Source organism: Brassica napus, chromosome C3 (assembly GCF_020379485.1).
Source record: "Brassica napus cultivar Da-Ae chromosome C3, Da-Ae, whole genome shotgun sequence".
Taxonomy (NCBI): Eukaryota; Viridiplantae; Streptophyta; class Magnoliopsida; order Brassicales; family Brassicaceae; genus Brassica; species Brassica napus.
Window position 1 is genome coordinate 44,445,615 of NC_063446.1, and position 72,089 is coordinate 44,517,703.

General features: G+C 37.3%; 4 protein-coding genes and 1 long non-coding RNA gene across 8 annotated transcripts; 2 read left to right on the plus strand and 3 right to left on the minus strand.

Moving 5' to 3' along the window:
* Positions 1 to 8,982: 8,982 nt before the first annotated feature.
* On the plus strand, positions 8,983 to 10,212 carry LOC125583943. The gene is made up of 2 exons (XR_007320951.1): positions 8,983 to 9,958; positions 10,142 to 10,212. It is a non-coding gene; the product is annotated as an uncharacterized LOC125583943 (long non-coding RNA).
* Positions 10,213 to 10,340: 128 nt separating this feature from the next.
* LOC106345198 (succinate dehydrogenase subunit 7A, mitochondrial) lies at positions 10,341 to 11,439 on the minus strand. Its single transcript, XM_013784434.3, has 4 exons — positions 11,239 to 11,439; positions 11,102 to 11,170; positions 10,866 to 10,968; positions 10,341 to 10,634 (listed from the first exon to the last, which is right to left on the minus strand). Exons 1-4 carry the CDS (start codon positions 11,293 to 11,295, stop codon positions 10,585 to 10,587), a joined length of 279 nt encoding a protein of 92 aa, XP_013639888.1. The 5' UTR covers positions 11,296 to 11,439; the 3' UTR covers positions 10,341 to 10,584.
* Positions 11,440 to 23,429: 11,990 nt separating this feature from the next.
* On the plus strand, positions 23,430 to 25,051 carry LOC106451842 (vacuolar protein sorting-associated protein 29). Its single transcript, XM_013893821.3, has 3 exons — positions 23,430 to 24,017; positions 24,257 to 24,394; positions 24,575 to 25,051. The coding sequence occupies exons 1-3, from the start codon at positions 23,886 to 23,888 to the stop codon at positions 24,875 to 24,877; spliced, it is 573 nt and encodes a 190-aa protein (XP_013749275.2). The 5' UTR covers positions 23,430 to 23,885; the 3' UTR covers positions 24,878 to 25,051.
* On the minus strand, positions 24,854 to 30,672 carry LOC106345199 (ABC transporter A family member 8). Of its 4 annotated transcripts, none has more exons than XM_013784435.3 (18): positions 30,258 to 30,659; positions 29,862 to 30,180; positions 29,702 to 29,766; positions 29,476 to 29,620; positions 29,270 to 29,389; positions 29,028 to 29,152; positions 28,773 to 28,931; positions 28,524 to 28,686; positions 28,319 to 28,444; positions 28,158 to 28,241; positions 27,733 to 28,070; positions 27,457 to 27,657; positions 27,270 to 27,379; positions 27,107 to 27,191; positions 26,693 to 26,821; positions 26,496 to 26,601; positions 26,315 to 26,403; positions 24,854 to 25,589 (listed from the first exon to the last, which is right to left on the minus strand). In XM_013784435.3, exons 1-18 carry the CDS (start codon positions 30,330 to 30,332, stop codon positions 25,311 to 25,313), a joined length of 2,718 nt encoding a protein of 905 aa, XP_013639889.1. In that variant the 5' UTR covers positions 30,333 to 30,659; the 3' UTR covers positions 24,854 to 25,310. The 4 variants fall into 4 exon arrangements, 2 of the variants coding, with proteins under 2 accessions (XP_013639889.1, XP_048607518.1); XR_007320952.1 differs by having other exon boundaries at positions 25,360 to 25,589; positions 26,315 to 26,422; positions 30,258 to 30,671; XR_007320953.1 differs by having other exon boundaries at positions 25,530 to 25,631; positions 26,315 to 26,422; positions 30,258 to 30,672.
* Positions 30,673 to 36,834: 6,162 nt separating this feature from the next.
* LOC106374008 (PH, RCC1 and FYVE domains-containing protein 1-like) lies at positions 36,835 to 42,539 on the minus strand. Its single transcript, XM_022699829.2, has 9 exons — positions 42,209 to 42,539; positions 41,866 to 42,108; positions 41,679 to 41,765; positions 41,499 to 41,588; positions 41,332 to 41,412; positions 41,044 to 41,220; positions 38,819 to 40,978; positions 38,608 to 38,754; positions 36,835 to 38,523 (listed from the first exon to the last, which is right to left on the minus strand). Exons 2-9 carry the CDS (start codon positions 41,911 to 41,913, stop codon positions 38,464 to 38,466), a joined length of 2,850 nt encoding a protein of 949 aa, XP_022555550.2. The 5' UTR covers positions 41,914 to 42,108; positions 42,209 to 42,539; the 3' UTR covers positions 36,835 to 38,463.
* Between the last annotated feature and the right edge of the window lie 29,550 nt (positions 42,540 to 72,089).

A 72,089-nucleotide genomic window follows, 5' to 3' on the forward strand; every position in this document is an offset into this window, starting at 1 on the left:
CGGGTTGATAAACGATTAATAGAAACGGGTTTTGGAACCGTGTTTGCGATTTGCTTTCTAGCATTTCCGCGAAACGTTTTGTTCTTATCTCACAACGATGTTTGCGATTTGCTATACGCTTATCCGCGAAACGTTTCTGCCTAAATGTGTTTGCGATTTGCCTTAGAGCACTTCCGCGAAACGTTTCTGGTTTATTTCATTACGCTTTGCGGATTGCTTTCTAGCATTTTTCGCAAAACGTTGATACATTCTTCAAACGTTATATACATGAATCGTTTCAGTAACCGTTTTCTTAAGCGAGTTTGTGAAACATTCTAAGTCTATAAAAATGGTTTCTGCGAACGCTTTTAAGCGAGTTTGCAAAACGTTTTTTCCAGACTTATATCGATATGATTTGGTTCAAATACCAAAAATGAACATCGATTTTAGACTATTATTTTCTTTAAAATAATATGTTATTTGTTGAATGGAGTACTAATCCGTTTTTTCATGTTTTCTCTACAGAAAAATGACAAACGATAACAACACCCCCATTGACACCACGGATGTCATTCAGACTCCACTCAACGCTGCAGCAACTGATGCAACTGGCGTGACAACCGCTACGACAAACATCACAGCATCTACCGCTGCAGCAACAACAAGCACTATCCTCCCTGCGGGAAATGCTGCTGATGAAACCACTCGCCGTAGCCTATTTGGTGCTGGTCTTTATCAGACGGGTTCAGTATCAGCAACTGCAAGTGCTCCGGTGGCAGTTCAAACTCCTCCGGCTGTACCTAGCTTGTTCACTCAAGGACTGATGCCAGACAAGTTTGATGGCAAAGGCTTCAAAACGTGGCAGAAGAAGATGATGTTCTTTCTGACAACGATGAAACTGGACAAGTTCATCCAGGAGGACAAGCCCCTGATTCCGTACGGAATTGATGATGTTCACAGTCTTGCAACTGTTGACATATGGGTGCATTCCGACTTCATCTGCAAAGGTTACATTTTGGGTCGTCTCATTGACCCATTGTACCGTGTCTACTGTGAGATCCCCACGGCGAAAGAGCTATGGAGATCACTGGACAAGAAGTACAGAGGTGAGGACGCTGGCTGCCAGAAGTATGTGGTCTCAAAGTTCCACGACTTCAAAATGGTGGATTCAAAACCCATCATGGATCAGGTGGAAGCGCTTCAGCTCATTTGCCATGAAATCGCTGCTGAAGGAATGTCCATCTGCGAGACATTCACAACTCTCAGCTTCATTGAAAAGCTTCCTCCAAGCTATGCGGATTTCAAGAACTACTTGAAGCACAAGAAGAAGAAGATGGGGCTCGAGGAGCTCATCATGAGGCTTCAGATGGAATCCAGAAACCGAATTGCTGACAAGGTCACTGCTAAGGAGCACAGTGTCAACATGGCTGAGCACAAAGGCAAAGGAAAGGCACACGCCCATTCTCCTGCCAAGCCTTCCAAAACTGCTGCAGCCCTGAAGGCTTCTGGAAAAAACTTCAAGAACAAAGGCATTGAAATCAATGCGAATGCGAATGTGGAGAAGTTCAGGGGGAAATGTCACTACTGCCACAAAGTGGGGCACAAGACTGTTGAGTGTCGCAAAAAGATCAAGGATGAGAAGGCTCAGGCAAATCTCACAGAGGAGGATCTCGTTGCTGTGGTGACTGAAGCCAACATGGTTGAAAGCAACAACCCCAAGGAATGGTGGTATGACACTGGTGCAACCACCCACATTTGCACCGATAGGGCGATGTTCAGCACCTATCAGAAAAGCATGACTGAGGAGAAGCTCAAGATGGGAAACACTGCAGTCTCCAAGATTGAAGGACGCGGCAATGTGATTTTGAAGATGACATCTGGACATGAGGTCACTCTGACGAATGTGAAGCATGTGCCTGACATGAGGAAGAACCTGGTCTCGGGAACCTTGCTCAGCAAGAATGGATTCGCCACAAATTTTGAGGCGGACAAGCTCGTGATTAGGAAAAATGGGATGTATTTGGGAAGAGGGTATGTTAAGGGTGGACTTGTCAAGTTGAATGTAATGACAGTCCCTCCGAAAGTTGTAGCTTCAAAAGTTTCAATGAATAAGAAAGAGCCAGTTGCTTATTTGGTTGAGTCTTTTAATATATGGCATGAAAGATTAGGCCATGTAAACTACAAATCTATACAAAGATTAATGAATTTAAATCTAATTCCTAAATGCAAAACAAGTAAACAAAAATGTGAAGTATGCGTACAGGCTAAGCTCACGAAAACGCCATCACCTCGTGTTGAAAGAACTAATAAACCTCTAGATTTAATTCACACAGATTTATGTGATTTAAAATACTTACAAACTAGAGGTGGTAAAAAGTACTTTGTGACCTTCATAGATGACTGCACAAAATATTGTTATGTATATTTATTACATAGCAAAGACGAAACCTTAGAAAAATTTAAAGAATTTAAACTCGAGGTCGAAAATCAGCTTAAAACAACTATTAAAGTAGTTAGAAGCGACAGAGGAGGCGAGTATGATGGTCCATTCAATGCATTCTGTAAAGAACATGGAATAATCCATCAAACTACAGCTCCTTACTCACCAGAATCTAATGGAGTTGCTGAACGCAAAAATCGAACTCTAAAAGAGATGATGAATGCAATGTTGCAGGAATCTGGGTTACCCCAGAACATGTGGGGGGAAGCATTGCTTACCACTAATTATATCCTCAACAAAATTCCACACAAAGTAACTGGCAAAACTCCATATGAATTATGGAAAGGTAATTTACCTTCGTATAAATACCTCAAAGTGTGGGGGTGCCTAGCAAAAGTTGCAGTACCGCCACCAAAGAAGGTCACTATTGGACCTAAAACAGTGGATTGCATCTTCATCGGATATGCACATAACAGTAATGCTTATCGATTTCTGGTACATAAATCTGAAATATCAGACATTCATGAAAATACAGTCATGGAATCAAGAAATGCATCTTTCTTCGAAAATATTTTTCCATATAAGGAAAAACAAGGTTCAAAACGAACTCGAGAAGAAAGAGACAATGACAAAAACTCAGAAACTGAGACAAACGTCGAGATTTCTATAAATGATATTTCAGAAAATGAAGAAAAAGATGAACCTCGAAGGAGCAAAAGAGCTCGAAAAGAAAAATCTTTTGGAGAAGATTTCCTAATGGCATTTTTAGTAGAAAATGTTCCAAAAACTTTGGCAGAAGCCATGGCTTCACCAGAAGCTCCATTCTGGAACGAAGCGGTCAGGAGTGAATTTGATTCGATCATGCAAAATTATACTTATTACATAACGGATTTACCACCTGGCTGCAAAGCATTAGGGAATAAATGGATAATGACACGAAAACCTGGTGGAAAATACAAGTCTAGGCTTGTAGTTCAAGGATTCCGACAAAAGGAAGGCCTTGACTATTTTGATACATATTCTCCAGTGACGAGAATAACATCAATAAGACTGATGATAGCAATCGCAGCCTTAAGAGACCTAGAAATCCATCAAATGGATGTAAAAACTGCTTTTCTAAATGGTGATTTAGAAGAGGAAATTTACATGAAACAACCTGAAGGTTTTGTCATTCCCGGACAGGAAGACAAAGTATGTCGACTTGTAAAGTCACTTTATGGGCTTAAACAAGCTCCTAAACAATGGCACGAAAAATTTGACAATACAATGATGTCAAATGGTTTCAAAATAAATGAATGTGACAAATGCATATACTACAAAACTACCAAAAATGCGTATGTTTTGCTATGTCTATATGTAGATGATATGCTCATTATTGGAAGCAATAAAGACATTATCAATCAAACAAAGAACATGCTCAAAGGGACATTTGAGATGAAAGACTTGGGATTAGTAGATGTAATTCTCGGGGTTAAAGTCACAAGAAATTCAAACGGAGTTATCTTAACCCAATCTCATTATGCTGAAACAATATTAGAGAGATTTAAAAATTACTCTAAGAGTACGGCAAAAACTCCGTTAGATCCCCAAATGCACTTGACAAAGAATTCAGGTGAAGCGGTTTCACAAAACGAGTATGCACGTGTGATTGGAAGTCTCATGTACTTGACCAATTGTACTAGACCAGATCTAGCGCATGCAGTAAACGTACTTAGTCGATATACAAGTAATCCAGGTCATACACACTGGAAAGCTATAACGAGGGTACTCAATTACTTGCGCTACACCAAAGATTTTGGGCTTCACTATGGTAAAGAACCAGCAGTTTTAGAAGGATACAGTGATGCTAACTGGATATCAGATTCCAAAAACTCAAAATCCACGAGTGGATATGTCTTTACACTAGGAGGAGCAGCAATATCATGGAAATCTACCAAACAAACAGTGTTAGCCAGATCTACCATGGAATCTGAGTTCATAGCCTTAGACAAAGCAGCAGAAGAAGCTGAATGGCTTAGAAATTTTTTGGAAGATATTCCTATGTGGGAGAAACCTGTGCCAGCCATACGCATACATTGTGATAGTCAATCAGAAATAGCTCGGGCTCAGAATAATCTCTACAATGGTAAATCTCGTCACATCAGAAGACGACATAAAACCATTAGACAACTTATCTCAACTGGTGTAATCACAATAGACTACATCAAATCGGCTGACAACCTAGCGGATCCATTTACTAAAGGTTTGCCACGAGATGTTGTTGCTAAATCATCAAAAGGAATGGGTTTAAAGCCTATAACGAATGAGGATGCGTGATTGCAACCCTACCTATCATGACTGGAGATCCCAAGACGTAGGTTCAAAGGGAAAACAAAATCAAGCAGAATCTAACCAAAGCACTTGAGAAAGTAGTCTCTTCCCAACTCCTAAGATGAGAAAAGTGCTAACAAATGTGTAAAGGATAAGCATAAGCTTTTAATGATTCCATAGCTTCTAAGCGGAGTATTACTCAATACTTTTCATGGTCAATCACCTAATGAGTGTGAAATGGGGCTGTTTCTAGGAGGATGAATGCAAGGCTATATTCTCTAAGTTCACTCATGAAAACCAGGAAAGTTCAGGGCCACAATGAACACAATAGAGAACTAAGTTCTACGAGAAAATGAAGTTGCGTTATGCCTGTTGTCTCGGTTTACATAAAACACCGGTTGGTTCAAGACATCATGTTCACCTTCTGGTAAAGTAAACCCGACAGATATTAACTATGAGTGGTTCAAGGCTTAAAAATGCCACCAACTCAAACACAGTGAATTTTTCGCAAACACTCTCGATAAGTTTGTCTAGTCTAGTAAAGATTAGAATAAGTATAGTTTTTAGAGTCTATCGAGTCTACATTTAGTCTGCATATGTTTTAGAAGAGTCATTTCTATTCATGTGGGGGATTGTTGGGCCTAATTATTAAGCCCAATGGCTCAAATAATATATGGCAAAATGTGAAAACGAAATGGACCTATGGGTTCTTATAAAAAGCCTTGTTGGCTTTAATGAAATGAAGTTAACAACATCCCACATTGGTTGGGAGAGTTGATTTTGAGGAGTATATATATGTCTTCATGACATGAGAGGTTCAACAGCTCAGAGGAATAGAGAGCTCCCCATGCGCGCGCCGCCGCCGCCGTCCGGCCGGCTCGGCGGCGTGGGCGTGGGCTTGAGCTTGGGCTTGGTCTTGGGTCTTGGGTCTTGGGTCTTGGGTCTTGGTGGAGGGCCTCCGGCCCGATAAGAATATTCTTTTTGGACCAAGTTAAGCTCAACGTTTTATTTTAAACAACACGTAGTTCGTTTAAAAACAACACGCTGTCTCTTTTCTTGACGATAAGTTTAAACGAGAAAAGATCTTGCGGAGGAAGTTTCGTAACGCCTCGCCTCCGAGATCCTCGCGAGATTTCCGCCAACGTGCGCACGTGCGGCATTAGTTACGGAAAATGGCTCGTCTTCTCTTCTTTATAAACTCGTCTCCTCCTTCATTTTTCTTTAAGTTTTTACGCAACAAAAAATCACCAGATCCCTCAACGTAAGTCTAGAGAGTGTTTCGTAGAGTTTATAGTTCGATAGGGCGATCACGAGTGAGGCGTGATTCGTCTGCCATGGTTGTATCCTGGGACTCTATATTCGTACAGTCCCGTCTCACTAACGGAGCGAATATTTTGAGCTAAGGAAAGAGATTATATCTCGACTCCATGTCTCTTTGCGAATACGATTTCTTATCGTTCTTGTATTCGTCTTTTACATTCGTTTATTTCCTTAACATCGCTTTTATTCTATCATTTATGTCAGTCCGGTTTTCCGGCTTCTACACCACTCGGCCTGGTTCAATGCAGAACATCGAAAATCGACGTTGGGTTGAACTGAAAACATAAATATCTTTGTTTCCAGTCATGGTCCTTCTACGGATACCCCTTCAAGATAGCACATTGTGCTTTGATACTCATGTAAAAGGCATCTAAACTACTAAGAGTCCTATTTAACTAAGACAAGTCCTAAAAACTGAAGACCAACCTCGACGTTGGCCTCGGCATCCATGACGAACGCGAGCACTATTTTTTGAATCACTGCTAAGGATAATTTAGAGATAGCAAGGTTTGCACGCCTGATCATAAGAAGTAAGGAGTCAAGGAAGTAGGAATCACAGCCTCGACTAAAAAAATAGGCGTCGTAAAGACGAACTTAGCCAGGCTGAGGAGTCCAAAGTTTCTCCTTCGGAGTAGGAATTTGCATCTCCAGGTCGGCAGGAAAGATATAACTTTTTATCAGCTTTACCAAAAAATCATCAGTAATTTTCAACGGACCAAAACACCATTCTCCTTGTTTTTCTACTCCTCGTCTCCATAATTTCCATGGACCTTGTCTATATCCTCGGAGCCTCCGTAGTCACGTCCCGAAACAAGAGAATTCCATAGGTATGACTCTTGGCGGTCGATCCATCCTTGACCCCAACACCTGATCCAAAAAGATCTGGATGCACCGAAATGGAACTAACTTTTCCCATAGAAAATAACGATCCCCTCAGCTAGAACCGACGTTTTCCATTTCTAGAGAGTGAACCAAGGCATAAAGATTTTTTCCATTGAAAAACGACGAAGGAACAAGTACATTCAACGCATGGAAATATTGAGGAAACGCAAAAACGAAGTCAGAAAGGAAAGCAAAAACATGATTCATAATATCCAAAGCGAAAACTATAATGCTGAGAAAATACCTTTGATGGTTATAAGAGGAGATAAGAGAAGAAGCGTGAATCATAGTATTAAAAGAGCAAAGAAACAATAACAAGTTAAAGAGCCGCTTTAACGGGTCGAATCCTAGGAGAATTAGAAATATCTAACGATAAAACGGCACGAGTACTAAAGAACTCTAGGGCTCAAACCACGAGAAGAGCGGGTCGGTCTCCTCATGACATGTGAGGTGTACTTTTCACGTGAACTAGCTCCGAATAGCATAGCTTAGCCAAACATGTACACATGTGCTAGACTATGGGGGAGGGGCTATTGTTGAGGGTGGGCCTTTGGCCCCTGCCGAGATTTGACCCAAAGATGAAACCGCTGGTCTATTCAAACGGAAGGACCCACGACTGAGCTCAAGCGGAGAAAATCATATCACAAAGGATGAGACAACACAACAAATGAGTACGAAAAAATTGGGCCTAACGCCGATCGTAGTTAAACTTTATCATAATTTTTCTTCTTGTACACACACTTCATTTAACATAATCTCTAACTTATCTCTTTTGATACAACAAATATGTTTATAAGCTAAACTTATATTTCTACGTTCAACAAAAGTTAACATGAAACTGAATAAAACATGCAATTCGATGTTTAAAAGACATTTAGACAATAGTCTTTAACAAAGGAAATCCTACGAAAATTTTATGAGATCCTTACAAGTTGACATACTTCAGAGGTGATGTCCTATAGTTTGACATACTTCAAGCTGGAGGTGTACTTTGTGTAGAAAAAAATGGCTTAAAATGTCTATTATATCCCTCATTTAATCTCAGTTCACGTGGTTAGAGAAGGTGTGGTCAGGGGTGGCTAGAGTTGTGGTCAAGGTGTTTTGGGGGAGATGTAGATAGATAAAGTGTGCTTACTATCCTCTTTTCATGTATCAACCTTAACAAAACCGATCTCAAATAGTGTACTATCCACAAACTTTTTTACGACCTTCATGCCAATGATCATTTGCAAAACAATACTCATCAAACCCATGGAACTTATCTCCAGGTTATTCTCTTGCATACTTATCTCCATTTCTACATACACATAGACAAACGAAGATTATGTTTAAAAAAAGGGCAAATCTCCAAAATAGCACATTTCTAAGTTTATATCATAAAAATAGCATTCAAAAACTAAAATGACCAAAATAGCACCTTTCTAAGTTTATCATTTGAAAATTTAATTTTTTTATTTTTCAAAATTTGAAATCTTATTCCCAAAACCTCATTTCTCAATTCTAAACCCTAAAACCTAAACTCTAAACCCTAAACTCTAAACCCTAAACCCTAAACCCTAAACCCTAAATCTTAAACCCTAAATTCTAAACCCTAAACCCTAAACTCTAACCCTAAACCCTAAATCCTAAACCCCACCCTTTAACTCTAAATCCTAAGTTTGTGACTTTTAATAAAACATTAAATGCTATTTTTGTGACTTTTGACCTTGAGTGCTAGTTTCGAAACAAAACTTCATTTAGTGTTATTTTTGTCTTTTTCTCTTAAAAAAATCAGAATTCAAAAATTATAATTAAAAGTCACTTACTTCCCTAAAATGATAAGATCCAAGCTTAAAAGCTCTGACCATGTTGTGGTCATGGATAGCAGAAATTGTGGACATGGTGGCATGGACGTGGATATAGTCATACTCTGACCTCAGAAGCTCTGGCCATGACACCTCCACCCAGAACTTTACTCTAACCTTCCTCCTCCCCACCAAGTCCGTGAACTTTAACTCTTTTCTCCCCTCACTATAAAAGACCACACAACCTCTGACCATGACCACAACAATTCTTACACCAAACAAAACTCGCTTAACCCTAACGACAAATCCTCAGCCTCTGACCACATGAAAACTATATAACGAGATTCCGCCATTCACCTTGCGAAGAAACTCTCCTTCCCTGCAGCAGAAGCCTCAAGATGTGATCTTCTGTTGATATCCTTAACGACTTCGACTTCACCCTTGTCACTGTAAAATGAGTCTATGATTGATTCTTTACCCGAGAATTCGATGTATCAAAGAAACATCCAAGCTCAACGACAGTAAACTATTACGATAAATCTCCTCCGGCTCAGTAGCATTCGCCAGAAAATAAGTCTCTTTCGTCGAGGAGTGTTTTGAAAGGGAGGGAAAGAGAGGATGTGGTCGAGGATCTGGTTTGGTAAATTAGACCAGATGATTGGATCCATAGTGGTTGGAGAAGATATGTCGGTAAAAGAAGACTCCAGTGACCAGTTGAGAAAAGTGGAGGCTAAGGTTGAAGTAGTGGTGATGATGATGAGAGATTAGGAATTTTGCAAGTGGAAGGATTTTTTAAAGATTTTTATAGGAAGAAGTCAACCACATGGTGACAAGTACGTCAACGTGTAAAGAGAGAGTTTGAAAGTATGTGTAATTTTTTAAAATTTTATTTAGCCAAAAGATGAAATATACTTGGTTTAAAGAATCCTCATTTAAACGACTTCGTTGTGTGTTATTGAGTAAACCGGACATGAAATCTGAAGGGAATATGTTCAATTTAATCCGTAATAACGCACATCAATCTTTGGTTGGATAAGCGGTGGAGTTGTAAAAGAAGACAAGACTGGATTTTTGTTTCGCGACGTCGCCGAGAGAGAGAGAGAGAGAGATGGGGATGGTAAGAAAAGCTGGAGACTGGTCGTTCAAGGCCTTCACGGCGGGGCTAGGATTCACCACCATCTACCTTACAGCCACTTTCTCCGTTAATGTCTACCGTGGCCTTTCTTGGAACAATGCTCAATCTGTAAGTAGTTTCTTCTTCTCCCATCTCATTCTGTAGATTAGATCGGTCGTTTCTGCTCATCGTGATCCAAAACTTTATAGAAGCTTTTTCTTTGTTACGAGTATCGGTTGCTAGTTCTTATTTTGGTGAGTGTTTAGACCTAACCAGCCATTGGTGCATATGTGGGAAAATTTCTGATAATAGATATCTGAATTACATGCTTCGAACCTCGGGAATGTATCAAATATCCTGGAGTTACTGTGATGAGGTCTTAATCTTTTTAGCAGCAAGATCTTGCAAGAAGAGTGGATAATAGAATAACCTTAGACTCTAGGTTAATTAAGATTTGATCAATCTTGTACACAATCAATCTATAAGTCCGAGACAAACAAGTCCTGGTCCATTGGGTTTCTCAAATCATCGTTGTGTTATTCCATCTATAGCGATTTGGGTTTCTCGAAAAAAAAGCAAAAAATACAAGGAAACAAAACACCAAATCCTTCTGGTTTATTCACTTATTGAGAGAGAGAGAGAGTTGAGCAAAAGCCAACAAACAACATGAACTTCTAAGATTTTACTAAAAAAGGAAGAAGGATGATGAAAAGCATAAAGAGAGAGAGAGATTCTCATGAGCTTACTCCAGCAGCTTAATCTTCCTTTTGCACCGTTGCTCTCGCATAGATCTCATAGCAGCAACCTGAATGAAACAAGCACACATGAGTAATTCTATTCACTCGAAACACGAAACGCTAATGTCACCAAACCTAAACTATATGAGACTCCACACTACAAAGTGCAGAAAATTTGGAGAGTTGTTAGCTTTCCATCAAAGAAAAGACAGGCTGATGATAATACAATAACAGGCAAGCAAGTGACAAACATAAATGTTATGAGGAACGACATATTAGGTGATAGAAAGAAAATGTACCAGCAAGAACGACAAGAGTGAGGACATCTCCAACCCTTTTCAAATGGCCTACTCCTTTCTTATGCGACTTGAATCTCCTCAAAGCATCATTCTGAGCCAAGAGCTGAGAAACAAGACAACCATGTAACAATTACACTGCTTTCAAAATCAAAATTCAAATGAATCAACCAAATCCAAATCTGTTCGAACAGATCCGAATCCTACACTAGAGATAAAATGTAAAAGATAGTAGTTACATCTTTCTCGCGAGTTCCTAACTCCACATGGAACCCACGACGGGATTGAGCAAAGGCACCATCCGGCTTCTGCAAAAGAGAGAGAGGGAGATCAATCGAATCCAACTATATCCGTTAAAGAGATTCGATCGGAAAACCTGGGAAGATAATCGGAGGTGAGATGCAATCGAGGTGTTATTTAGCAAAAACGCCATCTAGCAAGGCTTTCAATAAGACTCTTTATAGTATAAGAGTAAGACGAACGATTGATGGGGACGCAGGAAGGAGGAGTAATGTGGTGGGGGTGATAAATTGTACTTGGTAAGTTTTAGTGTTTCGCTCTTTGTCCCAAACCTAAAGAATTATTCAGTTCTGACCCCAAATTGTTTTATAGACAATGATCCACCTCGGTTAATCTCCTATTTGATCCAAAAATAATCATAGAACTGAATCATTTACACAAACGAAAAACATAAACGTACTACTGCCTCTAAATTTTCTTTTTTTGACTATTCTTTAAAAATGAATAAGTTTACATTGACACAACCTATTTAATAGTATGGCAGCCAAAAGCGTATAATTAAATTTTTTTTTTTTAATGTTCAGATTAAAAACACATAGTCAAGTAAGAGATTAAAAATTTAGAAGACATATATAAAAACATTCACAATACAATACCGAACAAAGCCAAAAAAAACAAAAGAGTTATAGGGAATGATTAGTAAGGGCTGTAGCTTTATATTTTTTGTTGTGGAATTTAATCCGTATATTTATCTGATGTAGCTTTCATTGTTGTAACTTTACAAAACACTAATTTTTTGCTCTGAAAATAAAGCTCTCTAAGCCATATTTTGATTTTGTATAATTTTTTTTGCTTTGAGTTTTTTAATGAAAGAAAAGCTTGATTGGTTGACATATATATCTCTAGACTAAATTTTGGTTGTCCAAAGCATCTACAGCCACAACCAATCACCCCCATAATCTTTGTTAATTAAACTAAACCAGATATTTTTTTTAAAAAAGGCGCCATGATCAAGGGACACAATTCTTTTTTGCGGTTGTTGTATAGTTCCCCATGTGCAAATGATAGACAGTTCATGTAGAACTTTGAGCTTATTGGTAGTTGAGCTAAACATAGGTTGTGTTCATATCTACCCAATTTAACACATTTCATATTTCAAACATTTGTTTCAAATGTGATGTAAGTCCAAGCTGGATTTACAATATGGTTGAATAATCGATGAGGTCTTAAAGGCTGATTGTTCAATTTCTCCTTCAAAACTGATGGATGAAAGATAGAAAATGATGCAGGATATGAAACCGAGCTAGTTGGTTGTTTAAAGATCTTTGGTTTTGGTTGATGGGTGAAGATGATAGATGGATGGAATGGATGGCACCACAAAATTATATGGACATAACCTGTTGATAAGTTGATTGCTCTAAATTTACTTATCACAAAACTCTAAAGACTTAAGTAGAAAGTGTTTTGCAATGCCAAAAATTCAGATTGATACAACCTATTTAATAGTGTGGCAGACAAAAGTGTATAATTAGATATTTTTATAGTGTTCAGATTAAAAGCACATAATCAAGTAAAGGATTATAAATTTAGAAGACATATATAAAAACACTCACAATATAATACCAAACCAAGCAAAAAAAAAAGAGTTATAATCTTTGTTATCTAAACTAAACCATATATTTTTTTAAAAAAGGCGCAATGATCGAGGGACATAATTGTTTTTGCGGTTGTTGTATAGTTACCCATGTGCAAATGATAGACAGTTCATGTAGAACTTTGAGCTTATTGGTAGTTGAGCTAAACAGAGGTTGTGTTCATATCTACCCAGTTTAACGCTTTTTCAAATTTCAAACATTTGTTTCAAATGTGATGTTAGTCCCAGCCGGACTTACAATATGGTCGGTAATCGATGAGGTCTTAAAGGCTGATTGTTCAATTTCTCCTACAAAACTGATGGATGAAAGATAGAAAATGATGCAGAATATGGAACCGAGCTAGTTGGTTGTTTAAAGATCTTTGGTTTTGGTTTTGGTTGATGGTGAAGATGATCGATGGATGGAATGGATGGCACCACAAAATTATATGGACATGAACTTTTGATAACCAGGTTGCTCTAAAACTACTTATCACAATACTCTAAAGACTTAAGTAGAAAGTGTTTTGCAATGCCAAAAATTCAGATTGATACAACCTATTTAATAGTGTGGCAGACAAAAGTGTATAATTAGAAAAAGTGTTCAGATTAAAAGCAGATAGTCAAATAAGGAATTATAAATTTAGAAGACATATATAAGAACACTCACAATACAATACCAAACCAAGCAAAAAAAAAAAAGAGTTATAATCTTTGTTATCTAGACTAAACCAAATATTTTTTTAAGAAAGTGGCGCAATGATCAAGGGACACAATTCTTTTTGCAGTTGTTTTGTATAGTTTCCCATGTGGAAATGATAAACAATTCATGTAGAAATTTGAGGTAATTGGTAGTTGAACTAAACATAGGTTGTGTTCATGTCTACCTAATTTAATGCATTTTCAAATTTCAAACATTTGTTTCAAATGTGATGTAAGTCCAAGTCGGACTTACAATATGGTCGATAATCGATGAGGTCTTAAAGGCTGATTTTTCAATTTCTCTTTCAACACTGATGAATGAAAGATAAAAAATGATGCATGATATGGAACCGAGCTAGTTGTTTGTTTAAAGCTCTTTGGTTTTTGTTTATGGGTGAAGATGATCGATGGATGGAATGGATGGCACCACAAAATTATATGGACATAAACTTTTGATAACCCGGTTGCTCTAAAACTACTTATCACAATACTCTAAAGACTTAAGTAGAAAGTGTTTTGCAATGTCAAAAATCCAGTATGCTTAAAGGTTGTAATTCTTCTCAATTAATATATAAAGGATGTCATTAGTGATCATTGAAAACAATATATCTACATTAAGGTAATTATGGAAACAAAACTATAATATTATCTATGTTTCCAAACAAATGAATAATTAATCTTACGTCCAAACACTATGAAATATTAAGTTTCACCTTTTAATAATTTTAAATTTTTTGTATAAAAATGGATAAAACTAAGTAATTGACTAACACTCAAATAATTTATAAAACAAAATAAAAATAAGTATAACTTTTTCGGGTTTAGATACTACAAAATAATTTCATTTAATATGAAATCAAAAAAGTTAATAAATTTTATTTATATTTTCATAAATATAAACTTACATTCATTTAAACTTAAATAAGCTTTTATTTTAATTAAATATTATATATATATATAATGTTAGAGTCAATAATTTGACATTAAATAAGTTTTATAGTTGAAAATTTATCAAAAATATATATCACACAATTAATCAAATAAATTAAAGAGATTTAAAAAAAAATTCGTAACGAAAAGATTAAAATGTTTGAAAATAAATTAATTAATGTTATATAACAAGTTCATATTAATATAAATACAAAATAATATAATTATATATATATATATATATATTCAAATATATCAGAATAAAAATGTTAAAACATTTAATTCTCTAATAAAATTCTGTTAAAAATATTTCCGTACTTTTAAGCGCGGGTCAGAATCTAGTAAGCTTTTAAATAGGCAAGTTCTTGCTACTCTGAACGTTATGTGTTTTTTGAGGGGGAAACTTTACAAGTAAATTTAATATTTTTTAAATCATAAAACTGAAAATTACACCCTCCAATTTTTTTCTTATTTAAAAAAAAATGATTATAGAAAGGTACGTTTGTTACTCTTAACAAAAAAATAAATGATTATGAAAAGGTATGCTTACTTAGGGTGGGCGTTCGGATACCCGTTCAGGTTCGGGTCGGGTATTTCGGTATACACTACAGAAAAACATAAGTTTTACGAGAGCGTTTTTCTTCGTGAGTTCGTCGTAAAAGAGGCTTTACGAGGAATTAGCGAGGAAACACGTTTTGTCGTTACTCGTTCGTCGTAACACATATTTCCTCGCCAATTCGTCGTAAATTAGCGAGGAAAATATTTCGTCGTAAAGACGAAGTAATCATTTCGTCGTAAAGACTACGTAAATATTCCACGTAAGGAGGTCGCTAGATTTCCTCGTAAATAACTCGAAACGTGTTCCTCGTAAACTACACGTAAATATCTCGAAAGATATTCCTCGTAAAGTAAACGTAACAACAACGAGAGTATTTCCTCGTAAAGTACTCGTTTATCTTTACTCGTAATATCCTCGAAAATGTTTCCTCGTAAAATACTCGTTTACTTTTTCTCGTCATTTCCTCGTAAAGTTTCCACGCAAATAGGTCGTAAATTAGCTACGAATTTACTTCATTATTTTATTTTGCAGAATTTAAAAATATAATTTAAAAAAATAATTAAAATTATTTAATTTCTTAATAAAATTAAAATTTAAAAAAAAAAATCAATACCAAAATATTTTATATATAAATAAGTTTTGAATTTATAATTCAACAACCGAAAAAAAAAAAACTAAGAGTCGTTCATCGCTCGATAGAATTCATCACTCCTCCTCTCTACATCCGCCTCAGGATGTGTGTCGGATGATGACTCGCCTGGAATGGGATTTTGTCGTCGCAAGTTCCTCAACAAGGACTCCCATTCCGGATTTGTGGCCGCTACAACGTCCAAGAAGCCCTCGAGTCCACCCATACGAGCTGTGAACGCAGATCGCGTCGAGTCCATCTCATTACGCATCCGAGCGGACTCTCTACGCAGCTGCTCGGACTCTCTACGCAGCGCAGTGACTTCATCTTCCCGTGTCTGAGCATAAGACGATGTCGCTCTCGGAACATCGTTGACGGAACCAATCCCCAACGTACGTCCCTTTTGACCACCTTAAAAACAAAAAAATAAATATTGTTAGCACAAATTTAAAGTTAAATTAAATGAATAATAAAAAAAATTAAAATTTTAAAAAATTTACCTCCTCGTAAATCTTATCCACTTCATGTGTGGATAAGGTGACGGGTAATCCGTCGGTGGATTGCTGGGTCAGCTGGGTCTGGCGGTCGTCAACCTGAGCAACCAAGTCGTTGAATATTTGCTCGGACTTGCTATCTAGAAATTGGCCCGCCTTATTCTTGTGGGTCCTCTCGTAAAATTGCATAAGAGACGGGACAACTCCCGTCTCTTTGGCCTAAAAACATTTAAGAAAGTTATATATATTAAAAATTTAATTAAATAAAATATTTAATTACCATTTCCAAACGGACACCGGCGTGGGGTTTTTGGCCCGTAGAGTGAAGCATCGGCCCGTGGCCGTGCTCATCTACCGTGTTACGGGAGGCAGAGCAAGACTGGGCGATTCTGATGGACTCAGGATCCCGCCAATAACGGATGAGGCCATCCCACACATCCGTGGTGAGCTCAACGGGTTTGCCACGCTCATATCCCTTCACGATCCAGTCACCCTTCCAGTTGGAGACCGTGTCCAACAAGCGAACTTTCGCCATCGCGTAAAACTGTTTCCTCACCCTCTCAGTGACCCCCATGGACTAATGATATTTTTGCTGCAAAAAAAATTAAATTAATAATTAGTTTAAGAAAATATATATAAATCATGAAAAATAAAAGTACATATAATTAATTAAAAGTAACTTACAGCGTAAATTTTGAACCACGTCTTTCTGACGTAGATCGGCGTCTTTCTCCAGTTCGGATGTGGCATGGAGAAGTAACCTTTGATCGTGTCGGTTACGTCTGATGCAAGACATCCGTCAAACCCAAACCTGAAAAAAAAAATTTAAAGTATAAATTATTTATTAATGTCATAAAAGAATTGAAAAAAAATTAATGTAACATACCACAAAGTTCCGTCCGGTCGGTCGGAGTCTATGACTGGTAAACCTTCTCTGCCTGGCTGACGGAGAAGGTCCTCGACAGTGTACTGCGAGTAAGGAGCACTCGGAGGCACCATCAACTCGGGATGAATCTCGGCGGGCATCGGAGGAGCCATCGGAGGAGGCACAGGAGGAGGCATCATCGGAGGAGCCATCGGAAGAGGCACATGAGGTGCACTAAAAGAAGGCGACCGAGAGACTCACTGAGAAGACTGAGTCTCGGGGACAGTCTCCGGACCCGAAGAACCGAGAGCTGAAGAAGAACTGGGAGCTGAAGAAGACGGGTCTAAACGACTACCAGGCTCACCGAACATCTCTCTGTAATGGAGAGTAAGTCTGTTCTTTCGAATCATCTGGAAAAAAAAAAATTTAATTTTTAAAATTAACATCAACAGTAATTAACAAATTCTATAAACTTATCTAAATTCCCTACACTAACCACCTAATCAACACTAATTAACATAAAATCCATAAACCTATCTAAATTCTATACACTAACCACCTAATCTATCCTAAACTAATCAAATTATAGAGGAATTAGAGAGACTTACCATTGCTACGAAATAGAGAGGAAGTGGAGAGGAAGTAGAGAGGAAGTGGAGAGGAATTTGAGACGAAATAAAGAGTGAGCGCTCGGGAGTATATATAAGAGACTACATGTCCTCGTAATTTCCTTGTAAAGTTACGAGGAACTACAAAGGCCCGCGTTTTACTATACGAGGAAATAGCGAGGCCCGCGTTTTACTATACGAGGAAATGCGAGGCCCGCATTTTTAGATTACGAGGTCTTTACGACGATTCTGCATTACATGGAATTAACGAGTCCTCCCTTTACGAGGAATTAGAGAGGCCCGCTTTTCTATAAATACCCACAAGTTTCCTTCTCAAATCACACACAAACTCACAAATCACACACTATCACAAATCACACACAAACTCACAAATCACACACTATCACAAATCACACACTATCTCAAATTAGAAAGATTTGAAAAAAAAAAGAGAGGAGAAGAAAGATATTGGAACACATGTGGGCTAGACTTACGTAGGTCTCGCCACATGTGATTCCAATATCTTTCTTCTATTCTCGTTTTTTTCTAGTTTTTATTCTACGAGGAATTAGCAAGGCCCGCGTTTTCCGATTACGAGGTATTTACGACGATTTCCTCTTACGTGGAATTACCGAGCACCGCGTTCTTTATTTTTTTATTTCGTCATTATTTTCTCGTTAAAGTACGAGTTGTTTACGATGATTTCTGCTTACGTGGAATTAACGAGTCCCGCGTTCTTTATTTTTAGGTTTCGTCGTAAGTTCCTCGTTACCATAACGAGGATTATGTTTAAATTCCTAAAATCCGAAACTCAAAACCCTAAACCCCATCTTCCTTATCTTCTACTTCATATATTCCAAACCCCAAACCCATCTTCCCTTTAACCTCAATCTATTCTTTAACCTCAATCTATTATTTCCATTCCAAAACCCTAATTTTAAAACCACAATTCCTTAACTTATAATCTCAATATATCTTATTTCTAGAACAAACACTCATTACTGTAGATAAAATCAAATACATCAATCGGATACATCGACATTCTCGTCATCACTAGAAATATCATCATTTTCATTAAACTCGTCTTCAACAGCTTCGTCTGTGGCATCGTCGGTAAGATCTTCGTACTCGTGATTATACGGATCAATGAGAAGGATGTCATCAATTTTTTGTTCAAGTTCCTTGACTTCATTTATATGTTCTTCTTACAATGGTGGTTTTTCTCCACTGATGATTCGGCCTCGAGGTGTAACTTTGATCACGGCTAACCAATTTATACCCGAATCTCTCATCCGAGGTTATGGAAGGAAGCTAACTTGGTCTGCTTGTGAAGCTAAGATGAAAGGCCCGAATTGTTGTACTTTCGTCCACCGTTGACATAAACTACACCGAATTTGTTAAACCGAACACCTCTGTTGACGACGGGGTCGAACCATTCACATTTGAAGAGGACGCATTTCAGCTTCAATATCCCTGGGAATTCGACTTCAATAATCTCCATCAAGATCCCGTAGAAATATGTTTCACCTTTCACACATATTCCATAGTTACTGGTTGTCTGTTGTCTACCATACTCATATGTGTGAAAAGTATAGCCTCGTGTGAAATACATCTGTGATGTGGTGACCTTTACAAGTGGAGATTGAATTACTTCGTGTAACCACTTAGGATAATCTGCATCGTCGTCATAATCAACCTGCAAAAATAAAGAGAACGTTGAAATACAGATCATGTATGAAAAAGAATTTGAGTTAATACCTGATTCTTCAACCACTTAATAAAGTGTTGATCTTTCCTTTTGTCTACGTCACTTGTGGATATATCTGGAAATGTTTCTCCAACTTGAGAAACAAATAGGCTGTAAAATCACATTTTATATTAATTAATATTTCGCAATTATATACTTATATGTGTTTAGAAGTGTACATATATGTTATCTTTCAAAATAACGCATCAATGGATCCTCGCAATTGAGTAGAATATAGGTGTGTGCACTATGAGCGTCTTGTTCACTCGACCACCAAACCTCTTTTGATTTTCCACCGAGTCGCCCAATCTGGCTAAAGATGTCTGGAACACCAGCAACTGCATATGTTGGCGCAACACCACCATCATCATATCTTTTTGGAGCTCTTCTCCGGGTACGTACTTTTGACGCAAAGTAGTACGATGTGAAGTGAGAAACTTCTTCCGTCAAACTTCCAACAATTATAGAACCTTCAACTTTGGCGAGGTTCTTTGCTTTTCCCTTCAAATATTTCATGGCTCGCTCATACTGATACATCCATCCGTAATGTACAGGTCCACGAAGCAATGCCTCATATGGGAGGTGGACAGCTAGATGCTCCATGACGTCAAAAAATCTTGGAGGAAATATCTTCTCCAAGTTGCACAATAAGATGAGAATGTTCTCCTGAAGCTGTTCTACAACTTCTTCTTTAAGAGTGCGTGTGCTCAGATCCCTGAAAAATGCTCCAATGTCTATTTTATATTCCAAAAACAATTAAACACATTATTAGTCATATATTATTGCAAACTAAACCATTATAAAATTACTGCGCTATAATATACTACCTGCAAGTGCTTCATGTACGTTTGTTGGAAGTAGCTCCGCAAATGCAAAGGGCAGTAATCGTTGCATAAAGACATGACAATCATGACTCTTCATCCCGAAAAACTTTTGACCATTTTCAACACATCTAGAGAGATTTGAAACATACCCATCGGGGAACTTCACTTCTGATGCCACCCACTTGAACAACACCGACTTTTTTTCTGAAGACAATCTGAATATCGGAACGAGAACTTGTCCATTGCTTTTTATATGTAACTCACTTCTTGAGAAAATATCCGGCAAGTCCAACCTCGATTTTATGTTGTCTTTTGTCTTCCCTGGGACATTCAATATTGTATTCATGATGTTCTCAAAGAAATTCTTCTCTATATGCATCACATCGAGGTTGTGGCGCAGAAGAAGATCCTTCCAATATGGCAACTCCCAAAATATACTCTTCTTGTGCCAGTTGTGATGAACACCGTAAGAATCAGGAATATTACGAGGGACATGCCAATTACCACCACAACGAACTGTTTCGTTAGCTCCGTAGTAGTCGATTTGCGCTTCAATTTGTTCTCCAGTTAGATATGGAGGAGGAGTGTCTCTCACAACCCTTTTGTGCCTAAACAAATTCTTGTTTCTTCGGTACGGATGGCCAATGGGAAGAAATCGACGGTGACAATCGAACCAACTTGTCTTCCTACCATTCTTCAGTTGAAACGCATCTGTCGTTCCATTACAATATGGACAAGCTAATCTCCCATGTGTAGTCCATCCAGACAACATCCCATAGGCAGGAAAGTAACTTATGGTCCACAAAAGCATCGCTCGCATCGTAAAATTCGTCTTCGTTGAGCAGTCATACGTCCTCACCCATGTTGACCACAAATCCTTCAACTCTTTTATCAGTGGTTGTAGGAAAACATCCAGAGACCTTTTTGGATGGTTCGGACCAGGTATTAATATGGTCAAGAATAGCAACTCCCCTTGCATGCACAGCTCCGGTGGCAGGTTGTATGGCGTAAGAAAGACTGGCCACAATGAATATTGTCTCCCTGACATTCCGAATGGACTAAATTCATATGTGCATAATCCGAGATACACATTCCGACTATTGCTAGCGAAATCCGGATGTACTTTGTTAAAATGTTTCCAGGCTCTTGCATCTGGTGGATGAGTCAACTCACCATCCGTCTGAGTATGCTCGGCATGCCATCTCATCTTTCCAGCAGTCTGCTATAATTGGTACAATCTTTTCAATCTGTCTGTAATTGGTAGGTACCACATCCTTTGGTACGGTACCCTATTATGTCCCCGTCCTTGCGGCTTGAATCGTGGCTTCTTGCAGAATCGACATTCTTCTAACTTTTCATCATCTTCCCAGTAGATCATGCAGTTGTCGATGCAAACATCTATCATCTCCGAAGGCAACCCAAGACTATAAACCAGTTTCTGAATCTCATAATAAGAATCAGCAGACACATTGTCTTCCGGCAAATACTCTTTAAACAAGTCTGCCCATTCATTCATGCAACTTTCAGGTAGATTGTGATCAGTTTTAATATTCATCATTCTAGCAGCCAACGACAATTTAGAGAGACCTTCTCTACAACCACTGTAAAGTGGCTGATTCGCCGCGTTTAACATTTCATAAAACTTTTTTGCATCTATATTAGGTTTTTCATCTTCATCATGAGCTACGAATGCATCAGCTACCATATCATGAACACTATCATAATCTACCATCTCCTCCTGATGGTAACTATGTTCATTATGCAAATGATGATCAACCGGTTCTTTCTGGAAATTGCTATTACTACTACTAGCTTCATTCTGATCATAATTATAACCTTCCCCATGTTGAAACATGATATAGTAATTTGGCGTGAAACCTCTATTTATTAAATACTTCCAAACATTTTCACGGTTTGCCAATTTCGAATTGTTGCATTTCCGACAAGGCCAGAACATCTTACCACTTTCTTGGGCGAGCGGTGTCAAATCTGCTTGATGCATAAATGTCTCCAGCCCCGCAAGGTATTCTTTCGTCACTCTCCCGTTAGCATCTCTATGCATATACATCCACTTCCGCAACTCGAAAATATTCTCGGAGCCCGCCATTTTTTTTCTTTCACGTTTTTTGGTTTTTGGTGCGTTTAAAATGATGTTAAAACGTCCATGTTTATAGGAAACTTTCGAATCTGGTAGATGTAATTTTCCTAGGAATTTACGACGAAAATTAGTTTGGTGGCCGAAAAAAAAACGTGTTACAACTATAATTTCCTCGCTAAGTACACATAATTATTTCCTCGTAAAGAACACGCTAATTTTACGTCGAATTTACGAGAAAAGCGTATTTCCTCGTAAAAGCCATGTCACTTTACACCGACTTTACGACGAAACGGTTTCGTCGTTAATTTACGAGGAAATAACGCTGAATTTACTTTTCCTCGTTAATTTTCGTCGTTAAGCTTGTGTTTTCTTGTAGTGATAGGGATAGAGAACCCGTTCGGGTATTTCTGTACTTCGGGTTGGGTTCGAGTATTTTTAGTTCGGATTCGGTTATTTTGAATCAGGTTCGGATATTTAGATTTTAAAAGAAAAAAAATTAAATTTTTTATTTTTTAAGTTTATTGTATTTAAAAATATAGATTTCACTTAACTGTTTTTTTTATAGATTGAATGATTAATAGGTTTGGAGATAATATTTCAAAAACAAATAGATATTAATTTGGGTATTGTTTTTAATCCTTGAATGTAACTTTTGTTAATACATGAAACAAAAAGTTTGACATGCATTTTAAATGAATATCAAATCATTTTCTCAATAATTATATATGATCGTAAAGTATGTATAACATCAATATGAATATTTTTTTTTAAAAAAATAAGAGATGTAAACTAGAAATATAAGGGTAAGTATACATATGTTCTGTTATCTTCGGATATCCATTCGGGTTCGGATATTACCCGTTCGGGTTCGGATATCCAATCTCTCCTAACTTAATACCCGTTCGGGTATTTTTCTGCTTCGGTTCGGATTTCGGTTCGGGTTTTTTGGATCGGATTCGGGTGCGACTTTGGGTATCGGGTAAAGTGCCCACCCCTATTTTACTACTCTAAATTGTTGTTTGAGAAAGATAATATTCATAGGAGATTTGCCAAATTCTATTTTTTTGGATGATGTAAACATTCTTGTAAGGAAGAATGTATTATATCTCTTAGATTAAAATAACAGAAATATCTGACCGTTGGATCATAATTTTTTTCTATAAAAATGATGTTAGAGGAAAAAAAAAAGGGTTTGCTATAATATACAGATTTCAAGAATCATTATATATTGAAAAATTCTAACTTTTCACCAACCATTTTCTTATAATCAAATACTATACTAAAACACTTTAAGTTTTGCATTAATTAAACAACTAATTTTAAGTTATAGCATGAAAAAAAAATACAATAATTTAAGAACCCCATTAGAAAAAGCTAAACGGGTTTTAAACGGGTTAGGCCGTTGTAGCATCCCTAATGTCCGGTTTAATATGGGTTGATTTGGTTGTTGAATTTCTTGTACTAATGTTAGAACCGGTTAATGTCAAAGGTATCGTACGACGATTAGTTTTTCCCCGGTGAGAACCAAGTGAGGCAAAAAGACGAGAGGAGCGATCATCAGAGCTAGAAGAAAAGGAAAAAAGAAAGGATCTTCCATGGACAATATCTGAGAACCCAAACCCATCTGGTAATTTAAATCCTGATCTGGGAAGCTCGATCTTCCTTTAGGGAATCTTAAACTTCGTCGAGATTTCAATGGTGTTGGTATTGGCATTGGGGGATCTTCATGTACCCCATAGAGCGGCTGATCTACCCCCAAAGTTCAAATCCATGCTTGTTCCTGGCAAGATTCAACACATCATCTGCACTGGAAACCTCTGCATCAAAGTAGGCTCTTTTTTTCTTAAATAAATTAAAAAAAAATAATAATATTTTGCTTCATTCTGTCTGATGTTATTGTCTCTGGGATACTTACATATGAGGAAGAAGAAAAGATGACCCTGAGAGCGAGAATAGACCCTAACTCAATCCTTATCTAATTTATTCTGTATCTGCTTGGCTTAAGGAGTTACATTCCAATTTTGTCTTTTGTGGTTAAGCAGAGCATATTTTTTTGACTGTTTTAGGAAATCCATGACTACTTGAAGACTATCTGCCCTGATTTGCATATAGTTCGAGGTGAGTTTGACGAAGATGCACGATACTCTGAGACTAAAACTTTGACTATTGGCCAATTCAAGCTGGGACTGTGCCACGGCCACCAGGTTCTCTTTGTTTTTGCTGCTTATTATATGAATACTCATTTGTTACCAAAGTTTGCTATAAGGATGATAACATAATCTTCCTCTTACCGACTATATTGAATTAGTGATCACATAAAGTATCCGTCTCTCTACTCTTTTACCGACAATATTGCTGTAAGAGATTCTCGATTTGTTCTACAGGTGATCCCATGGGGTGATTTAGACTCACTAGCCATGCTTCAGAGACAGCTCGACGTGGACATACTTGTAACAGGACATACCCACCAGTTCACAGCCTACAAACACGAGGGAGGAGTTGTCATAAACCCGGGCTCTGCGACTGGAGCTTATAGCAGTATAAACCAAGATGTTAACCCCAGCTTTGTTCTTATGGATATCGATGGTCTTCGAGTTGTGGTCTATGTCTATGAGCTCATCGATGGCGAGGTTAAAGTCGACAAGATCGATTTTAAGAAGGCCTCCACTTCCACTTCTGCTCCTTAGCGCCTTTAACAAACTGAACCCCTTTGTATGTTTTCGTCTGGAATCACTTTTGAAATTTGAAACTTTCTATAGCTTCTTTGTGAAAATAATGTTTAAATATTTGGAACTTGAACCACTGAGAACAATGTTTTGCAAGTCATTTGAAGTTTATAGACTTTTGTTTAAGGGTCGACAGATGAAAATTCTATTTGTTCAGTTAAAAGACACTCATCATATTTTGAAAATGTATTGCATTTTTCTTTTTGATCAAGGAATTGAAGGCTCCAACCAGTTTAGGGCCTTACGCCACATACATTTTGTTTTCATCGTTTGTGTTTACATTTGAAAATAGACAAATAAAGATTTATAATATTATTAGTTCAGAACTTGTAAACAGAAGTGCAAAAAAAAAAAAAAAAAAAAATATATATATATATATAGAAAGAGTGCTTAATTAAGAAGTTTGAGCAACCTTTACAAACACATCTTCAAGCGTTGTGTCTGCAAGTCCCCAAGCAACCACCGGGAACATCTTCTTTGCCTTTTCCACCGCCTGAAACACCTCAGCGATCTTTGTCTCCTTCTTTGGCAGCTCAAACTTTTGAGTCCCCAAGGTTCGATATATCTTCTTTGCGTTCTTGGAGAAGCTATGCACTAGTTTCTCCACTTCTTGCTCGTGTTCTTCTGAGGTTGTCATAGTCAATACATAGGATCCTCCATATCTACCCTTCAGCTGTCATTATGTTTTCAGTTATAAATTTCTTCTCTAGATTTTCTGATGAATGTCGATAGCCCAAGTTCATTTTTATGAATATTGGTCGTTAATAATATATAGGGTTTTCTGCAAAAAAACCCTCAATGTGGTTTTTTTTTGCAAATTAATCCGCGAACTCAAAAACTCACGGGTCAACCCTCCAAGTGCCAGTCAAACCGTAATATAACCCTCGGCCGTATTTATGTGTATTAGACTGTGTATAATTTTAACATTTTTTCAATACTAGGTCGTTTTGGCGCTAATTTTTTAATGAAAAAAATTTGTTGAACTCGTGGTTTGAAATTTGAACCTTAAATATCATGTGCATGCTATATAACCATCTCGGCCAACAAATATATTTGTTTATTTAACAAACGCAATTATATAGATTTCTAAAACGAAATGACCTTGTTTTTCTCAGACATGGGAGCTTGCGTAAATGCACAATGAAGGTGGAGTTCAACAAATTTTTTTCATTAAAAAATTAGCGCCAAAACGACCTAGTATTGAAAAAATGTTAAAATTATACACAGTCAAATACACATAAATATGGCCGAGGGTTATATTGCGGTTTGACTGGCACTTGGAGGATTGACCTGTGGGTTTTTGAGTTTGCGGATTAATTTGCAAAAAAAAACCACATTGAGGGTTTATTTGCAGAAAACCCTAATATATAAGTAAAACATGTACTGTTTTAATTTTACCTCCTTAGGATTGCCTATGCACTGCAAACTTCCATTGACGAATATTCCAAGACGATCACATAACACTTCAGCTTCTTCCATTGAGTGTGCTGAAACATATAACCAAAGCTAATGGAGAAGATAATAAAGATATATGAGGTAGACGAACAATGGAGACAAGAAGATAGATGACTCTACGTACTGGTGAGTATTATCGCCCCTTTCCGCTTAGCACGTTTCACTACGTCCCATAAACTTTTCCTAGAGGCTGGATCAAGCCCAGTACTTGGCTCATCCATGTAAACAACCTTGAGAAATTTCCTCAAAAGACATTGTTACATCTAAGAAGTTAAATAACATATAATAGATCTTTCGATATGAAGAGAGGTTTCAAGTTACTTTAGGGTTTCCTATAAGAGAAATGGCAACGCTTAGCCGTCTCTTCATCCCTCCGCTGTATCTTCTGATCTGTTTGTCCCCATTTCCTCCATGAAAAAGGTTCACACTGCGAAGTGACTCTTCAACAGCCTAAAAAAGGGAGAACACTCTTTTTACCAAAAAAAAAGGGAGAACACTCTCTCTCTCTCTTTTTTTTAAATTTCCTTTGCACATAAAACAATCTCCAATGGATCACTCTATTTTTTTCTTTAAAATATAATAATTCTATAATTGAGTTGGGTTACATTCAAATAGTAAAAAATATAGTATCATTTGAGCATTTTTACTGTAAATTTTATTTTATAGTGAAAAATAGAGTGGGTTGGAGATGTTCCAAGTCATTGACAAACCAATCAAGTGAAAACATAAACTTACTTGGGTTAAGACAGAACCTTGAAGATTCTTGAGCCTTCCATAGAAAAGTAGATGCTCCCTTCCACTCAATTTATCCCACAAGAGACTGTGGATAAATGAAATGAACTAAGAAACAATGTAGCCTCGGAAGAAAAGAAGATGCACATTATATATATAGATTTACTCGTGTTGCGGACAGACTCCAGTTGTTGTATATATCCTATCCATATCCGTTAAAATATCAAGACCTTGGACGAATGCTGAGCCAGATGATGGTTTAATGATTCCTGTCATCTACACATAACATTTGACTGAACATGGGAGTTTTATAAGACAAAAGGATCAATAAAAAAAATATGAATCTTACAGACCATGTTGATGAAAGAGGTTTTGCCAGCTCCATTAGGACCAAGCATGCCAAAGCATTCTCCTTGAGGTAAAGCAAGAGATAATCCTCTTACCGCGAGTTTCTGAGGGTTCCCGTCCTTACCTGAGTATACCTTCTTCAGATTATTGCATAAAACCGCGCAGTTTTCAGTTGATTCAAGTAGATACTGCTCTACTTTCTCCCTCTGACACCATAATAATCTTAAGTCAGTATTTTGTCAATTAAAAAAAAAACAGATCTTGATCTTGTATCTGTTTACCTCTTGACACACATCTGGTTTCTCCATTTCGACGACAAATTTGGAAATCTGTTTGTTAGAGTAGTGATGTTGTTTCTTCTTTGAAGGGGTTTGCAGGAAGAAGAACAATGGATGTTTACTAGAGTAAGTGATTTGATCAATGTAAAACGCTGAAACAAGAAGTAGAAGCCACTCAATGAGCATGATACAAGTCACTTCTTTCATTCCATCCCCAAGATCTCTCCATCTCATTCCATTAACCCCACGGTAGTCTGCTGCAAACGCAGACTGTGATAACTCGTATAGCCCACGGTACAAAGAAAAGCCAGGGTATAACTCCATTGCAATGATCCATTCTCCTATAGAAAAATCACATGAATCAACTCATAAACCTTGCGTTTTTTTTGGACTACTAGCAAATGCTTGAGTGGGGTTTAAGAACTTACTTGGGAAGTGAGGATCTTCCAAGAAGAATTGAAAAAGAAAGATTCCTAGGAGTCCAGTTCCAAAGACATATATGTATGCTATAACTGAATGATTTCAACAATTGTGTTCATCACTTAATGAATTTCGAATCAAGATTCAAGACGAAGATGATATACTGTACCTGTAGCAGTTTTAACATCTGAAAACATTGCAGATACTAAGAAAGCTACTGATATTTGAAGATTTATGCTAATCAGGAAGAACACAAGCTGGATACTATAGTCATTAAGCCTGAAGAAGTTTAACCCTGGAGGACAAAGTAAAAAGAATAATGAACATAGAAAGACACATATTAGCAAATTCGATAGAGTTTGTGGCTTAGTTACCAATGGCTGAACCGAATACCGCGAAACACAACATGTATAGAATCGACACAAGAACAAAATAGGTGTACGAAACTATCCAGTAAGGAGCATCACCAAGTCCATGCATCTTCATCATGATTCTTAACCTCTGTTGTTTCTCATAGACCAGTGTGGTTAAGATCACCTTACATGATCCAGATAAAAACTTCAATTAAAAGCCACGAGAGAAGTGTTTACGAGTGTTTCATTCAGACAATCTTAAAGACTTACAGGGAATAACAGCAGAATGACCCATGTGAAGAAGAGCGGACCGATCAGGGAGGTGATGTCTAGGGTCAATTTAGTCTCTGGTTTGGGCATTTCTTTGATATACTCAAAGAGGATCTTTGTCTGAGAACCTTTTAGGAACTCAAGATATGCATTAGATGCCTGAAAAGACAAATTCTGAACTCAAGATTGTGTAGTAAAATGATAACATCTATATATATTATTGAGATGAGCAAAGGCTTAAAGCAAAATAAGCACCAGGTTGACCAAGCGAGGGACTCGAATCAGAGCCATAGGCCGAATCACTGTATTGTTCTTGTAGGTAGAGTTGTACCAAACATTAACATTGAGTCTGTTCCCATTTGTGTTCTGAAAATCAAAAGCTACAAAATGGAAACTTAAGTCACAGAACACTACTATCTAAAGACATATCATTGTGAGATGAGATGATGATGGTGATGATGATGATGATGATCATGATGATGATGATGATGTGAGACCTGCAGTATACTCGTTAATCTTCTCTTCTTGATTTCCTTTTCGATAACCTTTGAAAAGCTCCTTGTTCACATCGAAAGTACTATTCCGCCACAAATTTAGTCCTCTGACACAAGTTATCTCTATACTCAAAAGGCAAACAAACAAGCCATAAATACTCTGTTTTCTTGAATACATCAAGATTTCGATATAGAATTTTGGCGACTACCTTTGGGGAATGAAAGAGGTGGTTGGTGAATTAAGATTGAGAAGGAAGAGTTCGGTGAGCATTTGTGTTTGATATTGTAGATGGGGAGATCTGAGATGAAAGAAGAGTCCATATAATTGGTGTATGCAGGCAAAGATGACGACCCCTGCATACATATAGTATAAAGTTACAGAATCAAAATGAAGCGAAAAATACCAAAAAACAAATAAAAAATTCAAGAACTTACCAATACATAATTGGCTAAATCTCCACCAAACTCAGGTGAATTGCTATACATATTCCGCATTAGAGCTGGAAAACAAAAAAAAAAAACTTATTAAACAAAAAATAGAAAGAAATTTTATAAATATTTTGTTTCGTAAAGGAGTTATTGATATGGTTGATACTTTCTCCAAGCGACTGGTTATTCCCGGTGAAGAGAAAGGTGACAGGTGAAGAATGGCTCAGGTACAGTGTAGTCGTGGCTCGGTATTGAGGAGACGGAATTTGAAGTAATGGTGTCCACTGTGATGGGTTAGGAATGACGCAAAACGCTGCTTGATCCGAAGTAGAATACCTTAAGCCACAAGTTTTCTCATTTAAGCACCCACATTGACCATGGTCCTCGTTGAATTGAGAGTCAAAGAGCAACTGAATAACAACGAGAAGTAGACAGAGGAAGAAAGGGATCGTGACGAGACGTACATTGCTCCATATGTTACGTTTCTGCATCAAAGAACAAACAAGGCAACATGTTACTCTGTTTAGGCTGTTTAAGTAAATCTTTGAGAAAAATTTGAAACCTGGAAAACTAAATTTTTCCTAAGTAAAGCATCGGCTTGAGTCAAGATACTTGCAGGCCTTGAATCCGTCATCATTGATAATGTATAAAGATTTGATGGAGTCGAATAATGAAATCTCGAAATATGTTTTCTTGAATGTGTGTATATATGACACGATGGAAGGCACAGTTGTAGTAGCTTATGGTGTTTCTTATCAGGCAATAAGAGATGACATATATTAACTGTACACGTTACTGAAGTGGCCTACAGGTATTGGACAATAGGGTTGTGTTTTCTTGTAAATTCTATTTCGTGTAGGCCACGTAAGAGGCTTGCTTGCATCACTCACCTAAGAAATGTACTTTTTACCAAAACCTATATAAATATGCATATAAGAAGAAGATTTAAGCTTAATTTTTGTTGTTCATTAGCACAAGTAAATATCTCAACCATTTCGATTTAAGCTTAATATTTTTTGTTCATTAGCACAAGTAGGCCGGGGACTTATTATCCGAGATCCGGATTCGATCCGAGATCCGCTCCGGATCCGCTCCGAAAATAGGATATCCGGGGTGCCCGGATCCGAATCCGGATAGTAAAATCTTGGATCCGTGCAAACCGAATCCGGATATCTTAATTTTTAGGTCCGGATCCGTATTTTTAAAATACATTAAATTTTTAAATTTTATTAATATTAATATTTGATATATTAATATTTATACATGAATTAATCTTATAATATTATATTTTAGTTTTTACAATATTATAAACATATATAAATATATTTATAAATATTTAATTTATGTATTATATTAAAAAAATAGTATTTTTTGTTAAAAAAATTATTTTTAATTATTTTGACGGATCCGGATCCGGATCCGGATATCCGCGGATAATAGAATATCGAGACGGATATCCGAAATCCGGATATCCGGAAACCACGACTCCGGATCCGGATATTAAATCCACAGATCCGACGGATCCGGATCCGGATCCGGATACCCTAAATTTTCCGGATATCCGGATCCGTCCCAGGGTTAAGCACAAGTGAATATCTCAACCATTTCGATTTAAGCTTATTTTTTTGGAAAGCCACAACGTTAAAAAAATCGGTTTAGGCGAAATGATTTCCTAAAAATTTTTTTTATTTATTTAAAGACTCTGAACAACACTCAAAAATATTACAAGGGATTCAACTCTCTCAATTCAAGTAGCTTGGATTACAACACTCTTCAAACTTCCTTATTTATATTACAAGGATTTTAATACACACCACTCATAGTTGCATAATACACACCACACAAAGTTGCCCAATATTTTGCCACATTTAGTTGACATAATATTTTGGCAACATACTTATTATGATTTGACATATTAAAATTATTATTATTTATTATTTATATGGTATCTATGCACTAATCTCATATAAAATGTCTAAGATTTGAAAATTTAAAAGCTAGATTAATTCCAAATTTGATAGTGTATATATGAGATTCACATTGAGAAAATATGTGATCCGCCGCTGGTTTTCTTAGACGAGCCGGTTCGTTATTTTCATTATGTACCATATATATTCTGTTAATGTATATATTTATCTAAGTTCAACTTCCTTTTTGTCATACATGGATTATAGACTACATGCATGTATCCGATCACAAGGAGACACGTATGAGATATCATACATGAAACCAAGAAACTTCACGCCATTATAACGACACATTCGATGAAAGAACCGAGTTTGGAATCTCAGACATATATCCAACTTGGTCTCATGACTCTTCAAGAATTCTTCTTGATCGTAAGAAGAAAAGCTGAACTGCTACTGATGGAACAATGGTATTAGCCAAAGTGTCTCAAACACTCCAGCTGAAGTAGAGGGATCTTCACTCGCTTATGAGCCAACCATCAAAGCCCCGAGACAAGTCATCAATCCTACTACGCACACACCACTAGCCGTTAAAACTTCCAACGTCTTACTCAGTCAAAGGAGTTGTGGTGATAGCTGTACGAAGAGGCCATCGCACAGTACAAAGACGCCAGCACACGATACCTTTACCTTCAACAGATTTGGGTGTCTAGATTCTTGTGGAATCATGTGCTAATGTATGCATAGGATAAGATCAAGCCTTGGTTATAAAAAGACATGAGACTCTTTAAACATTTCTGAAGTTGTAAAAAAAAAAAATCTGAAATCCTTTCGTCTACTTCATGCTTTAGTGAGATTTACATGGTATCAGAGACTTGGTCGAATCTTTGGATCCTCTTTCCATTTCATCATTGAGAATCTCACAATGTGTTACCTCGAAGCTCTCTTCCACAAAATATCTTTTATGGAAAATGTAGCTCGAATCTTTTATCTTCAGTCAATCTCTGCTCGGGTTCATAAATGGGTCTTCTCCTCGACCGTTGCCAACAGTCAGTCTGATATGATTATGTGGTGTATGAGGAAGAAAACTCGGAGTTCATCAAATGCATCCACAGAGATCATCTTTTCATAGCGTGGTTGTTTGGTTCTCTGACACTCTGTCTACGGTCTTCACTTTTCTCAAGAAGTCTGGTTCAGCCTCAGAAAGTAACACAACAGCGTTTTTGACTCGTAAGCTTGACCTTTAACGCAACCTACAAGGTATGTCGAAGAACCAAAAACTATGGCTGAGTACCTTGGTGATGTTAAGAGTATCCGTGACCAGCTAGACTCGATATGTTGTCTGGTTTAAAAACAAGAAATGATTTATGATCCTTTAAGTGGTTAAGGTAAATAATATGAGTCCATTTCTACAGTCATACATCATTCTATGGACTATACTTCTAAGATGAGTTTTGAAGATGTTGTTTCCAATCTTGTTAAATTTGATGACAAGCTACATGTATATAACCATGCATCTGATGTTATCCACATTTGGCCTTTTATACTGGAAGAGGCTATTCCAATAGAGGCCGAGGATACTAAACGACAAAGGAAATCTTGGGAGAGGTTCAGGAAACTCTAGTGGCTTAGGTACATACTCTACTAGTGGTCGTGGGTTTCACCAGCAGTTCAGATGCTCCAACAATGGCTCCAAACCTACCTATCATATTGGTGGACGTTATGGACATTCAGCTGCTAGATACTACAACCATTTTGATCAAGAGTATCAGTCTCCAGACATTCTTCACAAAGCCTTGATCACTTTGAAGCTTTCAGATCATGAACAGTTTTCTTGTTACTAATGGTATCCGGACTATGATGCTTCTGCTCATATCACTAATGATGGTTCTCAGTTACAATCAACATAATCATATTTATGAATTGATCAAGTTATAGTCGGTAATGGTGACTTTCTATTAATCATGTCAGATCTATTTTCTATGCATAGGAGTACGTTTCCACTTGATGATGTAATTTTTTGTCCTCCTATTACCAAATCTTTGCTATTGGTCTCCAAACACACATCAGATTAATTTACCTTTGATAATGAATCTTTGTTGGTTAAGGACATGGTGATAAAGAAGGTGATAACCCAAGATAACAAGCATCATATATAGTCTTGGTTCTTGACTTGTTCAAATTGATGGCTTTATTCCTAGATATGAGTTGCAACTGAACCTCTTATTGTGTGCACTCAGTTACTGATTTCTAATTTACTACATAGCTTAATCATTACTGCTTCAGATTTATTGTGTGCCCTCGCTTCTTGTGGATTCGATTCCTACGTACTGCAACTGAACCTCTTATTTGAAAGAGTAAAAGTCGCTCTAGGATAATTTGAGTGATATCACAAATATATAAATCTTGATCTGAATTCAACCCATGATCATCCAAGTCCCATTACGAATATATGTAAGCATCGTTCCAACCTGCATCACATGATGCTCGACGATAGTCCTTATCAAGAGTTCCATGGCAATATGCCTTATCCAATAAAAGTCCCAAGTTCCAGAATCAATATACAAATCGTTACAACAACACCATCTCATCCAAGACACGTATACCCATAGATATTTCTTTTATCATAATTTACAGTAGAACCATTGAGAGATAAACAACACGTTTCTTATCTCTTAATTCATGACTCGACTTATCACCCAAAAACTGCATATCACATAAGAACCAAGCCATAGAATATGAAATATTCTGATCGCTAAAACTTTAACTAAGTGTGGCTGTCTTTGGACTAAGTTCCACATCCACAAAACCAAAGAATATAAATAAACACTAACAACTAGCCTCTTAAACAAAACCTGGTAATCAAAACATTTATTCAAAAACCCTGCAGATTTCATAGGACGCTCATAACAGATAAGAAAAACAGAATCAAAGAGAAACTCATGGGGTTCAATGACTATATCCCAATACGTATTCATGAAAATTTAAACTTCAGACTTAAAAACACTTCAGACTTTTATTCCTGATCAGCTGCTGGCTTACCGGAGCCTTCCTTGGGATAGTATTCCCTTATCTCCCACCTTACTTGCCTACTTGGCCAGTAGCTTCTTCTTTGGAGAAAAGAGGCTCTGCACAATCCTCTTCTTAGTAGTACCTCCCATAAATACACCCCCTGCTTTCACCAGCTTCTTCTTGGTAGCTTGGTGTCCCTTCCCTTCATAGGTTTCCATGACTTCATAAGTATCATTCTCCTCTAACTGATCATCCTCTTCCATATCTAAATCCGCGTCAGTAAGACCCAGTTGCACATGATCGGAAGCTTGCAGTTCCGATGCTCAGTAGATTCAACCTCAAGAACTAACTCAGAGTCATTATCTTCAACAATATCTTACATCTTCTCTATCTTCTATCTTTCACTTTCCTTTATATCTGCCTCTTTAGGGACATCTGCCTCTTTATGGAGTGTATCTTCAGCACTCTTCAAGTCTTCCACAGCAATTGCCGAGGAGTTATCTTCAAAAGTAAGGGACTTGCGAGTCTTAGAAACTGAAAGCTGGCCTTTTTCACCACTCTTTCCACTTCTAAAAGCATCGAGCATGAGCTTTTGATTCTCATCTAAATGTTGTCCTATATCTTGAGTGTTGAGATCATTTATGCCTCTTGAATCCATAGCATACCTCTTTGATGTCTTTTTAGGAAGAAGATGAATTGGCTGTCTCAAATTCCTTGAAAAATCTCCATTTTGATCTCTTATAACCAGGTTTGTTGTGATCCTCATATTTACTATTATCATAGGCAAAACCTTTGCCCTTGTAGTTCTTATTTCTTGGACCTTGTTGACCTGACCTCTGATTGTTACCATCAGGACCAGACTCTCTTCCTTGTGATTCCACTGCTCCCTTGTAGCTCAATATATAAGGATCTCGATCTGACCTTGGTACTACTAGCCTGCGGTGGTCCGATTTAGTTAAATCATGTCATCACCCTCAAGGTTATAACCCTAGTATGAGCTTCTACTTGCATGTTTAATGAGCATTCATCCTCTTCATGCTTCTGCTCGTAAAATCCGCTTGGTCTCTTTTGAAGCTTTGATGATACATATTGGTATCTTTTACTGTTTTATCGGTTTTATTGTTACATTTGTTTCGGGTGTTAGAACTCACAATCTGTTTTGTTATATTGCACTATGTTGGACCTCTTCAAAAAAAAATTCAATGTTAAAAAAATGAAAGCTCTTATATGAGCGGCACATCATCAAAAGTCACTTAAGTGTCTTCTCATTTAATATATAGTAGGATGAAACAAAAACAAGAATTTTTTCAGAAATCCGATTTAATGTCCGATTTGGCTCATTACGCCGCGGTAGTTGGCCGCCAAGTATATGTTCGCCGGCAAGCGCCCGTCTAAACCGATTTTTTGAACATGAGATATAACTGACACCTAGTTTTACCCAATTAAACTATTGTCGAGGTATAACTTGGTAAAGCTAGAGGTAAAAATCATTCCCAAAATTCTACTTAGGGGGGGGGTTATTGGAACATGAATTTCTGTGGAATTTGATGATTTTAATAGTTGAGAGGATTTTACAAGTTAACTAGATTTAACAAATTTTATCAAATACTTTTACACAGATTTTCATTACTTGTGTATATAATTCTATTGATTGTTATTAACTTTTAAAGTAAGAAATTAATGGTGGTAGAAAAAAAAAGAAAGAAAATCATTTCAATTAAGGCAATTCTTAAACAACTTTTAAAAAAGTTTTTGTCACAAAAAAGATTTCAAGAAATAAAATGACCAAAAAATTTAATTTCTACTTCTTACTTTATAGATATATAAATAATAAAAAATAAAAAATATTTTTTATATAATTTCGAAATATATATTTTAAATTTGAATTTTCGTAAAAAAATTTGAATTATTATTTTGAAATGTTTATTAAAAAAATTTGAAAGTGCTTTTTAAAACTATTTTTACAATTTTTATTTTAAATTTTTTTTAAATTTTTTAAATTTTTTTAAGTTGTGAATTGTATTATGTTAAAGTTGTGATTTGTATATTATTTCATTCTTCAATTTGAGTTTTTTGTATGTGAGTGTATTTTATTACATTGATTTCAAAAATCTTATGGGTATAGATGATATTCTCAAAGTTGAGTACTATGAGTAAAAACAAAGAAAATTTACATCACAATAACAACATATTTTAATAGAATCTTAAAATCAATGAAAACTAAACTTTTCCAATAACAAATGATTTTGAGTGAAATTTAAAAATCATCACCCCAATAACAATGGATTCTATTTAGATTTTAAAAATTCACAAACCAATAACAAAGGAATCTCAAAATTTAATAACTCCTCTAAAATTCTTTGCCCACCCCCCCCTTAATAAGTTGTTTGGATCTATTCATTTGTTAGTTCAACCTATTAAATACAACTAAATATTATAACTGACCCCATTTATAGCAAAATTAAATTCTGTTACATTTTAGTAAACTCACATTTATTTCACTCAAATGTGTTTACAAAAGATCCGGATTTTATTAACGTTTGACATAAACCATATCAAATGTTTCAAATGTTATTTATATGACTATATAAAATCTATTCAGGTTTTTTGAATAACTATTATACATTAACTTCTACTTATTGTTATTTATTTAATATTAAAACTTATTTATAGTAATTAATATTGTGGTTTTGGCAACCTTATATATTATGATAACTTATATAATTTTCATTAAATTCACTTTGAAAAAAGAGTACACTATTATTGATACTAGAATATTTATCACTTATCTATATTGATTTTAAACGGATTTATAACCGAATTAAGTTAAGATTTTATGTTTATTTTTACACTATCATATTTGTTTTTCGTGATTAACACTCCAATAAAATAAATATCCTTTAAAAATATTTAAATATGTTAACTAATAATCCAACAAAAACAATAGATTAATAACAACTGATATGTTAAAAAAATCTTTATCCTAATTTTTGATAAATTGTTTTAATAACAATAGATTATTAGCACCTCACCCAACTATTATAAATAGATATTCATACTTAAATTTTTAAATACCATACTTTGAAAATAAGAATAACAAATGATAAAACATAAAAAAATCAATTGTTAAATATGAAACAAAAAATAAAAGCAACTTTAGATCAATTAGGAATAAATCGAAAACATACATGCACTTTTAAAATTTAAGGACGGGTCAAAATCTGTTATAAGTTAAACTAAAACCCTTTGTTATACCAAGTTTTACATTTATGAGATCTAAAATTTGAAAATCGAAAATTGAAACGGAAGAAAAATAATAAGGGTAAAGTTAGAATTATGTTATTTTATTAAGTGTATGAGAATTATGTAGATTAAGTAAGAGTATATAAGATTAATTGTTTCTATTTAAGATAGTTGAGATTTTGACCTCCTCCTTCTCCATCTTCCCGTTAAACCCTAACCTCGGGAACAGTCGTGAGAAACGAGATTAAGAAAGAGATGGTGACGGCGAACCAGATGATGAGCATTAGCTTGGCAATTGTTAGCGAAATGAAGAAGCTTCTGTTGATTTTTCACTAAAACCAAAATCAAAAGGTTGTTCCAACTTTGTTTTGTTTTGTCAGTTTCGAACACAAGTGTGTGTTTATGTTCTTGTTCCATAGTTTTTTTTTTTTGAAAAAGGGCATGTTGTTGTTCCATAGTTAAATAATATTATACAAAAATGTAATATGTAATTTGGTAAGAGCTTTATTATTACACTTGTGGTATTTTACATTCAATCTTGTATTCTCAATCTATTCCCCTGTTTCTTTGCTTTCTTGTTCTCTATATATAGTTAAAAGGATTACATCAAAACGAGCTTCGGCGTCTCCTTGTCTTGTCTACTCCTTTCTTGGTCGCGTCCATCAACTACAACAAGAAGAAGAAGCATTGAAACCTCCATTACTAGAGCTCGAAAATCATATTTCTAAGTAGAAATGTGAATGTGTGTACCTGCAGAGTTAGGGACCTGACTATCTCTTCTGAAGTTTTGATCTTCTCTGCATCATCACGCTGCATTAAGACCGCAACTTCAAGCTTCTTCGATGTCGTTCCAAGTTCTGCTTCGAGTTGTTTTGTTTTCCGAGTAAGCTCTTCCACCTGAGAGTTAGTAAAAAGTTACATTTATATAAACATTTGATTAAACACGCGGTTTAAATGGTACCTGTGCTTTGAGAACTGATATCTCCTGGTTAAGGCACTGATTTGGTTTCTTTGTCCCTTCTTGCAGCAACTCTGTATCTGTTATGTCAGCGGTGAAGTCCGAAGTATTCCCAACGGATTCAACCGGGCTCGATTTTATCGACAAAGGAAACAACTCAACAGAACCTCTACGCGAAAACGGGAGACCACAAGTCACCGAGTGTCTTACAAGAGAGGACGTGTCTGATTTCGAAGCGCAATGCTTGGTACGTTGTTTGCCTTGTTGATTAACAGAATCAAAAGAAGCGAGTCTCGAGAGTTGTCGTATCCCTTTTAGGTTAAAACTACTAGAAGAAGAGGCGTGACTTCCTCCTGAAGTTTCACCTATGGTTTTGAGATCAGGGATCTTGGATTGTCTGAAGAAATCAAACGAGTCCACTCTAAGTAGCTGACGCTGTGGTGTTGTACCAAAATCGTCCATCTCGTTAATGCTAGACTGTAGACTCGCGTTTGAGAATCTAGCACTGTTGTTGGCTGGAGTTCCTAAATATTCTCGAACTCCTTCGAGTTTGATGTAGCAGTCATCGCAAACGCGGTAAGGCCGGTTGGTCTTGGGAGCCATGGCTGCTGCTAACGACTTTTTGCTAGTGCACGCGTTACAGAAGACACTCCCACAGTTGTAACAGTTGTGTAGCTTCCTCATGTAGTTAAAAGGATGGCGACAACCAGAACACCTTGAACTATCCGTACCGGTGATCGGTTTGTGAAGACAAATGGTGGCTGTGTAGTTAGAGCCACACACCACTTTCCTCACTTGTTTGCCTTTCAAAGCTCTCACAAGTGTCGGCAAACGTCTGTTCTCAGTATCTCCGTGGCCGAGCTGCCCGTTCGATCCTCTGCCCCAAGTGTAAACCTCAGCTTTCGAGTTCAAAACCGCGATATGGTGAAACCCGCAAGCCACTTCTTGGACGCAGCTCTTTCCTAGACCTCCTTCAATGCATGAAGGAGCTTTCACAACGTTTTCGTGACCCGGATCAAGAACCCCCATTGCATAAACTTGTCCAGAAGCAGAGAGAGCAACAGTAACGCTCTGGCCACAAGCTACTTGCTGAAAGCTAGTTGCATCCAGCTCAGCTACACAAGATGGGATTAGTCTAGACTCTTTGTCCCCATGTCCGAGTTTCCCATCCTCTCCATCACCCCAAGTAAAGAGCTTTCCCCACGACGCTGCCTCTCCGAAAACACTGACAACAGCAGCTGAATGCCAAACGCCACAAGCTATCTTCATTGTTCTGCAGCCACTTAGCGCCTCTGCTTCTCTCGGTACGCTAGTGCTTACACGATCTCCATGCCCAAGCGCACCAAATGTACCATCACCATATGTGAACAGCTTACCTTCTGACGTCACAAAAGCTGTATGCCAAGGTCCGCAAGAGATGGTTTTGACATTTATACCCTCCATCTGGCCGAGGATTCGTACTGGTTTCCAATGGCTAGCTTCACTACCAAGTCCAAGGAGCCCAGCGTTGTGAGCTCCATCTCCCCAAGTATATAAGTCCCCTGAGGATGTTACCGCACAGGTGTGAAACTCCCCACAGTCAGCTAACTCCACTGATGATCCGTCAAACTCATCGATGAGTTTGGGCTGCGGAACGTAGGAGCAAACTCCATGTCCTAGCCTGCCTCCAGATTCTTCTCCCCAGCTGTACATCTGTCCCTGCTTTGTGACCAACACTGCGTAATTGGTGCCACATGAAATGCCCTGTGCGTCAAGTGCCACGTGTGATTTCAGAACTTTGGGCAAAAAGGTTTCAGCCGTCAGGGAAGAGCTGCTTTCACTTTTGTGCATAGCACCACCACCACATCCTAATAATAAGCCATCTCCAATACTTTCTCCCCAGACAAAGACATCACAGAGAGACTTCAAGTCCTCAAAAGTAGATCCTTGACTAGATGAGCTCAGTGCACTGGAAACTGTATATTTACTTGTATCAACAGCAGGGGAATGATTATTAGTAGGTCGATTCTCTACAGTTTCGGGAGATGTGTTATGAGGTTTATGGACCATTTCGTCCAAAGAGAGTGCTCTTAGTACTGCTGTTTGTGACAACACCTCTGAGAAAACTTTCCCTAGTCTCTGTGGAGTGTTAATGTGAGATCCTGAAGCCTTTTTTGCATGTTCCTGCAAAAATTACCATATAAGGGATAGGATATTGAGTACGTAACAAATCTTGAAGCTAGAAAGACCTCGCAGCTTGTATCACTGCTGACTGATCTGATATTGGAGCTACTTTGTTCTCCTCCATAGTCAGGAACAAAGCTACGGCTTCTTGAGTGAAGTACTAATGAAGAAGAGCAGTTTCGTGAGAGAAGAGCTCGAAGGGTTGTGATCCAGAACTCAGCTTCGTCCTTGTCCTTGCATACCTAATCCACAAAGTTTCAATACATGCTTATACCTCTTTAAGTTATCTGCTGCTTCACTATAACATAGATTAATGCTTGTCATCAGGGAACAATTAGAGAAAAACTACTTACCAAATCAAGAGAACGGTCGCCATAAATAAGAGAAAAAGATTGATATTCCTTGGTGGGCTGAGGGTATCGTCGGAAAACTGACTGGAGAAGTTGTTAAAGTAACATTTGTTTTGTCAAAAAATCTACAGCTGAAATGTTACCAAAGAAATGCATTAATAAAATCTTACAGTACGCTGTCCAGGTATGATCCTTGTCACAGAACTTAGTTTAAGACGTTTCTCTGTTTTCCCACAGTACCATAACAAAAAGATTTCATCCTGCATAGCATTTGAGACAAAACCAGCATCACATTACAATGATTTTTTTGCAGCTGTAAAGGAGATAATAATTTCATTATGAATGCATACACTTGAAAGCCGAAAAGGGTAGAATTTAGGTTTTCCACGCCTGCCGTATTTCAAAAGATACGCTCCTTTCTTCAGAATCGCTATCGCCTGCATCAATTTTTTTTTTTTACTAAAATGAAGGTAGCCTTACCCACAAAAAAAAAAGAGAAAAAAAGAGAAGCTCAAGAGAGGTGGAAACAACACACACCTGCTCATTCTCCCTATCTGTGGGAAGGCTTCTCTGGGAACAAGCCATTCCAAGTTTAGTAGATACTTTGATTTGCAACAGGAGCTAAGTGGAAAGAGAGCAACAGATGATTCCAATGCTCGCCCCATATAATAAATAAAACCCTTAGGGCTTGTTGCTTCATCCGTTTATAAGTGTTGGTTTTTTGATGATTTCTCCTATGGACTTGATGTTGCGTTCATCTCACGTAATATCGAAATAAACCTAAATTATCGATAATATAATAAACAATAGATAGATGGAATCAACAATCATCTCGTTTATCAATACGATGTAACAAGGAAAGATCAAGACAGAAACGCACCTAGTTCCTTGGCACACACGTCGCAATTGTGAAGATCTCTTTTCTTTCTGAGACGAATCAACGCAACAAACAAATGTTGAGAGCGAGAGGAGGAGCTACGAGCAATGTATGCCCTAATAGTACATCTGTCTCCTTCCCTTTCTGGGTCTCCTCGTCTAGGTTTCTCGCATGACTTTCTTGAGAATCACAAAGATTTGTGTTGAATTTGGAGAAAAAGAACAATAAAAACAACGAGGAGATCTGTGACCCAGCAACGACGACAACAACAGATTAGAAAGAGATTGTCCCTTTTGTTGTTCTCAGATGCGCTTTTCTGTTATTTACAGTTGTTTCCATTTTTTTCCTTCTACGCTTCTCGAATCATTTTTTGACGCACTGAAAAAAAAAAAAAAAAGGTGTTCTCACATTTTTGGTACAATATGTATATATCCACAATAATACTGCTTGTTATAAATCAATTGGTGGATGTCTATAACCGATCCGGTCCATAACCGGCCCATACCCTTAGAGAGAGACGGTCCAACCCTAGAGAGAGAGGCGGCCGCGAGACTTGGAGAGGAGAGAGAGACGGCTACAACTTGCATATTTCCTAATTCTTTTATGTTTATGATTTGTAATATTTCCTATTATTGTATTTACATTTATCTCTCTTGTAACCCCTATATAAAGGGAACACTTATTCATTAATAATATACAAATACTTACAGTTCTAAATCCTTAAGTTTACAACACGTTATCAACACGATAGCCTCTAACACCCTAAGCCTAAAACCAAATCGCTAAAACTCTAAAACCCTAAATGGAATCTGCCTCGGAACTTCGAAGAGGCCGTTCTCCCAAACCGTGAGGATCCAGAAAAAGATCAAGATATCAACGAAGCCCTGACCGAGAGGAATCAGTCTGTTCAAACCGTTTGTCGATCTGACCACTGACGCGCCCTCACGCACAGATACAGTACTCGCCGATTTGCTTTGGAACCCTAATCCGAACCCGATGATACCGACGAACCCTAATCCGTTCGTGACTCCGTTCCAGCTCGCGTCCAAGACAGCTCGTGTCCCGCTCGCGTCCCAGCCAGCTCGCGTCCCGATCGTGTCTAAGCTCGAGGTTCATTCTTGGTGGTCCGGTTTTTACAAACAACTAAACTAAAGGTATTTCGAATTCTAAGAACATAATGAATCGAATTTGGTTGATTGTAAAGAATGAAACCCTAAAATATAATCTCTAAGATGAAAGCCATAGGATAATAGATCAATCCCTAAGCGAGTAAATCGAAGATCTATAAGTCCGATCCCCAAACCCTAAAAATCGAGATTGATCCATTGATCAATTAAAATCAGAACCTTAAATGTTTTGAATCTCAAATCAAATCCCTTTGATCTAAGATCAAATTTTCAAAATCCCTAAACCCTAATTCGAAAACTATTGATTAATTAAAACTGATTGATTGATTGATTGAGATTGAATTTGATCACCCTGAAATTTAAATTACTTGTTAATAAAATCGAAACCCTAACACCCTAATTCTGAAAATCGATTTTGATTGTTTGAAATTGAACATTGATTGGTTGATTTGATCACCTAGAACTATTGTTAGGATTGTTCAAACTCGAATCTGATTGTTTGGCTTGTTTAAACTAAAACCCTAATGACCTAGTTTAGATTATTTTAAAATCGAAATCTGAAACTACATATTAGGTTAAATTGTTCTAGACTTGATCATACTCGTGGCCGTGTGGACTTGTTGCATTCATACCATAACTTAATCACATTGATTGATTGCAATTACACTTAGAACTTATTCTAGGAATGGTGTTGAATTGAATCAAATAGCCATGTGGCTTGATCTTTGCTTGGCCGATAGGTTTGCTTGTTTTGATTGCATCATGTCCTGATAGAAACAAACCATGTTAGGATTGCAATTACACGACAAACTAAATGCATAAAAATGAACTAGTTTGCATCCATGGCCGTGCGGCTTGCTCATTGGCCATGAGGCATAGATCTTGGCTGTGAAGGCTTGTTTGATTGTTTGAACATAAAACCCTAATCAGTTAAACATTAAAAACTATTCCTAAAAGATCTAAAAATATTAATCTATAACTTCAGGTGTCGAAAATCAACAACCTTGATTTCGCTGCCCTAAATATATCTGGAGACAATTACCTTCAGTGGGCGCTCGATGCTAAGATCATCCTGAAATCCAAGGGACTCGGTGAGTGTATCACCGAGAACAATAATGCCAATGAAAATGATCGTTACAGAGCCATCTTGATCATTCGTCATCATCTAGCTGAGAGTCTCAAGGATCAATACCTAACCATTGAGAATCCACTAGATCTTTGGAATGAATTGAAATCGAGATATGATCACTAGAGAACAATGATCTTACCAAAAGCTCGGTTTGATTGGACGAATCTGAGGATCCAAGACTATAAGTCTGTGGACGAATATAACTCTGCACTGTTTAAGATTGTTTCTAAAATGAAACTGTGTGGTGAAAGTATTACAGAACAGGATATGCTTGAGAAAACCTTTTCCACTTTCCATGCAAGCAATGTGCTGTTACAACAACAGTACCGAGAGAAAGGTTTCAAAACCTATGCTAATCTTATTTCTTGTTTCTTGCTCGCTGAGCAGACAATGAATTACTAATGAGAAACAATCAGATGAGACCACTTGGATCAGCTCCACTACCTGATGCATACGCTACAGAGGACAATAAAGAGTCCAACCACTTCCAAGGAAACGACCAGCATGGCCGTGGTTGAGACAGATCGAACGGACGTGGCCGTGGTCGAAGATCCTTTGGCCGCGGGCGAGGAAATGGTCGAGACCATGGACGGGACCGTGGCTCATTTGGACGAGGCCATGGTCGTTGCCGTGGATCTTCTTTCAAACCCCAACACTCGACTAAATCAGAGAAATACGTGTGCCATAGATGTGGTATGAGAAATCATTGGGCTAAGACTTGTAGGACTCCCAAGCATCGTGTTGACATCTATCAAGAGAGTCTGAAAGGGAAGAATCCTGAAGCCCATATGACTTACCAAGATGATGAAAATGACTTCAATCATGAGAAGGACGATCTTATGGATTATGAAACTTCAGATTGTCTGAAAGGCTGAAGATTGATTTCGACATTTGCAATCTAAATTTATGTGTTCTTTGTTTTGGTGTTTTTCATTTCTATGTTTTCATTTCTTAGAACTTCTTCCATAAATTGCAGGTATGGTACACATTAAGGTCTATGGCCAGATATGTATAAGGGCAAGCATTTAGATGCTTTATATTCACCCAGAGAAACCCATTGAGATTATAAAATATAGAGATATAAGAATGGTTTCCACAATGATACAATGGGCAAAAGGAAACAACAGTTCCTTCAGAGTTATGAAAATCGCCCAAGGCCATATTAAGTCCTAAAGACTATACCTGCATTCCCTATTGATCTAGACTGTGCCAAGATCAGTATGATAGAGGCAAAAGTCATGGTAAGCAGAATGGTTTACCCACAAAATTATACACTTTATGGTATGACCGGATTGGCCATCCTGGTCCAAAACATGATGCGAAATTGATATTGGAAAGGGCACAAAGAGTTATCCCATAGAATCTCACGTGTGTAGCATGAACACAAGGGAAACTCATTAGGCCATGATGTCCCAAAGCACTTAAAGATTATAGTATGTCCATGAGGGGGCAGTGAGAACAAATCCGCACATGTCCATACTATATATAGCTTGGTTGAATCCTTTTATAAATCTGTATTGGCCATTACCCATAGTTCCAAACTCTCAGTCCAAGGCTTGGGGACTACTCTATATAACCATTACTCTATAGCTTGACCCCATTAACTCCTGGCAGTTCCAACTACTCTATATAACCGCCTTAGCAGTACCAGAACTCAACTGTCCGTAAACCGTCCCAGTCAGTTAAGCAGTCCAGTAACCACCCGGAACCGTCTTGTAACTGTTCCGGTAACTTAGTAACCGTTCCCACCATTTTCCTTGGCTAATCATTTCATGTTAAGCTCAGTATCCGTTCCCGTCAGAATGTACACCAGTCAGTCCACACATTGACTAATTGATCTCGAATGACAAGCCCAACTACCTTGCCTGAATCCGTCCAGCTTAGTCCGACAAGCTCAACTGCTATGTTCGGACAGACAGTATCGTCTTAATCTGACCAGTACCATCCAGATGACATGTCCAACATGTCTGTCCCGTCTGATCAGTCCGACCTTGGATTGATCCAGTTCAGACTGCGGGACGGGGATGCTACAAGTCTCCCACACTTGGAATGAATTCGTCCTCGAATTCTGCAATTAATAGAACTTTGTTCTATCCAATCAGAATTGTTCCAACATACGGCACTCATGCCTTAACTTCAGTTCTCATACTTTCGGTTATTCGACCATTACTATTTTCAAGACTTTCTGGTCACAATCCCACTCAACAGATTCGATCACAGCTATCGATTTCCTCGTTTCAGTGTCTTTCCACATACTTAGTCTCAGCAGACTCAGTTCAGTTCAGCCACTCAATAAGCATAGAAGCTTCTACTTCCGGGCAATTTCTCGGTCTTGGACACACACTTTGGTGAGAACACTCCACTCCCAACAGTGTTGACCAGTTTTCCTTAATTCTCGAAGTTTGAACTTACTAACACAGTTAAGTTTTTCTAGTCACTTTAACTGGTCGCAGTCACTCATGACCCAACCTTAGTCCTTCTCGGACTCAGTCCCAACTAGTCTCTGTCCATCCTGACTTGACTGGTTGATTTTCACAATCCAATGTTTCCTTAGCATGGCCTATCTCCGAAGGCTAGGAACTTAATCTTTTCCAGAACACATAGATCTCATATATATCCTCACAGTCGTTTCCTCGGATCAATCCCTCATCCTAACCATTCCCGACCACTTATGATCGACATCAGCTTTTCTCAGATCTTTACTGATGTTTATTGACACCACCGGATCATTCTTGATCCTTACAACCATTTCTTACTGGATCCTACCCTTGATCCCTTGCACAGTTTTCCTTTCGGACTCTCAGTCCTTCCGGGTTCACAGTTCCAAAATGGCAAACTTTTCTAGTTCCCATTATTCAGTCGCGGCTATGCCTTAGAAATTCAACAGTTCCTAACGAGATCAGTTCATCATACTAAACAGACAGACGTCCTACAGTCATGTGATGGAAAACTCTCACTAGTTCTCATCCATGCTTTCATCGCGATCGGAAACCCACAGTAGTGAACTCCTTGAGTTCCAGTGACAGTACAGTTATGTCTTGGAAGGTACATCTCCCACAGACATCAGATTGGGTTTCCACAGACTATAGCACAGACACGCGATGGCGAACTAATCTAGTTCCCACCGATGCCATAACAGTTACGTCTTGGCAACTCTCAGTTTCCCCCCAGACGTCAGGACAGAACACGCGATGATAGACAGTCACGTCTTGGAAACTCTCGGTTTCCATAGATGCCAGAACAGACAGTATCAGAACAGTTATGCCTCAGCAAACCCACTTGGTTCCTAAGGACATATCATCAACACTAACACTAAGGTTTCAGCATTCCCACTTGTCCAGTTAATCAGACACTTAGTCTGGTCTAGCATTATCATTCCAAGTCATCGAGCAGCCGTTTTACAATCCAGTTAATTCTTAATGAGCATCTCAGCCATAAGCACCTAGACTGATATAGACTCTCGCATGAAAGGAATTAATAATCTAAACGCAAATGATCGTCCCACATCATCGAGCCGTCATTCAAAATCCAGCAAGCAAGCGTCACAGCCCCTAAGTACCTTTTCCGATCTAGACGCTCATGATAGGATCCGATCATTTACTACTTTTGAAACTCTGACCACAACTCATCATCTATAGCATCTTGTACTTCCGAGTAGTTTCTTGATCACCTAACAAGTTTTTGGCAAGTACACCTGACTTCCAATCTCTTGTTCCGATGATCTCAACTCTTGGACCGCACAAACCTACTAAGACAATCAAGCTTAGTCAGCCTTGACAATTCCATTGTCAATTTCTCTATATCCAAACTTGCTTACAATTGCCACTTGCTATGTGTCAGTCTGACTCAGATTTTTCCAGAATCTTTTTATGAAACTTCCAGTTCCATTTTCCCGGACCAGCTTGTCCATTACCTTGAAAATCTTAGGATCCGTCTAAGCTTTCTCAACAGATGTTCCATTCGAATGTAAGTCTATGTACTTCACATTCCAGCATCAGTGTGTTAGCCATTAGTCCTTAGGCTCTTTCATGGACGACTTGTCTAATTCAGTTTTTCCGATTCCATAACTCTTTCAGGTTATCTCTTAGCAATCCATCTATCGCCTCAGCCAGTTCATTGAGATTCCATCTCAATCCTCGGACCACCTGTCCAACTCTGTTTCCGTTTACAACAATCAGCTCATCCACTCGGCTATTCTGCCTTGAACCTTTCCGCTGAAGTCTTCTTTCCAAATTCAATTATGGACGTCTTGTCCATACAGAGTTAACCTCATCAGCTCCTTGGTTCAATATCTGACATCATTGTCCTTGACAGATCCTTGTCTTACTTAGACTTTTCTGAAGCATCCTTGGCTTCCTCGAGCCACTTGATTCAATCCTAACTCCAGTCAGCTGATTATTCTTAAGCTTTAGAATACACTTCGTCAATCTTTCCCGTTTCTTCACTTCAGAATCCGGATCCATTGACTTAAATAAACCTCTCGGTTGTTTCCAACACTTAGAAAAATTTATTGGATAACTCTCTTGAGTAATCCAGAACACCTTAAGCAATCCGATCATTCTCCAAATGATCTTAACTCAGACTTCATTCAACCAATCCAATCATTCATCAATGATCTTATCTCTGGTTTCTTTCCAGATAGACTTCTAACTTACATTTGCCCATACAAAGTGTAAGTCCGACTTGATCACTCCCAAGATCAAGTCTCTCGTCAGTTCTCCAATGCTCACCCTTAGCATTTTCCGCACCCGTTCGGTCTAGACAAATCTTTTATCATCCTTCAAACTCTGTCCTAGAACCGTAATCATTCTGATACCACTTGAAAGGCCCCGGCCCGGTTTCCCTTACCGCCGGTTCGTCCTCAGTTCGCTTGGCCCGACCCAAACTGGCCTTTTAAGAAATATTCCCTTTACTTTGATTTTTAACCAGCTTTCCTCTAAGAGGTTCAGTTCAGTACACATGGTTCGCTAAGTCTAATCCAGCAACTTAGCAGTCTACTAGTAATCACATCATAATAAACATGTACCTTACTGCCTCGGTGCTTTGTTATCTGATAATCCATCCATACACTCCTTCCTTACTGTCTGACTGCTTTCCATCCGTCTTATCGAGCTACCTCGATCAGATACTTAACCGAATGCCCTTGTTCCTTAGTCACTCAGCCAACCATCCCCACGCGACCCAAGTAAACAAAGAGAGACGGCTTGGTCTCCAACCAGCCATCCAGAACAAACAGTACGCTAGCCATGCTTAGCGCCCCAGAACCAGTCGTTGATCATAACTTGATCAGACAGTACATACTCGGCTCCACAGCCCCATATTCAGTCAGTAACAACACGCATCCACCCAGTACAAGTCTTGGTTCAGTCAACACCAATCCATCAAGATTCGGCCTATACCATAGCCGGTACAGAACGCTAAGACTCGATCCGAGCCCTAACCGCCAGTATCACGTTCCACACGCATCCAGCCGATAATCACAACGCACTGAAGAGATTTATTCCCACCACGTCTCATACGCCGTCAGCACAGCCAACACAACTTGGATATCCGCGGTCATCCTTCTGATCGCCTTCAATCAGAACCAACTCTCTTTACCAGTCAGTCTTCCGGTATAAGCCATAACCATCCCGTCCAACACGACCCTGCCGATCTCGCACTCGATCTGCTCTTCTACAGTTCGTCATTTGTTCGGCTTCAGACCAAGCCGACATCTACTCAGTGCCGATCTCTAACCAATCGATCCATTATCCATCGCCTCTCGGTTCCATCAGTCATGACCTGATCCGTATACAGAACAGGGACACATCGCCGACGAGCCAGATAGACTCGCGACCCCAATAGAGGCTCAGATTGGCCATCCGGTCATGCTCTCTTGTTTCCGATCTGTCTCTCTGAACCCTCAGTTCTTTTCTCTTTTTTCTCTCCATTTTTCCTGTCCAGAAACTCGTGTGTAAAAACCAGCCCCCCCTTCTGATCCGCGGGATTTCAATTAAAAGGAGTTTGGGCGGTTACTTCTCGGCCTTAACTGCCCATAACCATTTTTCTCAACTTCTCCCGCACTTAATCCCATCAGTAACTGCTCTCGGGCGGTTTCTTATCAGTCCGTAACCGTCCTTGACGGTTTCCCCAGTAACTCCTGGCAGTTCCAACTACTCTATATAACCGCCTTAGCAGTACCAGAACTCAACTGTCCGTAAACCGTCCCAGTCAGTTAAGCAGTCCAGTAACCACCCGGAACCGTCTTGTAACTGTTCCGGTAACTTAGTAACCGTTCCCGCCATTTTCCTTGGCTAATCAGTTCATGTTAAGCTCAGTATTCGTTCCCGTCAGAATGTACACCAGTCAGTCCACACATTGACTAATTGATCTCGAATGACAAGCCCAGCTGCCTTGTCTGAATCCGTCCAGCTTAGTCCGACAAGCTCAACTGATATGTTCGGACATACATTATCGTCGTAATCTGACCAGTACCATCCAGATGACATGTCCAACATGTCTGTCCGTCTGATCAGTCCGACCATGGATTGATCCAGTTCAGACTGCGGGACGGGGATGCTACAGATGGCCTCCGGTACCGGTACAACACCGGACCGGAGAGAAGGGTTTCTTAAACGGGTTTTGCATATTTTGACTCTGCGGTTTATCTAATAGATTTTAGATGGAAAGGTTCAAAGGATTTGGAGAACAAAATAATATGGAGTTTTCTTTTATTTACATTTAATCTTAGTAACATGGTATTTTAAAATTACCCTAGTATCTAACCATTGATTTATCTATCTTTTTCCCATTTTTTATCGTGTTTTGTTCACTTTCCTGGCTTCTTCAACTTTCGGTGTTGGATTGAGTTGGTCATGGTGATGTATTCTTGTGCATCAGCAACATATGGTTCTGTGAAAGACATGTACTTCTTACATTGGTATAAACTTAGTTTGAATTCATTTCCGCATTACCCTGTGTTTCTGTTCAACAACACAGAAAAAATCATGTTTAGTGAATTTATAGAACTTATAGATTATCAAGACCAAGACCAAGATTTTAAGATCAACCTTTTTATTGCTTTAGAAAATAACTCAAAACTAAAGTATAAAACTCTCTCTCACAAAACTATCTCTAAACTCATAAATTATGTCACAACTTGAAATCTTCTTATATAGAGGATTAGATCATTCCTAATGTCATTAGGTATCACATAGATTTAGATAACTCCTAATATTCTATCTAATCATATCCTTTATAGGAAAATTGTGACTCAAGATTTATTGAAGTTTAAGTCAACATTCTCCCTTTTAAACTTGAAATCTCTTGTCGACACATCTAGAATTCCAATGAAGTCTCTCATCTCTTTAAATTTGATCTTACCAAGAGCCTGTCAAAAATGTCTGCCTTTTGCTCATGTACGGGAACATGTTCTACCTCTAATTGCTCATTCTTAACACATTCTCGTATGCATTGATATACTGTGTGAATGTGCATGTTTCGACCGTGGAACACCGGGTTTCTAGTGAGAGCAATTGCTGACTGATTATCAATCATGATAACAACTTTTTCACATGGTTTTCCATTAATCTCGCCAAGTAGATCTTGGAACCAAATTGCTTGTCTTGATGCTTCAGTTTCCGCCATAAACTCGGCTTCACATGAAAATAACGCAATTTTGTCTTGTTTCAGTGAGCACCATGTAATAGGGCTTTCTCTGAGAAAATATGTGACATGTGGTGCTTTTACCGTATTCTGGGTCTACGTTACGACTGCTCTCGATGTAGCCTATTAATTGTTCCAGGGTTGAATCTGATCGAGCAAACGTTATACCATAAGTAGTGTTACCTTGTAAGTACCTCAAACATTGCTTCAGCTCCATGTGACTCCTTAGGTATCTGCATGTACCTACTCAATACCCCTACACAATATGATAAGTTTGGCACGTATGGAGCAAATAACGAAGGCAGCCAACATTTCTCTTGTAACTTGTAGCGTTGATTTCTTTTTCACCATGTGCTTTCGATAACTTAAGTCCAGTCCATTGGTATGTGACTTAAGTTGCAATATTTCATTCCTGCCTCTTCCAAGATCTTCAAAGCGTATCGTCTTTAGTTTAACGTGATTCCTATGCCGTGTTGATTCACCTTGATTCCAAGGTAATACATTAACTTCCAGGGATCACTCATCTCAAAATTTGTCACCATCTCTTTCTTGAATTCGACAATGATTCTTATATTTGTGCCTGTGACAAACAAATCATCTACATATACTGCGATGAGCAGAAGGTTCCTGTCCACCATTTTTCGATAGGCCAACGGTTCTTTTGAACATTTCTTGAAGTGAAGTTCCTTGAGAATTTTTTTTCAGCTTATTATTCCAAGCTCTAGGTGCTTGGCTTAGTCCATACAAAACTTTAATTATCTTGTAGACTTTTTTTCCACATCCTTTCACTATGAAACCTTCTTGTTGTGTGATATAGAAAGTTTCCTTTAACTCTCCATGAAGAAACCCCGTTTTAACATCAAGATGATGTATTTTCCATCCATTGGACGCTGTAAGACTGATAAGAAGGCGTATTGTCTTGTTTCGAGCTACTGAAGCGAATACCTCATCGAAGTCTATCCCATATTGTCGTATGTATCCCTTAGCCACAAGTCGGGATTTGTACTTGTTGATGCTCTCGTTAGAGTTTCTTTTAAGTTTGAATACCCATTTTAACCAATTGGTTTCACCCCATGTGGAAGGTCTAAAAGATCACAAGTATGATTCTTTGTGATTGAAAAGATTTCTTCTTCGCATGCCCTAATCCATTCTTTCAACTCTTTTGCTTCATCAAAGTTGCTTGGTTCGTGATTTAGGGACATCATAAGTCTTCCTCCTCCTTCTTCTTCTTCAATAAGTAATATATAATCTTCAAGGTATTTTGGTGTTGTGATCTTCTCAGTGTAGAAACAATTTCATCGTCGACCTCTTCGCTTTCTGGTTGGTTTTCATGTGACTCTATTTCCTCCTCTATGTTGTTGTATTTACTTGTCTCTGTCTGTTCATTACTTCCAGTAGTCTTGCTATCAATGAGCTCTGTTTGTTGAATGCCATGATCACCAAGTTCTCCAAATGTAATCCTAAACCTCCCAAATATTTTTTGCTCTGAATCATTTTTATTCCAATTCTAACCCTTTGATTCATCTAAAACAACGTCTCGACTTACTACCACCTTTTGAGTTTGTGGATCAAAACATTTGGTAATCTTCCAAACCTGGTTCTGTACCTACATAAACTAACAAATGTGATATGTCATCTGGTTTCTTCAGGTGTCGTGTCTCCACTTTTGCATATCCGATGCAGCCAAATATACAAAGATGGCTTATATAAGGTTCATTCTTCCGGAAGCTTCATACGGAGTTATGTCCTTGAGTGTTCATGTAGCGTCTATTCAAGAGATAGATATTATGCCTTATCGTTTCTCTCCATAAATAATTTGGGACTCGCATGTGTTTCAGAATACTCCTAGTCATCTCCATTAAAGTCCTATTACGTCTCTAAACTACTCTGTTTTACTTAGGAGTATATAGGCTGTGAGATGCCGCTTTATGCCCGACTCATCGCAATAGGAATTGAACTTTTGTGATATAAACTTTCCTCCTCTAGCTATTCTGAATGTTTGTATGCTTGCCCCTGAGTCTTGTTCTACCCATTTTTTGAACTTCTTCAATTTGTTAAAAGCATCGTTTTTTTCTTTAAGCAAGATCGCCCTCATGTATCTTGAATGATCATCGATTAGAACGAAGAAATAGCTATTTCCAGCGGCTGTATATGGTGTTATGGGACAACAAAGGTCGCCACGTATAAGTTCAAATATTTTGGTTGCTCGGTATGAGGTTGCTTGCGGAAACACTCGTCTCTTTTTTGCTTTCCATGTAGGTATGAACCACAGATTTTATTTTCTAAGGCAACATGTGGTATCCCCATAACAAGCTCTCTTTGTATCATAGATTTTATTGTTTCCATATTCACGTGCTCCAACCTTGTGTGCCACTTATTCCAGTCACATGTCGATGTTGAGTGTAAGCAGGCATTTTCTTTTATCCCCCATGTATAGAAGATTTCTTGATCTGATTGCTTTTGTGAGCGATTTTCCATAGCAGTCATGCATTATTAAGTATTCTTCTTTCATTTTGACATTGCAGCCTGAGTCTGTAGCTTCTCCAAGAGAGATGATATTGCTTTTTAGGTCAGATATGAAATAGACCTCTGACATCGTTTTTGGTTCACCATTCCAGTCAATGAACTCAATTGATCCCTTTCCTTTGACGCCTACGTGAGTCATCCCCACACTTTAATTTTCCAGTAATAGAATCATCAATCCGAGTAAGTACCGTCGATCTCCAACATGTGGTTTCTAGCCCCGTTGTCAAGGTACCAAATATTTTTTTCACCGGTGTTTACTTCACACTTGGCACAAATTTTCTTTGTTTAGATACACCACCTCGTGGATCATGAGCTTGTCTGCATCTTGTGTATCATGGTTGTCGTTCTCTTGCATTTCTTGTAATTTAAGTAATCTATTCGGGCAGTGGGAAGCAAAGTGTCATGTTTTATCACATCGAAAGCATATAACTCTCGATAAATCTCTTACCTATAATAGAAATGTCCACCACGACCTCTGTTTCTAAAGTCGCCATTGAAATCACGATTTGATTGATCCGTTTGAGATTCCATATTTCCATACATTAGTTTTCTTTGATCTTCTTGAGGTTCTTCTTCTTCAAAGATATGTTCTTCATAGGATTTTAAACTTCCTACGATATCCTCAAAAGTTGTAATTTTGAGGCCTAGCACTTGCTCGAGAGAAGCCACAATATGTATGCATTTTTTATGGAAGTCTTTTAATATTTTTTTTTTTAAAACTAGCTTTGATTCTTCGATACTTACTCCCAAGACAGCTGATTTGAAGATATCTCAGATAGCTTTCCTACAAAGTCATCAATTGTTTCAGTGTCTTTCATCTTCAAACGAACAAATTTGTTCATCAATGTTTGTAATCTTGTTTTTTTAAATCTCTTTGCTCCCACATGCGTTAATGGCTTCCTATACTTTCTTTGTTTTTTGAGTCCGCCAACTTGTAGAATCAGTACCTCGGGTATGGATTGGAACAGTAACTCACTGGCCATGTCATTCTTATCTCCTTCAGTAGAATCTGCTTATATGGCTTCCCACACTTTATATACTTTGAGCGTAATCTTCATCCTCATCGCCTATACAGTGTAATTTGTTGCAGTAAGCATATGACGCTGGATTGAAGAAGGTCCTCCTCATTCTTTCGATTTTCCTATTGCCGCTACAATATCACCCATCTCTTTCTGCAGCTCTGATACCAATTATAAAACTTACAGATTATCAAGACCAATATTTAAATAACAATCTTTATTTATTGGGTTAGAAAATAAATCAAAAATAAAGCCATCTCTCATGAGATAATCTCTAAACTCATAAGTTATGTGCCAACTTGACATCTTATACAGAGGATTGGATATTTATTCCTAATCTCATTACGGAACACATACATTTAGATAGCTACTAAATATTATATCTAATCCTATCCTTTATATGAAACTTGTGACTCAAGCTTAAGTCAACAGAATTTTAATCTGTATGATATTGAATGTAGCAGGAGTGGACTATAGAAAAGAAAGAGAAACAGTTATATCTCGATATTTGTCATAAAAATTGTTATTGTAACTAATTTTGAAGATCAAGCTGTGTGAATAAGCATGCTCACGACTCATTTCAATAGTCTAAGAAATGTGTGCCCCCAACTTAGTGTATGAAAAGAAATAAGTAAAGCTTCTGAGATGAGTCAGAGCAGATACACCTCAATGTGAAATCGAATTCAAGGGGATGATAAGCACTCCCTCACTTTCTACAAAATTATCCAATGGTAATGACAACAAAGCCTAGTTTTGACTAAGAAATGATCCCTCTAAGTACAAGTTTTATGTATTGATATTGAAACAGAAGATCATAAGCTTAGTCTTCATTATTTTAACTTTCAAAACATTAAAACTTGACTTTGGTCGTAATTAAGTCTTAACTACCAAAGCAATGTGTTTAGGGTTTTACCAACCAATAATATTGCATTGATTTGAGCAGGGTTCGAATCAATCATTGTTTAGATTTCTTGATGTGTAAGATTCCTGTCTATGGACTTGCTAAGTGAACAGAAAGATGTTTACAACTATGAAATGACCAAGTTAATATTCATGTGCTGATGAAATGTGCATTGTGGTTTACAAGATGGTTTCAGGATCCCAATTTGGCCATACCAAACTGATCCTAACATGTTGGTTGGTCTTACCACAGTTCAGTGCAGCTTCTTCAAGTGTTGAAACCTTGTCTGATCTTAAGATGTGCTTAATCAGGTCGTTGTAGGTAGGGTTAGGAGTTCTCAGGACACCAAATACCTTGTTTTTTTCCGCCTCTCATTAAGGATATAGTCAGACCAACCCAGCATGGCCGCAACATCTTAAACTCATCCCATAAGGATATGAACTTCCCAAAGTGTTATGTAAACTCCATATCTTCTTGGCTGAAATCATTAATGAATTTTTGAACTTCAAAGAATCCGGCTCAAGTTAGAGGTATTTCCATAAACGTTTTCAAGAAGAGTCTTTCAAAAATTTTCGGCGGTTTCACAATACAAATAAGCCTCCAAACTGATACTTCTTGAGAGTTTTGGATGATAAACAACACTTGTTGGTCCTCTTGAAACCACTTGTCTTCGTCTACAAAGATAATTTCCTTGCAATTTTGTTGGTGACTTTGTTTAGGAGCTTCACCTTTAGTTAAATCACTCCATAACCAACAATCACCCAAAACTGTCTTGACCATCCTAGATCACAATAATTAGTTTATTACCTTGAGTTTTGCGTAATCAGATCTAGAAAAAAAAATCGATTGAATGTGGAAGATATAAAAGAATATAAGTGATAAATCACCGGGTCCGGATGGCTATATGATTGAATTTTTTAAATCAGCTTGGCCTATCATTGGGAAAGAGTTCATCATATCTATTCAATCTTTCTTTGAGAGAGGTTTTTTGCCAAAAGGTATTAACTCGACGATCCTGGCTTTGATACCGAAGAAGACAAAAGCCCGTGAGATGCGCGATTATCGCCCGATTTCCTGCTGTAATGTTATCTATAAGGTCATATCTAAGCTCATTGCTAATAGGTTGAAGCTCACGCTACCAGATTTTGTTGCCTTGAACCAATCTGCATTTATAAAAGGAAGACTTCTCATTGAGAACCTTCTACTTGCTACTGAACTAGTGAAAGATTACCACAAAGACTCAATCTCAAGACAGTGTGCCCTGAAGATAGACATTTCGAAGGCTTTTGATTCGGTTCAATGGAGTTTCCTCTTGAAAACTTTAGAGGCTATGAATTTTCCGGCCAAATTCATCCATTGGATATCTCTTTGTGTCACCACTGCATCCTTCGGTTCAAGTGAACGGGGAGCTGGTTGGTTATTTCCAGAGTGAAAGGGGACTAAGACATGGATGTTCTCTCTCTCCCTATCTCTTTGTTATCTGTATGGATGTGTTGTCTAAACTGCTGGACAGGTCAGCCCAAAGAAATCAATTTGGCTACCACATGGGTCTTACCCATCTTAGCTTTGCCGACGATATCATGGTCTTCACATATGGGAGAGTGAGATCGATACAAAGCATTATGGAGGTCTTTGACTACTTTGCCAGAGTCTCAGGTCTATCTATTAGTATGGAGAAGTCGACCATTTTTTATGCTGGTATATCAGATGAGGACAAACAGATCCTTCTAAATCAATTCCCGTTTACCTCGGGTACTCTGCCAGTACGCTATTTAGGTCTACCCTTACTCTGATAACAGATGAGCAAAGCAGACTACAAGGTCCTCATTGAGAAAATCAAGCAGTGCATCAGTTTATGGACAAACCGGTTTCTTTCGATGGCAGGTAGACTGCAGCTCATTCGCTCAGTTCTGATGAGTATTGTTAATTTTTGGATGAATGGTTTCAAGTTGCCTGGACAATGCATCAATGAGATTAACAGTTTGTGTTCTGAATTCTTATGGTCTTGGCCCTACTTTAAGTGCAAGGAAAGAAAAAGGTATCTTGGGAAGTGGTCTTGACACCAAAAAGAGAAGGTGGTTTGGGTCTCAGACCACTTAAAGAGATGAATAAGGTTCTCAGTCTGAAATTGCTATGGAGGTTTCTCTCATTGCAGCCCTCATTATGGACAAAGTGGATTCAGGTGTACTTAATAAAATGTGAAACGTTCTGGTCCATTAAAAATACAACGGGTACAGGCTCCTGGATGTGGAGAAAATTATTGAAATACGGAGACATTGCCAAAGATTTCCATAAGACGAAGGTGGGTGATGGAAAGCAGAGCTCATTCTGGTTCGATTATTGGTCGCCACTAGGATGTCTGATTGATCTTACTGGTGTACGAGGCTGTATTAATTTGGAGGTACGCTTGCACGCAACGGTTTCTACGGCTCTGCATGCGCGGCGTCGGAGGAACCACCGTATAGAAGTATACAACAATATTGAGTCAGCCATAGAAGAACAACGCAACAAGATGACAGAGGAGGCAGACTACTCTGTCTGGAAGAACTCTCTGGGCACATACAAACCTGTTTTCCACACCAGAAATACATGGAAGCTCCTTCGCCAGGTAGGGACGATTGTAGACTGGTACAGAGGTGTATGGTTCACGCATCATACGCCAAAGTACGCTTTCTTTACTTGGTTGGCCATTCTGAACCGTCTAACCACCGGGGATCGTATGCTTACTTGGAACACAAGCGTCAACCCGTCATGTGTTTTCTGTAATCAACTCGAAACTAGTAACCACTTATTCTTCTCATGTCCCTACACCTCTGCAGTCTAGACACAGCTGATGAGTGGTCTTCTTGGATCTCGGTTCACAATAATCTGGGAAGATATAATGGCTCTCACCATTGATAATAGTCAAGATATGCTTACTACTTTCCTCACTCGCTATGGTCTTCAGGTCTCGCTCCATTCTCTTTGGCGAGAAAGAAACGACACGCGCCATGGCGCTTCTCCAACCACGATCTCCACCCTTGTTACTATGCTTGATAGGCATATTCGAAACCGATGTAGCTCCATCAGAGAGTTGGGATATCAAAAGTATGCTGCAAGTTTGAGTGTGTGGTTTGCTACACGTTAAAGAAGGAATGGCACGAGTAAACTATAACGATAACTTCTTTTTATTACTAATCTCTAGCAGTACTTGTTGCACAAACAATGTATTGTTTCTTTTGAGTAAATTTAACATATATTCAAAAAAAAAAAAGAATATATGATTAACTCTATAAAAAATGATGCAAAAATTAAAAAATAATGAAAAATAGTTGAGAGAATATGGAAAAGAGAAAATAGAGAGAAAAAAAACATAATTCTCTTTTATGACTATAATCTATAATCTATATATATAAATTAGACTTTTCTCTCTTCTTATAACATGTGGAATGAGAGTTTGTTGACATGTGTCCTCTTTTTGTCTTTTTACATTTTAGATCATTTTTCTTTCAGATTATTGCAATTTGGTTCACTATTTTCTAATTATGCACTATCTAATCCTTCTCACACTAACTATCATCATTTGAAATTTGATAATCTATTTTATTGTTCAAAAAAATTGCAAAACGAATAAAAAAATAAGTAAAAAATATAAATGTATTTTAAATATTTAATTTATTCACATTTAAAAATAACATAAACTTTCGCTATTTTATTATTTTTTACTATTTTCTATTATTTCATTTACAACTATATATTTAACTTAATATTAACCAAACTAAAGTAGAGCACATTATCTAAATATAAAACCTCCATAATCACAGAGAAAAAAAATGTCAAATTAACACTAACTCAATAAAGGTCCAGAGCTCAAAGGCGATCAAGAACGAAAACTAACTTACCCCACTTTATCATAGAGTGTCTTGGCTAGAACATTCAAAAGTCAGAAAAATGTAGAAAAATAATCTTGAGATAAAGCAATCCCTCGAACACAAATGAGCGTGATTAAGGAGCAATGCAAAGAACCAATAAAGCGGGTTTGAAGAAGAAGAATCAACAGAAGGACAAAATCACCACGAAGCAAGAAGAGACATACATAACGAACGATAAGCACAACCACCAGCTAAGAGGTAAGAAGCATCTCACAAACTAAACAAGCACAAACAAGACGCCTATGCCGGTGAAGAACCACAAAGCTCTGGATAGAATGGACCAAATCTCCAAGAGGCTAATACCGCACACTTATACTAAGGGAAGCAAGGGAAGAAGAAAACAACCTGAGTGAGGTAGAACGGAAGCCAACCCCCGAAAAACCATACCCCACACTTGAGACCAGAAACAATCTTCCAAATCTACAGAGCATACTCGGAAGAGAACACTATCCAAACCTGGAGTGGAAAACATGGCGAAAGGGAGAGTCACAGAGACGCAAGCAGCGATGAAAGCTGCAACGAGATGAAGGAACATAGATGGAAAGGTAGACAAAACGAAATCATCAAATTGTGGAACCGTCCTCGAGCTATAGAAGTCAGATCACCAAAAACCAAGACGAGAAAGGACTATCGATGGTAAACCAACGACGAGGAAAACAACTTCAAAGACGACTAGACTCTGACCCAACCCAAGGAGATGCAGTTCCTAACACGAGCCAAAATCTAAGGAAGAAGAGGAGAAAAAGTTGAGGAAGAACAAGAGCATATATGTGAGTCTTTTTCGGTGATGGTGAGAATCACAAAACACCGGAAAGGTAAACGAAATGCATAGATGGTGACGGTTCAATGTAAAAATATATGGAGAGAGCACAAAAAATCTTTAAAAAGTAATTTTCAAATCATTGGAAAAAATATTAATTTTTATCCTGAAACTATTAGACTTAGAATCAACAAATGCCTATTAGTAAAATTATTAAAATTCAATATGCTTTACATCACAAACTCACTTCACCCCTAATAAGTACTATTATACCCACAACAACATACTATTAAAAAAAATACATAATATGTTAGCATATCACATATTACTACATAACATAATAAAAATACCAAATAATGGTATTAGCAAATAAAGATGATCACATAATTAGTTAACTATATTATCCGAAAAATAATAATTAACAACAATAAAACAATATTCCTCGCGAATCGCGGACATGCCCTAAGTAATTTATAAAATAGATCTAACTTTGTAGAGAAACTAAACAAACTTATTTAAAAAAATAATTAAGATATAAGTAAATATACGTTTTCGTACTACCCATCTATATTATTAAAAGAGAAGTACTCATTTGAAAATGTTCTTCCTTCATTAATTAAACTCCCTTTTTTTTTGCTTGTCTTTTTCAGTTGCATTTATGAAATATCCTAAAACGAATAAAACTGCCTAATTTATTACTTGTCTTTTCAGTTACATTAATGAAATATGCTTAAAGGAATTTAAACTTCCTATTTTATTGTTTGTCTTTTTCATACCTTAATGAAATATCCTTAAATAAATTTGGACATAATGTCATTTAATCAACCAAAAAAACTCATGAGTTATCCTTACGTGCATAATTTTAATAATGGAGATTTTTAAAAACATGCATCATTAAAATGTTACCTAAAACATGCAACACTAATATATAACATGCATCAATAAAACTAGAATTTGACTCACACAATTGTACGGATATTATTTTCAGTTGATTAAATTTAAAAATAATTATTTATTCAAAAAATATTTAAGAATGACTATGTTTTTAAAAATTATATGGTATTATTTGCTCATAACTCATTTGTCATTTGATAAATTGTTAGAATGAAAAGTTTAGCATAATATAACTCAGTTGTTATTTGCTAAATTTATGGTTTTTATTTATATTTTTTATTATTTAATAATAATATTTTCATTTTATATTTGAAAGATAAATGAATTTTCTTTCAAACAATACTTTTGTAAATGTATTTTTTAAAAAATAATCAATTAAAATTGTTATTATCATTGAATATCATTATTTTTGACATAATTTGAGTTTTCGTTTACATCAAAACTTATCATATTTTAGGATAATTTTAATTTAAAATGTAATTTTCATATTTTTCAAACAAATTCTAAAAATATTTTTTTAAATATTTTGTTATAATTGTTAAAAAAAATATTGAGTTGCATTTCAAATAAAAAGGTAAAAATATTAAAAATATTCTAATTAAAATATGTAAAATTTAATATAGTTTTAAGGAAATGGTCAAAATAAAAAAAATTACACATAAAATAATCATGATTTTTGTTAACTGGGCGGATCATTATTTATATGATATCGCACACAAAAGAAAAATTTCTGTTTTTAAAATTATCTAATTAACTCTATACTCATTTTTTTTTTATATGATATCACACATTCGTAAAAAAATAGATAGTTTAAGATGCAAAAAAAAAATATTTACTTAATGAATATAATATGAACGAATATTACAAATACATCATTTAATAAAATAAATAATTAAAAACTAAAAATTCATATCCGCGCTGGCGCGCGGGTCAGGGTCTAGTTCCCATTAATGTTCATTCATATTTATTATTCACTTGCTAGATTTTTTCACTTTAATAATTAGGACAATAACTTATGAACCCTTAACAGGCCCGACTCAATTGCTAACTTGACCTGGTGCTATTATCCAAAAAAGGTTCTAATTAAACCTTTTACTAATAAAAATCAGATATAAAAAGTTTAATCCATATTTTTGTCGAACTTCAAGAGAACAAATCAACCAAAACTATTACAATTTTTTTTAAAAAATAACAAGTCTTTATTCTTGAAAACTTCTTTCGTAGTCACCCAACCAAACAAAATCATGCTTTAAACAAAATCATCAATCAAATATATAACATCTAATTTTTCCAAAAAATTGTTCTTAATTGCTATTAAAGCTAATCTACTTAATCTTTCTTGTGACATAGATGCTTTTAAATATGACTTTAAAAGCTTCAGTTTGGAGAAACTTCTTTCTCTAGAAGCAACAGTAATAGGATCAGTTAGTAAAATTCTATATGCAGTTGTAGTATTAGGAAACAAACAAATTCTAGAAGAAAACTCAAAACATCATATGCACACATCTTTTTGTTTGGTAAAAGTTCTTTAAGAAACTTAAGCTTAAGAAAAGTTCATCTCCATCGATATCTATCAAATCTTCAATTTTTAAACTACTTTCTAAAAAACTATAACAAGATTTTAAACTTTCACCATCATATATTTTCAACTTAATCAAATAAAAAACCAAATATATTTTCACATAGTTTGTATCACTACAAGAAAATACGGACTTAACGACTACAAAATCAGTTGTTAAGTCGTCATAATACATAGATTACAACGAACTAACAACGAATACGAAATCGTAGTTAGCGGCTCGTCGTAATGGACGATTCGTCGTAAAGGAGATGTAATCCTCACGACTGACACATGTCGTCGTAATATAGACGTCAAACAATTCGTCCTAAAGGAGACGTAACTTTACGTCCTTTAAAGTAGTCGTTTATTGGACGTAACAATTTGACGTTATGTCATCGTAAATATTACGACGAATAAACATCGACAATTGTTGTTAAAAGGTCGTAATATTTACGACTATATTACATCGCATTTCGATGTTAATTGGTCGTAATATTTACGACCAGATTACTTCGTAATATAATAATATATATATTATAATATAAAATATATTTATTTAAAATATTAATTATAATTTTAAAATATTAAAATATTAAAAAATTGAGATGAAATTTTAAAATATTTTTAAATTTGGAAAATTCTAAAGAAAAATATAATATATCATAAAACATCCAAAATATTATAATATCGAAAATAAAAAACATTAATACATAACCGAAAGAAAATCTAATTATTAAGGTTGAGGTCGTCAAAGATCTCGGCACTGTGGTGAACAGACCGTTGCTCCAAATCCGCCTGCTCTCCCGGAGTGGGATCGGGATTAATGGTCGGACGTACATTTTGCCACATCGAACATCCCCGCGATGGACCTAATGTGGGTTCTGTTGGCCTGGTTGTTTGCCCGATGCTTCGAAATGACTTGGTTGGCAGCTGTCAAATCTGTCCGGAGCTGCGAATCATCTTGCATTCTCGCCGCATATTCAGCTCTTGCCCTCGGGACATCGTTAACCGTACCGATCCCGACCATTCGTCTCCTTTTCTTCGGAACAATCTTCAATTAATGAAATGAATATTAGTACATGTATAAAATTGAAAAATTAAAATGTATATAAAATATATTAAAAAGATTGAAAATTATACATGTTCAAAAATTTTGTCTTGCTCGACGGTAGACAACTGAACCGGTTCAGCTTCGGGATTTTGTTGGGACAGTTGTGTCTGGACCTCCTGTATCCAAGTCTTGACATCGTTGTAGATCCTTTCGGCTTCAGGATGCACAAACGTCCCATCAGAATGCTGGTGTCTCGTCTTGTAAATCCGGGAAAGAGATGGTGGTGCTCCTTCTTGACCCGCCTACAAAAAAAATTAAATTAATTAATTTCATGCATTCAAAAAACATTTAGTAAATTAATTTTTTAAATTGAAGAAAGATAGAAGACTTACAATTTGAAGAGCTTTCCCGGCGTGTGGGATCTGTTTGGAAGTATGGGGTATGGGCAAATTTCCCTGAACATCACGAGTCATCCTAGACGCGGAGCACTTGAGAGACTTCCGAATAGACTTAGGCAAATTCCAATAAGCCTTTAAGCCCTTCCAAACGTCATCACTGATGTAGAGGAGTTGGGACCTATCCCCTAAAACCCTCCACTTCTCCTTCCAATCCGCAACATTGTTTTTTAGGCGAGTCATCACCTTCTCGTTGAACGCTTTCTTCACCGTCTCATTAACAGCAATAGACCAATTATATTGTTGTTACAAAAAAAATTTTAAATTAAAAATAATTAAATAAGTTTCAAAATAAATATACTTAATTAAATATTAAAAAAATAATTTGAATTAAAATTTTAATTACCGCAAAGCACTTGTACCACGTCCTCCGTACGTGGTCTGGTGTAAGGGTCTAGTTTGGATGCGATTCCCGGAAGTTTGCCTTGATGATTCCCGAAATGCTCCGTCCAAGACAATTTTCCGTCTTAAACCTACAAGATTTAATTACAAGAATTTATGAGACTGATATATTATGAGAAATATATATATATATATATATATATATATATATATTATAATTAAAAATAATTAAATTTTTAATAATTAAAAATATATTTAAAATTACGATAAAGTGTTAGGAGGTCGATTTGGATTGATGATGGGAAGACCTTCTCTTCCCGGCATCTGGAGGATGTCTTCCACCGTATATCGAGCATATGGAGCATTCGGGGGCACCATCAAATCCGAATGGAGAGCTGGAGGAGTCGGAGGAGCTTCGGGAGCTGGGGCAGGTTGACGAGGTGGAGGCTGCTGTGGTGCAGACTGCTGTGAAGGAGGCTTCTGTGGAGGAGGCTGGTCATACTGAGGCTGGAAATCAGCCTCATACTGAGGAGAGTATGGTGGAAGCTCATACTGCGCAAGATGCACATACTGAGCAGGAGGCACATACTCCTGTGCGGATGATCTTCCCTGAGATTGGCTCTCAGTGACATTCTCCTGTGCGGATGCAGTGCCGGAGCTAGAAGCTGATGGGTCCGTCCGATCAAGAAATGTTTCCCCATACGTGGGGTGAGTCTCAGCTGCTAGGTTCCTAAGTCTCTTTCTACCGGAAGCCATATCGTCGATCTGTTAAAAGAAACATTATACTTAGAAATTAATATAATTTAAATAAGTTATTAAAAATATTCTAAAACTAATTCCAAACTAAATCTAATTCAATCCTAAACTAATTCCAAGCTTAATCTAATATTGCACATTAGGATCGGGATATTCTCATCAAGTTGTCTGATGACATCTTCAGTTAAGGTACGTGAGCTTAAATCTCTAAAAAAAGCTCCAATACCTGCAAATAACATGTGCAAACATAATTAATAAGATAAATTATGTATTTATGTTTTCTACATTAATTAAGAAGTAACGCGTTTGTTACCTGCAAGTGCTTCGTGAACATTTTTTGGAAGCAACTCCGCAAATGCAAATGGTAGAAGTCGTTGCATAAACACATGACATTCATGACTCTTAATCCCTGAAAATTTCTGCCCCTGTTCAACACATCTTGACAGATTTGATACGTATCCATCTGAAAACTTCACATCTGAGGTCACCCACTTGAAAAACGCCGCTTTTGCTTCTGCTGACAATCTGAAAATGGGAATCGGAATTTTCCCACCGTCTTTAATATGCAGCTCACTCCTAGAACATAATGCAGGCAAATCCAACCTTGAGTTCTTGTTATCTTTTGTCTTCCCAGGGACGTTCAATAATGTATTGATGATGTTGTCAAAGAAGTTATTCTCTATATACATCACATCAAGATTGTGTCATAGAAGCAGATCCTTCCAGTATGGAAGTTCCCAAAATATACTCTTTTGTGCCAATTATGTTGTGTCACGTAACCATCAGCCATATTTGCAGTAGTATTCCAATTACCTCCTTTGCTGACTATTTTCTCTGCACCATAGTAATCAATATCTTTCTCGATTTCCTCTCGAGATAAATAAGGTGGTGCAGTGTCCCGTACAACCACTTTTGACCTGAACAATGTCTTGTTTCGTCGGTACGGATGGTTAATGGGAAGAAATCTATGATGACAATCAAACCAAGACGTCTTGCTACCATGGTTCAGCTGAAATGCACATGTGCTTCCCATACAATAAGATTAAGCTAGTCTCCCATGCGTAGTCCAACCTGATAACATCCCATATGCAGGAAAGTCATTGATGGTCCACAGAAGAACTGCTCGCATTGTAAAATTTGTTTTCGTTGAACAATCATATGTCTGCGCCCCAACTGACCACAATTCCTTCAATTCTTCTATCAGAGGTTGTAGGAAAACATCGAGAGACCGCTTCGGATGCTTAGGCCCATGTATCAATATACTCAGGAAAAGAAATTCTCTTTCCATACACATCTCTGTATGGCGTCAGGATGACTGGCCAAAGCGAGTATTGTCTTCCAGACATTCCAAAAGGACTAACTCCATCTGTGCATAATCCAAGATAAACATTGCGAATGTTGCTTGCAAAAACTTTGTGAACCGAATTCAAGTGTTTCCACGCTTTTGCATCTGACGGGTAATTGATCTCGCCTTCCTTCTGAGTATGTTCGGCATGCCATCTCATCGCTGCTGCAGTCTTTTCAGATTGATATAATCTCTTCAGTCTATCCGTAATAGGTAAGTACCACATCCGCTGGTACGGTTCTCTTTTCCGCCCACGTCCTTCCAGTTTATATCGTGGCTTCTTGCAAAATTTACACTCCAACAATTATGCATCTTCCCTCCAGTAGATCATACAGTTGTCTATACACACATCTATCATCTCCGAAGGTAAGCCAAGACTATGAACAAGTTTCTGAATCTCATAATAAGATTCAGCACACAAATTATCTTCTGGCAAATACTCATTAAACAACTCAGCCCCAACATCCATACAAAATTCAGGTAAGTTATGATCAGTTTTGATATTCATCATCCTAGCTGCCAATGATAATTTAGAAAGACCTTCTCTACAACCTTCGTAAATTGGTTGATTAGCTGCAGCTAGCATTTCATAAAATCTTTTTGCCTCCAAGTTAGGCCCTTCTACATTTTCTACTTCCTCTATTATTGATGTAGTTTCACGAAATGCATCTGTAACCATATCATGCATCCTATCATGATCTACCATCTGATCCTCCAGAGGGATTTCAGAATGCAAATGACTCGATTCATCTCTATTACCAACATTTTCAACCCGATTACTACTACTAGCTTCATTCCTACTATCACCCTCTCCATGGTGAAACCAGATGTAGTAATGTGGAGTAAATCATCTATTTACTATATGTTTCCAAACTATTTCACGCTGACCAAACTTGGTATTCTTGCATTTACGACACAGACATAACATTTTACCCGTTTCTTGCGTGAGAGAAATATTTCCGGCCTGGTACATGAATGTCTCTGCTCCGTTGAGAAATTCGCTTGTCACTCTTCCCGCAGAAGCTCATAGATATCTCGAGACATTTTTAACTTTTTTTTTGTTTTTTTTTGTTTTTTTTTGTGCATTTGAGAATGAGAGCAAGGAGAGCATATTTATAAGAAACTTTCGATATTGGTAGGTGGGAATGTTACGACCAATTTATGCCACCATAAACTTTACTACTAATTTACAACTACATTCCTCGTAATAAAGTTGTTAATTAGATGGAAAACATTAGATGTAAAATAGACGTAATTTACCGACGTGTTTACGACGAAACCAGTGGTCGTCGTAATCTAGTCGTATAATTATGAATAATTTACGACGAAGACTTTTCGTAGCAATTCTACTACTAGGTCGTCGTTAAAAAAACGTTACTTTACGACTAATTTATGACGAAAACATTTGGTAGCAAATTTACGTCTACTTTACGACGACATCATATTTCGTCGTAACGTCAACGTAAACATGATGTTAAATTACGACGACATTATTGTAATCGTAACTCTTGGTCGTTATGACCACGTTTTCTTGTAGTGTATTGTCTATTATATACATAAATATTGAATCCTAAAAGTTTCTTCTACAGACAATATAGTTTCATTATCACTAGTTTCATCAAACTGTTTTTTAAGAATAACACGTTGTTGAGAAAAATCGGTTCAATACCAAATTCATTAGCAATTTCATTTGCTTTCATCATAACTTCAACAAAACCAGTTTCTTTATACTTTCTAAGATAAGAAATCAGTCCACTTACCTCCGTCATGGCAGTGTCAATTTGCATATTTTTTGCATGTATTTTTTTGCTAACCATATTCACCACATACAATATATCAAACCAAATAACACTTAGATAATATAAATTCAAAACTACTAAGTTCTTTTAGTGCTAAAGACTTTGATTCACTTTGAATCAAAGGATCTTATATCTATAATCTGACATCTTATGGTTTTAATACTTTCAGTATGACTTTTCCATCGGGTTGTACGACTTTTCCATCGGGTTGTACGATAATTGCATGAGGGTCCCTCAACAATCGTGCTTGGGATATCAAACAGATCCCTTAACACCCATGACTGTCATAAGATCAGATAGATATCTTATTAGATTCAGAAGATGATCGTAAATAATAGCAAAGGGAAGGACGATATGAGGAAATAAAGATGAGCGTGGACAAATTCTTGCTATATACTCCATCCATTTTAATATAATGTATGTTTTGGAGTTTTCACACATATCAAGAAAACACGTAAATTCTTGATTATAAATACAAAATTTTCCGTGATTAGCTATTTTCCACATTTTTAACCAATCAAAGTTCAGTAAACACAATTAATGTTTTTGAAGTTCACAATTTATTATTATTACATACATTGAAAATGTAAAATATATATCTTTTAAAAATATATTTTTTTTCTAAAACATAGATTATTTTGAAACGGAGAGAATATATATTTTAAAATTTTCTTGCTATATTGTGTATTTTTATTTCGTAAAGTGGTTTTAATAGTTATGTATAAATAAATATTGTTGTAAATTCGAGGTGATATCAATAAATTACGCCTCACGAAAACGAAAAACTCTGATAATTTTAGCAGTGTTGTAAACTTACGGATTTAGAACTGTAAGTATCTGTATATTATTAATGAATAAATGTTCTTTTTATATAGGGGTTACAAGAGAGATAAATGAAAATACAATAATAGGAAATATTACAAATCATAAACATAAACGAATTAGGAAATAGACAAGTTGTAGCCGCCTCTCTCTGCTCTCTAAGTCTCGCGGCCGCCTCTCTCTCTCTCTAGGGTTGGACCGTCTCTCTCTCTAAGTGTATGGGCCGGTTATGGACCGGTTATGGACCGGGCCGGTTATGGACATCCACCAATTGATTTATAACACTCCCCCTTGGATGCCATAACCATACAGGGATTGTAATACGCTTAATGTTGCCTCATTAAAACCTTATCAGGAAAACCCAGTGGGACAAAACCATGATGAAGAAAAAAGAGTACAACACGTACTACTCCCCCTGATGTGAACTTCAGTAGAGGTCCTTCATCCTACGCATCCAAATCTGATGCGTGAGCTTCCTGAACGTGCAGGTAGGAAGTGCCTTGGTGAATAGGTCAGCTGAATTTTCACTGGATCGTACTTGGACGACCTGGACCTCACCGGCTTTTTGAAGCTCGTGAGTAAAGAATAACTTAGGCAATATGTGCTTCGTCCTATCACCTTTTATGTAACAGTCCTTGAGCTGAGCAATGCACGCAGCATTGTCCTCATACATCACGATTGGCTTTTTCCACTCGGACGTGTTGGGTCATCGACCTCAACCAAACACACTCGCGGCTGGCCTCATGTATGGCCAAGATTTCCGAGTGATTAGATGAAGTGGCCGCGATGGTTTGTTTCATGGAACGCCATGATATGGCCGTACCTCCATGTGTAAAAACATATCCTGTCTGTGATCGAGCTTGATGTGGATCTGATAAATAACCAGCATCAGCAAAGCCAACTAAACCATATTTGTTATGGTTAGAATAATATAGACCCAAGTCTTTCGTTCCTTGCAGGTAACGAATAACATGTTTGATCTCATTCCAATGCCTCTGGGTCGGACAGGAGCTAAACCTAGATAGTAGGTTCACGACAAAGCTTATATCAGGGCGTGTGTGAGTTGCCAAGTACATTAAAGCTCCTATGGCACTGAGATATGGCATTTCAGGACCTAGGTCATCTTCATCATCCATCTTGGGACGGAATGGGTCAGTGTCCAGGCCGAGAGACCTCACGACCATGGGACTGGTCAGAGAATGGCAATCGGCCATATTGAATCTGAGTACCTTTTCGGTGTATGCCATCTGATGCACAAGGATCCCATCATTTATGTACTCAAGTTGTAATCCCAAACAGAATTTTGTTTTCCCGAGATCTTTCATCTTGAATTCTTTCTTAAGGTATTCAACCGTTTGGGAAATTGTATCCAGAGGTTCCTAGGATATTCAGATCATATATTTCGATGATTATCAATATTGTTCTCAAGAACTTGCTGTACATTCAGCTCAATACCCTCTAGTAGTTTCATTATCCAGTGGACCATATAAATATGCAGTCACTACATCAGTTTGCTGCAAGTCTAATTTTCTCTCTTATATAGCCAGACTTATGAGAAATCTTAAAAGTAGTTGCATCCACCACATGGGAGTATATCTCCTCATAATCTATTACTGATCTTTGTGAGAATCCTTGTGCAACATTAGCTTTATATCTCACGATTTCTATTCCTCACAAGACCCATTTATATCCACTTGTTTTAACATCATATGGCGTCTTAATCATATGGCCAAATACGCCTTTCTTCCTTAAACTATTTAACCTCACGTTTCCATTCAATCTGTTCTACGGGTGCGCACTCTTATATTGACGTGGGTTCATGATCCTCGCTTACATTCATAA

Bases quoted from the DNA above. Each gene is read 5' to 3' on its own strand.
- LOC106374008 (XM_022699829.2), bottom strand. From the start codon at position 41,913: ATGGCTTGTTCCCAGAGAAGCCTTCCCACAGATAGGGAGAATGAGCAG. The intron at 41,766-41,865 runs GTGTGTGTTGTT...AAATTGATGCAG, and splicing joins CAGATAGGGAGAATGAGCAG to GCGATAGCGATTCTGAAGAA. The intron at 41,589-41,678 runs GTATGCATTCAT...AATGCTATGCAG, and splicing joins ACCCTTTTCGGCTTTCAAGT to GATGAAATCTTTTTGTTATG.
- LOC106345198 (XM_013784434.3), bottom strand. From the start codon at position 11,295: ATGGCGTTTTTGCTAAATAACACCTCGATTGCATCTCACCTCCGATTA. The intron at 11,171-11,238 runs GTTTTCCGATCG...TCTCTTTTGCAG, and splicing joins ACCTCCGATTATCTTCCCAG to AAGCCGGATGGTGCCTTTGC. The intron at 10,635-10,865 runs GTACATTTTCTT...TGTTTCATTCAG, and splicing joins CACTCTTGTCGTTCTTGCTG to GTTGCTGCTATGAGATCTAT.
- LOC106345199 (XM_013784435.3), bottom strand. From the start codon at position 30,332: ATGATGACGGATTCAAGGCCTGCAAGTATCTTGACTCAAGCCGATGCT. The intron at 29,153-29,269 runs GTCTCACATCAT...TCCATTTTGTAG, and splicing joins GATTAACGAGTATACTGCAG to CTTTTGATTTTCAGAACACA. The intron at 26,602-26,692 runs GTAACTTGAAAC...AAATTTCTCAAG, and splicing joins CTCTTATAGGAAACCCTAAA to GTTGTTTACATGGATGAGCC.
- LOC106451842 (XM_013893821.3), top strand. From the start codon at position 23,886: ATGGTGTTGGTATTGGCATTGGGGGATCTTCATGTACCCCATAGAGCG. The intron at 24,018-24,256 runs GTAGGCTCTTTT...TGACTGTTTTAG, and splicing joins CTGGAAACCTCTGCATCAAA to GAAATCCATGACTACTTGAA. The intron at 24,395-24,574 runs GTTCTCTTTGTT...TTTGTTCTACAG, and splicing joins GACTGTGCCACGGCCACCAG to GTGATCCCATGGGGTGATTT.